At 43.5% G+C, this 72,089-nt stretch overlaps 2 protein-coding genes across 2 annotated transcripts; one reads left to right on the forward strand and one right to left on the reverse strand.

Moving 5' to 3' along the window:
* The first annotated feature begins 277 nt into the window (after nt 1-277).
* Nucleotides 278-22,306, forward strand: LOC121587486 (caveolae-associated protein 4a-like). The gene is made up of 2 exons (XM_041904460.2): nt 278-879; nt 21,482-22,306. The coding sequence occupies exons 1-2, from the start codon at nt 472-474 to the stop codon at nt 22,151-22,153; spliced, it is 1,080 nt and encodes a 359-aa protein (XP_041760394.2). The 5' UTR covers nt 278-471; the 3' UTR covers nt 22,154-22,306.
* Nucleotides 22,307-50,915: 28,609 nt separating this feature from the next.
* LOC121587484 (zinc finger and SCAN domain-containing protein 2) lies at nt 50,916-61,754 on the reverse strand. Its single transcript, XM_041904458.2, has 5 exons — nt 61,607-61,754; nt 60,320-60,646; nt 60,071-60,174; nt 54,643-54,745; nt 50,916-52,626 (listed from the first exon to the last, which is right to left on the reverse strand). The coding sequence occupies exons 1-5, from the start codon at nt 61,623-61,625 to the stop codon at nt 51,683-51,685; spliced, it is 1,497 nt and encodes a 498-aa protein (XP_041760392.1). The 5' UTR covers nt 61,626-61,754; the 3' UTR covers nt 50,916-51,682.
* Nucleotides 61,755-72,089: the final 10,335 nt, after the last annotated feature.

A 72,089-nucleotide genomic window follows, 5' to 3' on the forward strand; every position in this document is an offset into this window, starting at 1 on the left:
AGGGGAAGGGTTAACTAACATGCTAAGTAGCTGCAAAGTAGCTAAAAAGTAGTAAGTAGTTGCAAAGTTGCTAATTAGCTAAAATGCTAAAGTTGTCTGTGATGACATTCGAACATTCGCTAGATGTTTAGTTTTTCCCTTAAGTAACCTTTTCTTATGTAACCATACCAAAACGTAACATATCATACTAATTTGAGTGTCTCAGATTTAAATGTACTATGTTACGTCTAGTCTATGAGACCAGGCTGGTAGGTGGAGTCTGCTTTCTCTTCTGCACCAGACCTGAGTTGGGTCACTGTGGTCTCTTAGCTGGTGGTAACTCCATAGTCCTGCAGCTCTTCAAATCAACCCAAATCTAACCCGAGATCCTCAAGTTCTCTGCACTTGCATCAAAGTTGCGCATCAGCGTTCTTTGGTTGGTTTCTTCACCCAACAACCAAATTTCCCTTTCGTATTTCAAAATACACTTCCATGGATCAGTCAAAGTACTACATGGCAGGCGTGCAGGACAAGCTGGAGGTGCTGGGGGTGGAGGACGATGCAGGCAACACCGTCAGCTCCCTGACCATCCTGTTGCTGCTGGAGCGCGTGGCAGGCATCATTGACAACGTGCAGTCTGGCCAGCAGCGCATGGAAGAGATGCAGCTTGAGCTGGAGACCAACATCAGGACCATCCAGGGCGACGTCCTGAAGCTGGCCAAGGACCACACCACCACCAGTGGCACCGTACAGAAGCTACTCCAGAAGATGCTCAAGGTCAGCTCCAATGTCAAGGAGGTGCGCACGCGTGTGGAAAAGCAGAACGTGCGTGTCAAGAAGGTGGAGAACACGCAGGAGGAGCTGCTGACTCGCAACAAGTTCTGTGTTGTCATTTATCAGGTATCCGTGTTCACCAATGGGTTGCACTTGGTCGTGAACTGGTTAGCAAAATAATGCACTGGGTGTGATAGAAGTTGCAACAAAAATATGCTCAGTCGTCTTAAACAACTCCATGATGCTCTATAAACAATTGATACTATGTGTGTATAAAGGAAAAGGAAGTCACAGTTGAAATGCTAGCATCCCAAATATCAATGATACATCAGCAAATTATCATCTGAGCAAGTCCATTCATTGGCCAGTGGTACAGGTCAGCGAATATGTATTGTCCTAGGTCAGTTTTAAGAAGCTGGATATTAGATACAGTTAAGGCGAAATAGAGAGGGTTCACATCTTCTTTGGTAGAGATTTTGTACCACTCAGAGTCTGCCCTATTAGAGCAATTTCAAAACTGTGACAGAAATTAGAGCACTGTCTCTGTTATTACAAGTTAGATGCAGTGAGAGATGGGCACCATTTAAGGCGATCAATGTTGGAAAGCCGATTGTTTTTTTACGGCATCTGTCATCCGCCGTCAAATGATTTTATTATATTGTAATTGACATTAATGGAGTGGCCTCGATTACACAGTATGGTTTTAGAGGGCTATTATTTCATCCTTGAAATGTGACATGGGGCCTTTAGCTTCTCAGATATGTCATGGCATTTGAAAAAACATAGCTTTAATGGCGTATCATTATATATGACTGAACTTTAAAGGCCTAGGGGCTAGCTTTTTACAGAAAGATTTGTGGGTAATTGCGAATGGCCATTAGTACAAATGCCTGTCAGTCTCTGTAGTCTATATTAAAACATGGCTTCCAAAGATGATAGTGATACTACACTTTACAGTAAGTGTGTAGTGAATCTCATCTTTGCTCTATGATGATCCCTAGGAGGAGCTGAATCTCCCTCTTGCCTGAAGGGGCAAGTCTGAGCGTAGGATTTCCAAATGACTGATTTGCTGTTGGTTATTCTGAGGGCGTGCCTAGCAGGGCATAGATCTCCTAATATAGTGCTTTCGGCTCTGACGCAGCGATGGCTGCAATGGTCATGTAACTTTAGTTAGGAAGCAAGCACTGTTTGTTATAGAGACAGTCATTGCCATTGGCAAGGCTGAAAAATGGGATACAACAGCTTAGCATGGGCCGATCAGTAATAGGACAGATAAATGGCTGTAGTTTCACAATTAGGGGTGGCATTGTTTTGAAGATAGACGTTGGGCTAGAATAGAATGGGTTGAAGCTAGAATAAACAAACACCTCATCCAACCTTGTATTTCTGCAAGTGATTGAATCAGTAGTATTAGTTCCATAATATAGAACATGTTTATGTCAAACAACATCAAGACAGAAATGTAAAAATAAAGACTGAATAAAAGTTTCACAAATTAGTAGAGGAAATGGTCTAAGGGTCAAATTGTCGTTATCACTTGTTTTGGGGTTTAGACATTATAGGACTTTCTAAACATCATCAATCTTAGACATACACTGATTGGTCAGCTACCGTACGGTTGACAGAGAGAATTTTGAACTTATTGTACAGTCTCTTACTCTGTACCATGAGCCTGAGCCTTTCATGCACTGTTATGTAAAAATTACAATAGAAACACCAATAAGGTCAGAGTTCAACATGACTCGAGGACCATTGCATGCACACCATCAGTTGATGGAAGCACAAGCCCAATGTGGTTGTGACCAATGACGGTCATCCTATGGGTGGTTGCCATGTCGGTCAGCAAATAATGTATTATTAATTGCCGAGCAACATCAGGTATGCTGGCCCAAATTCCCTGGTGGTGGAGTGGTGCCAGGAAAATAACCTTTCCCTCAACGTCAAACAAAACGAAGGAGCTGATCGTGGACTTCAGGAGACAACAGAGAGAGCACACCCCTAATCACATCGACGGGACCGCAGTGGAGAAGCTGAAAAGCTTCAAGTTCTTCGGCGTACGCATCACTGACAATCTGAAATGGTCCACCCACACAGCCAGTGTGGTGAAGAAGGCGCAACAGCTCCTCTTCAACCTCAGGAGGCTGAAGAAATGTGGCTTGGCCCATAAGATCCTCACAAACTTTTACAGATGTACAATTGAGAGCATCCTGTCGGGCTGTATCACCGCTTGGTATGGTAACTGCACCGCCCGCAACCTCAGGGCTCTCCAGAGGGTGGTGCGGTCTGCCCAACGCATTACCGGGGGCACGCTGCCTGCCCTCCAGGACACCTACAGCACCCGATGTCACAAGAAGACCAAAAAGATCATCAAGGACATCAACCACCCGAGCCATGGCCTGTTCACCCCGCTATCATCCAGAAGGCGCGGTCAGTACAATTGCATCAAAGCTGGGACCGAGAGACTAAAAAACAGCTTCTATCTCAAGGACAACAGACTATTAAATAGCCATCCCTAGCCGGCTACCACCCGGTTACTCAAGCCTGCACCTTAGAGGCTGCTGCCCTGTGTACATAGACATGGAATCACTGGTCACTTTAAATGGAACACTAGTCACTTTAATAATGTTTACATACTGTTTTACTCATTTCATATGTATATACTGTATTCTACTGTATTTTAGTCAATGCCACTAATATTTATATATTTCTTAAATCCATTCTTTTACTTTTAGATTTGTGTATTGTTGTGAATTGTTAGATACTACTGCACTGTTGGAGCTAGGAACACAAGCATCTCGCTACACCCGCAATAAAATCTGCTAAATATGTGTATGTGACCAATAACATTTGATTTGATTTGGTGGTGCAATTATTGTGTCATTCACAGAGACTTCGCATGTTCAGACGACTCACCCTCTTGATTAATGAGTGTGATTGTTGCTGGTGGTTGAATCTTTATTAGAATTAATTAGGTCTCAGATTCAAAGTCACCTGCAGAATCCAGCAGGTGGCCTAGTCATCGGAATGGGGGGCACTACAGCGTTTTAGGAATTAATGATAGAGAGGGAAATTCAGCAATTAGGCCTAGTATTAAATAGTGCTACCAGTGTAAGCTAAGTGTTCAGTTTTAACAATAAAAGTGTTGTTGGAATTGTTTGTTAATGGCACATCTTTTTATGCTATTCTTGGGTTTATCATTTCTCATGCTTCTCATACCTCATGTTGTGGGCTAAATTGTCTGAGTTATTTGCTGAGAACAGCCATTCATAAATGTCCATATGTTGCGGACTGCAATGATACGATGTGGTTTAAGCTATTTTTGAGAAACAGATCTTCCCACCAACCTCTGTGATCCCTGTAGAAAAATAGGCCCAAGATATTGAGTGGTTCCTGGCATGTAATATACAGTGCCTTCGGAAAGTATTCAGACCCCTTGACTTTTTCCACATTTTGTTACGTTACAGCCTTATTCTAAAATTGATTAAATAAATAAAAATTCACAGCAATCTACACACAATACCCCTGTCGTGACGTGACTTTCATTGATGTGATGACTAATATTTATTGAATAATTACCTACTATGTTTAATTGTTACTATATCAAGTTAATCATGTAACAATTAACTCATTAGGAATTTGTGGCACCATTGCTAAAGTTGTTTAACGAGTTACCGTTTCCCGAATTAACTCTAAAGATATCTAGATATCTCTTATATCATTTAACAGTCACTTTTTAATCATTTACCACATATCAGTCTCATTCTGAAAGTCGTAGACTCTTTAAATCTGCACAAACCAGGGTATTACTGATCATTCCGTACCACACAAATTTATTTAAATATTGATTTACTAACTAATTAAAATGATAACACAAGATACAAACACGTACACGGTATAGGTAGGGATTAGAAACTTAATACAATGAAAACGGGTCCCTTGCGGACTAACACAATATGACACTTGTTACAAAAGATGCAGAGTTAGAGAGAGAGAGAGAGAGAGAGAGAGAGAGAGAGAGAGAGAGAGAGAGAGAGAGAGAGAGAGAGAGAGAGAGAGAGAGAGAGAGAGAGAGAGAGAGAACACTTGGATATACATGGAATTACGCTCACAGTAATCCTAATACCTTGCCCCGAACTGCCGCCCGTTCTGGAAGAGTGATCTTCTGAGGACGTCTAATCAGCCGAGTCGATGATCTGTGTCGATGGGGTGATGAGAACAGTGTTGTTGACGATGATTTGAAGAGAGTAGCTGGATGGTCCTATTTAAATTCACTTTCTTAAATACAGTACTTAGAACATTTTCTCAACCGTAGCATTGACTGTTAGAGGCTCCTTTGTCTACTTCAACCGCATGTTGGTTTTCAGGGTTGGGACCAATATAGACCTAGCTGCAGCTTCAGGTCCATCTCCTTTGTTAATTCTTAACTCAATCTTTATACACTCTGGTAAAGTGGGCGTTTACGTCATGAGGACACTCTTTCTGAGCGATCCTACTTGAAGGTGGGTAGTTAAGGCACTCTCTAAAATGACACCATGAAGGACAAAGCTTGCATTGGGGACACTACAGGGCTGACCTAGCAGACTCTGGAGAAGACGCTGGGGATGCTGTGGATGGACCACCTGATGGCGTTTCAGGATCTATTGCCAATTTTCCAAAAATCGGGATTGCTTCCATTCCACCAGTGATCCTCGCATAAGACCTCATTAGATCTTCCATTGCGCGTGTGCGCCTGTGTACATAGTAGGTGCACACGCCAAGGGCAATAAGACCAAGGATCATGGTAACACTCAGAATACTGTCCGGCACCGTCCAAGAGCGGATGACAGACCAATGTTTTGGCTTGTAGTCCGTTGGGTCAACTAAGAGCGCCTCATCCAGTATGCTAAGAGCAACAGTCATTGATCCCTCATACTGAACTTGGTTTTGAATGGTCTGTGGTAACGCAAGGGAACGTTTAGCAAAAGCATCAGGCATTTCAATATCAGTGTCTATCCTGTCGTCGGGAAGTTGGTATAGGGCTAGGTCTTCTATGTGGATAATCACCCCCTCTGGTACCTTAACAAAAACAGTCTGGTTGGGGAGGTTCAGTTGGGTGGTTGAGTCATGACGTTTGTAAGTCATAGTGGTGGACGTGAATGGGGTGTTAACCAGCCATCGATTCCCTACCACCTCCACCTGTGTTGTGGTGACCCCATCCCTTGCTGTTAGTTTGGCTCTACAGCGTTCTTAGCTGGCGATTGGCTTAAGTCCACAAAGGCGCTCTGTGTAATCCCTGATGAATGGTTTGCTAGGACTAAGGTAGTGGACCTCTTTGGTTAGAGTACACATTAACTGGTTAGTGGTAAGATTGAAATCTGGATTGTGTTTTTGATAAGCTACGATCGGGGGTGTGGCGATTTCCACATTGGTGCAGTCACGCCAAAACCCTACGTTTAAAACCGTTTTCAATCTATAGATATTCTCCAATTCAACAACCGGTAGCGTCAGTAAAAATCCCACTTCATTATGATTAACATCAACATGTATTGGAATTGCCGACCCCAGACTATAGGGCAAATGTGACTGTAATGGTTTTATCGTGGTTGTGGTAGCTGAGGTCAATATCTTGTGCACCATTGAGAGGGGCACTAGATATGAGGGGATTTTATTCATGGACAAATGTTCCATAGAAGAGCTAACTTCACGGAGAAAATCCTCCAACAATAATCAAACCAATTAGACATGGGCATAATGTCACGATCGTCGTTAAGAGAGGAGGACCAAGGCGCAGCGTTGAATGCGAACATATTTATTTAGATAATGATCACACGAACAAAAAACGAAAACGTGACGTCCCTGGTTACATACACAAACCAACACGGAACAAGAAACCACAATGAATGAATGCCTAACGGCTACCTAAGTATGACTCCCAATCAGAGACAACGAGCTACAGCCGTCTCTGATTGGGAGCCACCCTGGCCAACATAGATATACAACAACTAGAACCAACACACATGAAAACTCACACCCTGGCTCAACATACTAGAGTCCCTAGAGCCAGGGCGTGACAGTACCCCCCCTAAAGGCGCGGACTCCGACCGCGCCAACCAAATACCACAGGGGAGGGACCGGGTGGGCACTCCGCCTTGGCGGTGGATCCGGCTCCGGGCATGATCCCCACTCGCTCTCTAACCCCCCAAGGTACCCCTGGTCCGGTCTGGCCCTGCTGACCAGAGCTGGACTGCACACTGGTGGAGCGGATTGCTCTAGCTCCGGCGTGAAGCAGCTGACCCGTGCTGAACCAGGCACCAGTGGAACAGGCACGGGCTGTGCCGGACTGACGACGCACACCACTGGCTTGGTGTGGGGAGCAGGAACGGCCCGAGCCGGGCTGACGAAACGCACCCCTGACTTGGTGCGGGGAGCAGGAGCGGGCCGAACCGGGCTGACGAAACGCACCACTGACTTGGTGCGGGGAGCAGAAACGGGCCGAGCCGGGCTGACGAAGCGCACCACTGACTTGGTGCGGAGAGCAGGAACGGGCCGAGCCGGGCTGACGAAGCGCACCACTGGTTTGGTGCGGGGAGCAGGAACGGGCCGAGCCGGGCTGACGAGCGCACCACTGACTTGGTGCGGGGAGCAGGAACGGGCCGAGCCGGGCTGACGAAGCGCACCACTGACTTGGTGCGGGGAGCAGGAACGGGCCGAGCCGGGCTGACGACGCGCACCATTGGCCTGGTGCGGGGAGCAGGAACAGGCCGGACCGTACTGGGGACACACACCACTGGTCCTACGCAGGGATCTGGAATGGGCCGGACCGGACTGGTAACACACCCCAGTACCTCTCGCCGTGCCTCTACACCTTCCATCCCCTCTTCGACCAGTGGCCCCCGTAACCTGGCGGCCTCCTCTGCCAACCCGCTGGGCCGCTCTGCCGCGGTCTCCTGCTGGCCCGTCGTCCACGGCGTTAGCCCCCCCTAAAAATGTTCTGGGAGTCTCTCCTACCCGTGGACCAGGTCTCCATGTCCCTCGCCAGCCTTTCGCCCTTCTGCTTCCATGTCAAGCCCTTCTCTTCCTCACCCGGCTTGACCCAGTCGAGGAGGCGAAGGAGATCTGCTAGAGATCTCCCTGGCGATGGCTCCTGGACACGCTGCTTGGTCCAGTCTTGGTGGTTTCTTCTGTCACGATCGTCGTTAAGAGAGGAGGACCAAGGCGCAGCGTTGAATGCGAACATATTTATTTAGATAATGATCACACGATCAAAAACGAAAACGTGACGTCCCTGGTTACATACACAAACCAACACGGAACAAGAAACCACAATGAATGAATGCCTAACGGCTACCTAAGTATGACTCCCAATCAGAGACAACGAGCTACAGCCGTCTCTGATTGGGAGCCACCCTGGCCAACATAGATATACAACAACTAGAACCAACACACATGAAAACTCACACCCTGGCTCAACATACTAGAGTCCCCAGAGCCAGGGCGTGACACATAATCATGGTTCATGAACTCTACTAGCTTTCCTACCAACAGGAGGGTTTTGTTCAGGAGAGTAGCTTGTGTGTTTACCACCAGAATAGTGTCCTGGAGAGACTTTCCCATATGTTGCAACCTGAGTGCCTGTGATTTAATCTGTTGATGGATAAGTGGCATCTCTTCAGTAATCTCCCCAACATTTATTTTGACTGTGGCTAGACTGACTGCGTTGACAGCAGTGGTGCCTAGAGCAAATAGTGACCCTACGCCTGCACCTATTGAGAGTAAAGCCCTGACAAATCATTTTTCTTGCCTGGGCTCTGCTAATTCTGACTGGTGACTGTGAACTTTTGGAGTTGAGCCAACATATGGGCAGTGTCTAGCTGGGCGTGCATAACTGCCTGGGTGGTCCAGTCAGCCCCGGCCCAACTCAAATGTGCCGCAGGTGGAATGTGTTGGCGGTACACGTTCTCTGCATCTAGGCGGACGTACACCCTCTGTGTGTGTACTCTGCAGTTGGTTATAAGGAGTCCTGGATCATCACGGAGAACGATTCCCTGGTTTTGACCAGGGCGCAGTGTCAGGACCAGCCAAAGGAACTCCTTCCTACAAAAACGCATAATTAGAGATATTGCTTGATTATTTCAGTTATATATATTTTTGCAACAAATGTAGCTGATTTTCTTATTTCAAACAGTACAATATCAACAATGTCAACGAAACGTATATCTTGTAGCTGGGAAGAGAAGAAAATATGTTAGGTGCAACGTACTGATTTCCTGGAAGGGATCAGCTGAGGATACTTAAGAATTTTCTTAGTACCTCTGATTTGCTAGGTTTCTATCTATTCGGTGCTGGCTTGCACCCCTTCTATTCCCATGGGGGGAGTGTACAACTTAATTTGGTTCCTGTGGACACACCTGAACGTGGTGTTTTGTCGACCTTTGCTGATTCTGATTTGATAAGCCACAGGTGACAATTTTACCACAATCTCGTGTGGCCCCGTCCAGTGGGGCAGGAACTTTGTCGCGACGCCAACGGGTTTGGTGTATATGTAGTACCACACCTTATCCCCAACCTCGAACACCTCGTGTGAAGCCTTTTTGTCTTAGTGTGTCTTGTCACCTTCTGCACTTCTTTCCAACTTTCATTGAGCGTACGCAAAGGTAGTCTGGAGGTGGGCTCACAAGTCCATCACGTATTCATGAGCTGTGTAGGCGGTGGCTGCGGCAACATCTCCCGGTTGGTACAGGAGATGCAGTGGAACCATCATTTGCCGGCCCGTCATCATCTCGAATGGTGATATTCCCGTAGACCTGTTGCGTGTGGCTCTGATCGCCATCAGTACCAGTGGGAGTTTGAGGTCCCAATCTTTGTGGTTGGCTGCCACATATTTCCTCAGGATTTTGACGATTGTCTGGTTGCTCCTTTCTACCCTACCGGAGCGCCTAGGGTGGTACACGATGTGGAGTTTAGCTTTGACTCCCAGGAGCCGCCACAGTTCGGTCATTACAGCAGCCGAAAAATTGGTTCCTCTGTCGCTGTCCATGGTTTCTCCTGGCAGGCCGAAACGACTGAAAATGTGGTTGAGCAAAAGAACGGCCGTGGTTTCCGCTGTGTCATTGGGTGCAGGCAGGCACTCCACCCACTTGGTGAATGCGCAAGTCACTGTGAGGAGATACTTGTTGCCTCTTGCCGACCTGGCAACTGGGCCGACCCAGTTGATCTGGATCGAGCTCCAAGGGTAAGACACGCGCTGCAAGGGTGCTCTGTAAAGTGGCTTGGAGGGTTGAAACTGGCAGCAAACTAGACACCCCCTCACGTATTGTGCCACGTCTTGTTCCATGTGAGGCCAGTGGGCCAGCTGTCGCAATGTTTCACATGTAGCCTTGACCCCCCCCCTATGTCCCCCACATGGCTCGTCGTGGGCATGAGCTGTCATTATCCCCTCTGTGTTTTAGGAACTACCCAACTTTGTGTGACATCGGTTTCTGAAACATAAACCAGTAGGTAATCTACAAGTGTGAGGTGCTGTTTAGTTGCGTACAGTGAACGCAAGTCGTCTGAGCCTTTCAAAGCCAGCTCGGACACTAGGTGATTGACAGGATCAGACAAGAAAGCCATCAAAGTGGCGAGGGACTCATCTTGGTGTTGCATTGCTACCAGGTCACCATTCAAGAACGAATGAGTTAGCAACACATTATGTTAGTGCGAAGATGATTCCCGCGGTGCTACAAGGATACGCATTACCGCAGACACCATGGGCGCCTCAGTGATCATTGCGTCCCAAGCATCGAACACCCAAGGGGTGCCGTGAATTACACCAGATTTCGCCATGCTGTCAGCATGGTCGTTGCCAAGTTTGTCACAACCAGGTGATTTGGACTTGACTTTCTTCCAATACACCTGTATGTCGTGTTTGGTTATGAGGTCATCGCAGGCAAGAATGAGCTCTTTGTTTTTCACTTCTTTGCCACTTGAAGTAGTCATGTGCTTTTGTTTCCAAAACAGCAAGTGGCATAAGAAGGTGAGTCTGGCATAGTTTGAGTCGGTGCAGATTGCCAGTTCTGACAAGTCGTGTTTTACCGCAGTTTGCAGTGTGATAAGTACGCCAGCTACTTCTGCGAACTGGCCGGTCTTGTTGCCTAGTTGAATTTGAAGCGGTTTGCACTGAATGTCGTTGTGCCATACCAATCCCACACCAGCTTGCAAGAGGTCTAGCTGACGGTAAGAACAGCCATCCACAAATGCCACCGGCATGCCAAGACACACGTTCTCTTCAAAGTAGTGATGGTTTGACGGCAACGGCGGAGCTACGTCAAACGGGGGTGGTGCGAAGTCGGTTTCGTCGTCACCGCAGCGTTGATACACCGCCAAAGCCCCACCCAAAGGCAGGTTTTTCACTTTTGTGTATTTGACAACCACATCATGTCTCTGCAGCGTCATGAGCCAAGCCGCTATCCTGCTGTTGTGTACAGCGTTCTCACAGATTTTTTGGCTTTTCAGAAAAGTCACCGGCTGGTGACATGTTTTCTATGATCACCTTTTGTCCGCCGACATAACAGGTGAAGTGCTGACTGCCCAGACACTTTCTCACAGTCTGAGTACTTGTGTTGAGCAGGGTTGAGTGTTTTGCTCACGTAAGCAACCACACGTCTGTCTTGGTCGTATTTTTGGTACAACCCAGCACTAAGGCAGTTCTCTGAGAAACCTACTTCCAAAAAGAACATCTTGTCTTTGTTGGGGTAGACCAGGCAGGGTGCCGCACAAAGCAGGTCTTCCAAGGAAGTCACAGCTTCATCGCGAGTGGCATCCCAAATGAACGGGGTGTCTTTCTGAAGAAGATGGGTCAAAGGCATTGACAAGTCAGCATAATTTTCGATGAACTGACGGGAGTAATTACATACTCACAAGAAGCTGCGTACCTCATGAAGGTTTGCAGGCGTTTTGATGTTGCGGACTGCTTGGATTCTGCTAGATTGTGGCAGGATGCCCTCAGCACCCACCAGAAGTCTAATACAGTTGACCTTGGTCCTGCACCATTGTCCTTTCATGATAGCCTGTTTAGCCCCAGCCGTTCCTAGTTGGGTAAGAACGTGATCCACCTCGTTGAGGTGATGTGACCAAGTCTCGCTCCTCATGAGAACATCATCCACATAGACTATCGTTCCCCTGGTGGCTGCATCTGGCATTGCCTTGTGAAGGAAGATGTTGAACTCCACGGGGGAGTTCGAATACCCGAATGGGCAATGATGGAACGTGAAGAGCTTGTTCGAGAAAGAAAAAGCCAACTTGTGTTGGTCACGAGGGTCGACTGTCATGGTCCAGAAACCATTCGCCACGTCGACAGTGGAGAAGTATTTGGCGTTTGCCACCTTTGGCAACTCTTGGTCGAGCTGTGTCATAGGCCAACGAGACAACAGAACCAGCTTGTTTAGTTGTCTATAGTTAATGGTAAGACGCCATTTACCCGTTGGTTTCAAAACAGGCCACACGGGATCGCTGTACGTACTGTTACATTCCCTGATTATCTGTTTAGCTAGTAGGGAGTCGATCATCTCCTGTACCGCCGAGTATGCTGCAAGCGGAATTTTGTATTGTCTCACAAATGTAGGAGCTGCTCCGGGTGGCGTAGGAGTACGCACCACATGAATATCTGTAACACCGCAATGATCTGTCGACCAGATCTGTCTGTGTTTGTTAAACGATTCCCGCAACTGATGTCGTTCAGTGTCATTGACAAGTGCGTCTGCAGTAGCTCTAGTACCTGTGCATGGAAACCAGGATACGGTTGTACAGTCTTCCATGTACCATGTACAAGTCTTCCTCAGGGGGTGACGGCATGTCAAAGGTGGGGGAATCATTGGCTGTTACCTCATTAGTGTGTACCTCACATGCAGAAGGAGATGCGGTATCATCCTCCGTGATGATGGAGTATATCAACAGCTCGTTGTCCGAATCGACATCCATCCTGAACGTCGATGTGTCGTCAAGTGGCAATAAGGGAGTTATTGGGATTGCCTTTGACTGACAAGTACAAAACGTCCCTCCCTCACCACATAGGTCTAGGTAGGAAGGAAGAAGCCCAATGACGGGAACAACAAGTTCAAAATCATGGAAGGAGTCATCAATCAATGTTCCCAGCTGAGTGTGCCGAGGAACAGAAATATCCGCTTGAGTCAGATTCTGCGCCAAGAGGTAAGTGGATCTAGCGTGTAGCTCCAACAGCGGGTTACCATTAATAGTTAGCCCCAAGTCGAATAGTTGCGGAGAGGGTTGGAGGAACGCAGTGGTGCCTTCAGTCGGGCGCCAGGTACAGTCTTACAGAAACCTCTGTGGATCTTGCAAGTATCACCATGGCGGACTCAGTTATCACGTTGCAAGCTTCAGGAATAGTCTACCCAGATGCCATCCACACAGGGTCAAAAGAAAAGGCGTGTTTGGCTGGCTGCGCCAAAGACCAAAGAACTTGGTGTATGGTTTCGAGTTTAACACCCAATCTTACCAAAATGCAGCTCCCACATAGACTGTATGTAGGTAGTGAGATACTTCCTTGGTTCCGATGTGGAGTGATAGCGCACATACTCCTAAAGCGGTGAGTGTCATCTGGGGAGTCGTTCCCAGTGGGAATCTGAATGTTTTCGGAACAAGGGGGTGGCAGTGAGCCGCTTTCGAAATGTCATTGAACATTTCCAAACTGATTGCAGATTTTTCCGACCAGGTTGCCAGTATGGCGTCCTCAATCGTTGTGCCGTTTAGGCACACGCCACCTATCAGTGGAGGGCGGTATGTGTCAGTTGGTGATTCACCCAAGCCACACAGGAAAACCCTATGTTCGGATAATTTCAGAGTTGAACTTGTCACCCTATCCTTTTCCACAAACGGCGGACTCATGACGAAGTTCACCGGGGGTATGTCAGTTGATGACGCCGAACCCTCGTCGTTGCATAATGAATTGCATGTATTCATCGACAAAGGCGGTGGGGTCAACGGAAATGGCATAGTTACAGTTGAAGTCGGAAGTTTACATACACCTTAGCCAAATACATAAAACATTTCACAATTCCTGACATTTAGTCCTAGTAAAAATTCCCTGTCTTAGGTCAGTTAGGATCACCACTTTCTTTTAAGAATGTGAAATTTCAGAATAGTAGAGAGAATGATTTATTTCAGCTTTTATTTATTTCATCACATTCCCAGTGGGTCAGAAGTTTACATACACTCAATTAGTATTTCGGGTAGCATTGCCTTTAAATTGTTTAACTTGGGTCAAACATTTCAGGTAGCCTTCCACAACCTTCCCACAATAAGTTGGGTGAATTTTGGCCCATTCCTCCTGACAGAGCTGGTGTAACTGAGTCAGGTTTGTAGGCCTCCTTGCTCGCACACGCTTTTTCAGTTCTGCCCACACATTTTCTATAGGATTGAGGTCAGGGCTTTGTGATGGCCACTCCAATACCTTGACTTTGTTGTCCTTAAGCCATTTTGCCACAACTTTGGAAGTATGCTTGGGGTCATTGTCCATTTGGAAGACCCATTTGCGACCAAGCTTGAACTTCCTGACTGATGTCTTGAGATGTTGCTTCAATATATCCACGTCATTTTCCTTCCTCATCATGCCATCTATTTTGTGAAGTGCACCAGTCCCTCCTGCAGCAAAGCACCCCAACAGCATGATGCTGCCACCCCCGTGCTTCACTGTTGGGATGGTGTTCTTCGGCTTGCAAGCCACCCCCTTTTTCCTCCAAACATAACGATGATCATTATGGCCAAACAGTTCTATTTTTGTTTCATCAGACCAGAGGACATTTCTCCAAAAAGTATGATCTTTGTCCTCATGTGCAGTTGCAAACCATAGTCTGGCTTTTTTTATGGCGGTTTTGGAGCAGTGGCTTCTTCCTTGCTGAGCAGCCTTTCAGGTTATGTCGATATAGGACTCATTTTACTGTGGATATAGATACTTTTGTACCTGTTTCCTCCAGCATCTTCACAAGGTCCTTAGCTGTTGTTCTGGGATTGATTTGCACTTTTCGCACCAAAGTACATTCATCTCTAGGAGACAGAACGCATCTCCTTCCTGAGCAGTATGACGGCTGCGTGGTCCCATGGTGTTTATACTTGCGTACTATCATTTGTACAGATGAACGTGGTACCTTCAGGCATTTGGAAATTGCTCCCAAGGATGAACCAGACTTGTGGAGGTCTACACAATTTTTTCTGAGGTCTTGATGATTTCTTTTGATTTTCCCATGATGTCAAGCAAAGAGGCACTGAGTTTGAAGGCAGGCCTTGAAATACATCCACAGGTTCACCTCCAATTGACTCAAATTATGTCAATTAGCCTATCAGAAGCTTCTAAAGCCATGACATCATATTCTGGAATTTCCCAAGCTGTTTAAAGGCACAGTCAATTTAGTGTATGTAAACTTCTGACCCACTGGAATTGTGATACAGTGAATTATAAGTGAAATAATCTGTCTGTAAACAATTGTTGGAAAAATTACTTGTGTCATGCACAAAGTAGATGTCCTAACCGACTTGCCAAAACTATAGTTTGTTAACAAGACATTTGTGGATTGGTTGAAAAACTAGTTCTAATGACTCCAACCTAAGTGTATGTAAAGTTCCGACTTCAACTGTATTTGTGACAAGACTTGGTTGGTTTTCCAATCCATCAGTGGTACCAAACGGTGATGGAGATTTTTTTGTGGACTATAAGATAAAACTGGGTTAATCACAATTATAGAGTTAGAGTTCTTTGTTATTGGGCCAGGAACTTAATTGGATCATTTCACTGTGTGTGTGGGGATTTGTGTATGTTTCAAGTATTTAGGGACCTGTCATGTCCAACAATCGGTCTTCAGGTCAAGCCCGGGAGAGCCGGGGTTGAACAGAGTTTTTTTTGCAAGATAAGGGATTGATTGATGGTATTACTATTGATTCTGAACTGAATGAAAGTCAAATTTAGCTGCCACCATAGACAAAGGGAGTGGGCGGAGCAATAAAAGAGCGGGAAACTGAAGAGGGAGGGATTATACATCTAGGGTGTGTGGAGGGCACTATATAAGATGGAGAGAGGGCGGGGGAGGCTAGGCTACTCTGCAGACCAGCTTCCTTTTATTGAAATTCAATAAAGTAAATCTTGATTCAACAAAAACTTTGTAATAACTTTGATTGTTAATAAAGTATAGTGATGAATTTCCACAACAACGGTCAATTAAATCTATCCCAATCAGCGTCTGTTCGGTGTCAATGCTAATCACGTACACAGGGTGGATAAGTGACATGCTTTTGTGTCAATTTTAGTAGGAGGCGCAATTTTAGTAGGAGGCGCTTGGTTAAAAGCGAGGTAGCCTGAGTGAAACCTCGAAGTGTAGTGTCACAACGTTCCGTTTTTAAACAACGTTTTGCTGGGTCCACTGCCCTATTGAGTTCATCCAGTAAAGTTTGAGATATGAGGGAAATAGTCTAACCTGAATCTATCAGCGCATCACATGTCAAACAGTCCTCTAAAACTGCTTTGAGGTATGAACTGTTCGAGTTGTTTTTTCTGGTCATATCCCCAACAAAGTGGGGTGGGTTGGAAGAACGGAGCTGTGGGTTATCAGTGTCGATTTCCAAGACAGATAACCCACCTTCATGACCCAGTCGGTCCTCTATCGAAATGGGAGAGGAATCAACTGTTGCAACGCTGCTTAACTTGTGCATCTCCACATCTGTATCAGAGTATGTAAACAAAACCTGTGGGCTTGTTTCTTGATCGAGCGGGCCCTGGATAGGGTTTGGAGTGAGTGCTGGGGTAATTTGATCGTTCACGTCCTCGCAAATAGTGTTAATTTCTGCGGACCTGTTGTTCGCCGAGTCTACATCTAGTCATGGCGACTTATCTTTGTCCTGTTTGTCAATTTTTTCTTGCTCCTGTAGTTCTCTTAGCAGAGCTTGTCGAGAGTATTGGTGTATGCTTCGGTGTTCATTGAACCCTTTGTCACCCTTGTTACTCTTGTACCATGACCCTTTTTGTGGGTTGGGTGCAGGAATGTGGTGGCCATGTGGATCGTTACGGTACCAGTTTGGTTGGGAACGTTCGGTATAGTTAGTTTTACCGCTAAGGTTATTGGTTTAGTTGTTTCGTGGTAGGTACCGTTTTTGTGTGTCATCACTCACCGCTCTTATCCTTGATTCCACACCCTCTAACTGGAGTGAGTGCTCCTGCTCAATATTGAAAACCGAGACGTCAGGGCTCGTAGAGCAGCTCATTTTTGATGCCTCAAAAGCTTTGCTTGCAAGCACTCTAAGTTCTGAGATTGGTAAACCTACGTCGGCTGTAGGGCCCAAGTAGTTAATGAAGGTGGGATACATGTTTGACAGAAACATTTGTTTGAATGGTAGTAGCTCTTCCATTCCTATTTCAGTGAGTAGGCCAAAGTAAGCTGAAAGGACCCTATGATATTATGCTTGTGGGTGTTCGCTTCACGCTTGTTTGACAGTGTTAGCCAGCGTGCTGTCGTGTTTGCGAGTCGCAGAATCACAGAATTCTATTTTTAAAGCTGTGGCAAGTTTCGTGTAGTCGTTTTGCACGGAATGTTGATGTAGGCGGATTAACCTAGTCATGTGTCTATTCGACATTCGCGTCAACAGGTAAAGCAGGTCAGTATCCGTAGTGTTCGGGTAGCCATCCAACGCGTCCTCTAGGTCTGCTAGGAACATCTCAGAGTCGTTCGGCTTCCCTGGGGCGGGGTCAAAGGTGCGGAAGGTCTTGATGATCTTATCAAGGCGTTCCGTGCCTAGTGCGCAGGGATGTTTTGCATCATCTTGTGGGTAAGAATTGGCCAAAAGGCTAAGGCGCCATATTACTCTGTGCCAAACGGTCAAGAGGAAAAGACTGAGGGACACCTGAGAAAGGTAAAGGCTGAAACCTTCTGTCATCTTCACTCCTTTGTGTACCAAACTCCGGTTGCGAGCTTGGTTGTTTGGCCGGGTTTGGCTGCAGCGCTTGACTGGTTCGGAGTTGCTCTAGATGGTACCTAAGGGTGGAATTCTGCTCCATCGCCGAGTCCACTTGGGCATCTAGAGTATTTATTTCAGACACGTGACTGTCGCACTTGCTCCGTTCGGCCTCATACTTATCTGTCATGGTTTGCAGGGAGAGGTTTTGAGTCTCTAGCAAGAGATTCAGTAATGAGATTTCCTCTGCTTGCTTAGTTACATTTTTCCACCATCATCACCTGGGTTTTCACATCATTCATTTGATCAGTGACTTCAATGAGATCCACAGATTTTTCATCCAACTTGGACATTGTGTTATTTAACTGATCATCTGTGGTTTGCAGCTTTTGGACTAGAACCTTATTGCTTTGACTGGTGTCATTCAACACTGCTTGCAGGGTATCAAGTTGCTCGTCCCTGGTTTTAAGTAGGTTGTCAAATTGATCTAGTTCTGGACTTCGTCATATTTAGTTTTGACTAAAGAGAGGCGTTTTTGTTCAATAGTTTGTTCTCGTTCATCGTCATAAGTTTTTGCCAGATTTATTAATTGGTCCGTTCTCAAATGCAGCTCCTTGGCTAGCAGTATCTTGTCTTTGTCGGCATTTGTCATTAGCTTCCTGGTTCTCTCCACCTGTCCCTTCATCTCAACAGTTTCTTGCTCGTGCTTCTGCTGAGCACAGCGGTATTGGACCAATGTCCATCTCAGCTGGTGGGCATAGTTCAGGGCAAAACAAGAGATAACCTTTACAAGGCCTGTGCTTGCTGGACTATTTTGAAGGCCGTCGGTCGCGATTTCTGCAGTTTTTTGCTTATGGCATTGTGATCTAACATTCTCAACCCTTCAGCATAGTTTGGATTTGCATCGCTGCTGAGGTCAGCGATCAATCTTTCTGTGGGTGAGGATTCACTTATTAGCGGGGGAATGGATGGCACCCCCTCTGATAGCTAGCTCATTTAGATGATTATTTGTTGTTTAAACGTATGTAACATTTTGGGGTTTGAGGGTTTGTCGTTGGAAGCTGCAAAAACGATTTTATTCGGTTTATATACGTCAATGAATCATCAATACTGGATCAGTAATGTGGGAGTTGGCTTTTAATGAACTTGCAAAAGCAATTTTAATTGATTAATCAATGTTATTGATTAATCATACCTGTATGGGCTATCTGGGAATTAAACTTTAATTAACCTGATAGCATCGCTGTATCTAAGTTAATGTGGAAAAGTTTAAAGTGTCTCATTGGTTTGAACAAATAAATTTGGATCTTGTCCAAATGACAAACCCTGAAAAAGGTTTGTTAGGTGATTCACCTTCCCGGTTAAATCGAATGAGACATTTATATCCAATCAGTTGAGATTGGATGGATATCATACAGTGGTTTAAGAGTGTGCCCTCACATTAATTGTGGCAATTACTGGCGATTCTTCACCACCAGAGGTTGCTGAAGGCAGAAAGCTGAAGTCAAACGGGAGTCCCGAGGGGCGGAACTTCCATTGGAACAAAGGGAAAAACAAAAATGGCTGCTCTCCCTTCGTTAACTTAGCATCTAGTGCAAAGCTACCCCACTTGTATAGGGAATCTCACTTCCACGCACACACAGGGTCCCCTTTAACAAGGGAAAGGGTTTGTTAATGACGTCTCATGTTAACCCTTTCGGCGATTCTTTGCTAGCAATGTTTTACCGGAACACACGGAAACATAAAGAAATATTGCCGTGGTCTTACTCATGCTACTGAAGCGCAATAGACAGAGAAATAATACTTTGCTTCGGCCAACAACTATATCTTCTCAAATTTCTTTAATTGGCCAGCCCATATGTCCTAGCTCAAGAAATGTATACTGACCGAGTCTACTCGCTCCTAAAACGCGAGATACAGAAATATTACTACGTTTGGCCCAACTACTCTATTTCTCTTGATACTTACATTGGCTGGCCCATATGTCCTAACGCGTAGCATTCAGTAAATCCCCTACACAATGACTTTTCGTCAGATATACAACACCGGAGTCAATCTCTCCCTACTAGTATCTGGATGAAAAGGGAGTTTTGTCTTAGTCTCCTCGCACGGGGGCTCCAATATGTCGTGACGTGACTTTCATTGATGTGATGAAAATTATTTATTGAATAATTACATACTATGTTTAACTGTTACTATATCAAATTAATTATGTAACAATTAACTCATTAGGAATTTGCGGCACCGAGTTAACGAGTTACCGTTTCCCAAATTAACTCTAAAGATTTCTAGATATCTCTTATATCATTTAACAGTCACTTATTAATCATTTACCTCATATCAGTCTCATTCTGAAAGTCGTAGACTCTTTAAATCTGCACAAACCCGGGTCTTACTGATCATTCCGTACCATACAATTTGATTGAATTATTTATTTACTAACTACACTACCGGTCAAAAGTTTTAGAACACCAACTCATTCAAGGGTTTTTCTTTATTTTTACTATTTTCTACAAATAATAGTGAAGACATCAAAACTATGAAATAACACATATGGAATCATTTAGTAACCAAATAAGTGTTAAACAAATCAAAATATATTTTATATTTGAGATTCTTCAAATAGCCACCCTTTGACTTGATGACAGCTTTGCACACTCTTGGCATAGACTAACACAATATGACACTTGTTACAACAGATGGCGATTTAAAGAGAGAGAGAGAAAGAGAGAACACTTGGATACACATGGAACTACGCTCACAGTAATCCTAATAACTTGCCCCGAACTGTTGCCTGTTTGGTAAGAAGTAATGCATGTATTTACGTGTTGGAGGTCGTGGAACTCTGTTGGACCCAGGCCTCCATGGAAAGGGCTTGATGGGGCCTTCTCCTCGTGTTCTGGATGATAGTTTTCTGGTTCTGTAGTCTGTGGACTAACAGGGTGATGTTCACTCTGCCCGTTCTGGAAGAGTGATCTTCTGAGGACGGCTAATCAGCCGTGTCGATGATCGGTGTCAATGGGGTGATGAGAACAGTGTTGTTGACGATGATTTGAAGAGAGTAGCCGGATGGTCGTACTTAAATTCATTTTCTTAGATACAGTACTTAAAACATTTTCTCAACCGTAGCATTGACTGTTAGAAGCTCCTTTGTTTTCTTCAACTGCGTGTTGGTTTTCAGGCTAGGGACCAATATAGACCTAGCAGCAGCTTCAGGTCCGTCTAGTCTCCTTTGTTAATTCTTAACTGACTTTTATACACTCTGGTAAAGAGGGCTTTTACGTCATGCGGACACTCTTTCTGAGCTCCCGTTTTAGAATAAGGCTGTAACCTAACAAAATGTTGAAAAAGTCAAGGGGTCTGAATACTTTCCAAAGGCACTGTATTGCCCAGTGGGACATACACTGTTGCAACCTTTCTCCACTACAAGGGCAAACTCAAAGCAAGCATAACAAAGCCAAATATCCCCTGTATAACTGATAGGCAGAGAAGGGAAATCTTTTGCAATTTCTCCATAATTGCCCTAAAAGTGCACACTTAACCAGACCTGGTTTCAAATTGTATTTGTTTCCTTTCAACGACTTTGAGCGTTTGATTGAGCCTTTCTGGAATGCCAAATAGTTGCCACTTTTGGGACTATTCCATTGGTTTCATTACACCAGGTAAACTTAAATCAAACACAGACCCCCCCCCAAAAAAATTATAATATATATATATATACTATTTGATCCAGGTCTGCACTCAACCAGTGGCTATGTAACTTAAGAAGCCAACCCATATTCTTGTACTTTAACAGAGTGAATTTGCCTTTCTCTAGGGGGAACATGAGGTCCCTTCGGTGGCTGTGACAAAGACCCCAAAAGGAGCAGTTGGTATGGAGGGGTTGGTGATCGAGCCAGACACCTATGACGTCCCCGCGGACATCTCCTCGGACGAGGAGTACATGACTGTGGACAAGACTGAAGGAGGCTCCAGAACCGCCCGCCTGAAAGCATCAGGCATGAAGGGCATTGAAAGCATCAAGCACACCTTCTCCAAGGATACCATGACCAAGACCAAGGACAACCTGGGCACCAAGTTCCACAACATGGGCGAGAAAATGGTACCCACCGAGAGACGGGAGAAGATGCACCAGGCCGGCGAGCGCATCAAGCACTCCAGCGAGAGGCTGAAGGAGAACATCGCCATGAAGGTCCCCACCAAGGAGTCCTTCCGCATCAAGCTGAAGAAAGAGAGAACTGTGGCCAAGGGCCAGGATGGAGCTGAGGTGGCCGAGGAGGTAGATGAGACGGTGACCCCAATCAATGAAAGGAAAAGCCCAGAAGTCAGTAAAACCCCAGAAGTCACCTACACGGAGGTGGTAATGGAAACGGAAACCAAGAGGGAGGGTCCTGTGGAGGAGCCAGCTGCCATCCGGATAGGGGAGGAGGGGAAGTTCACCATGGAGGCAGTGAAAGAGGGTAAGGAGGACGAATATGACAGGAAGTAGATCTCCAGCATGTGGCTGCGACACAATGTCGAGTCACCGAAACAGGAAGTGAAGCGGAGTAGGAAGAGAGCTTGCGGTGCCATGCAAGAGAGATGGTCTGTGACAAATCAACATTGACGACAGACAATTTAGTTCATCAATCCGTATAAAAATCGAAGAGACACTTGTGTCGGATATAGAAATTGACCTGTCTACAGAGGAGTGGTAAGAGTTCTGTGAGTGACCTGGTAATATATAAATATTGTGTTTCAGGGGGTTTCAGGGGTTTCAGGGGTTTCATCGAAACTGGCCGATATTATTTTCAACTTTGGAATAATTTTATATTGTAATGTACATGGACACATTCACACACGAACACAGAGAAAGGTGTAAGATTGAAACTTTTCATGGAAAGATAGAATGGGATTTATTCAGGTCAGGGGGGTTTTGGGACAGAGGTACATCAGTATTGGGCACATTGGGTACTAATGCACATGAACTGCTTTGTTCAGTTTGCAGTTAGTTTAGGCATTAAAGTTCAGGACGCACAAAAACGAATTCCTCTGAGATGTGTGGTTGTTAACTGATTTCTTTGAGACGAAAGACCATTCAAGAAAAAGCGCTGGCAAGTTAGAAATTAGGTTAACACTTTACTTGACACCTAGCATCATAACACGTTATGACACGGTCATAACCATGTCATAATAGCTGACATAACTTGTCATAACCTGTCATAATATGGTCATAACACTGTCAAGACACATATATTTAGACTTGTTGGGGCATTCAGCATATTATGGTGTATGTGACAATATTTTTATTTTTTATTATTACAAATGTAAAAAAATAAACATTACAAGAGGTTATGCAAAGCTTGAGAGTTAATTGTCATATTTAAAATATGCTATGTGCTGTGAATATAATTTCAGTGGTTTGACGATGAATAGATTGTAGTGTGTATGATTGTGTAGTGTAGGCGACTGGTGTTAAGAAAATACAAATATATATTTGAGGAAAGCATTAAGTAATTTCAATGGCTTTAGGTGTACCAGTAACATTTATGCCCTTAGAAGGTTTGAGCACTGATGCAATTCTGTGCTATAATGTGAGTCTGCAATTTTTACAGAAAAGGTAACACATGTATAAAGATAACATAGAAAGGTAATATTTCAAAGTAGTTTCAATGTAGTTTCTTTATGAACACAGTTTACTGCATGTCTATACCCTTCCTTCGTTAAGCTAGAGGTGCATTGCTTTAATTTGTTATATTAATAATGGCATCAACTATCCAAAGGGAAATGTACATGTCTTATTCTACTGTGCTCGCACATCTGTGAGCTGAGTCTACCTACAGTTGACCTACAGTAATTCCTGTTCAACCACAAAGAAACATATACTGTCAAGTACTACATTAGGCCTAAGAAATGTGGGTTTGACTGATTTGAGCCCCAAGTATTGACGTCAATGAGTAATGAGACGTACAATAGGTAGTGGAGGGTAGTTGAATTGTTTCTTGCTAGTTCACACTACATTTTGTCAATTAAGTATGTGTTCTGCATAATTGACAAAAATGTGTAATAACTTTTTTTATTATCTTTTGCCAAACCCCCTGCCAAATATTTCCTAAGAATATCTATGTTTTCTTGAGATCACCATCCAGGCATTGCCGCTGTTGTTAGCAAATTAATAATGAAAATAATTTATTAAACTTTTACAGACAGAATCTTAAAGTGCTTGTTAAGCAAAATAAACAGCAATAAGTAATTTAAAACAACAGTAGCTAGATCAGCTAGATCAAGTCTGTTTGAGTGCTTCTTAAAGCCTCCAGAAGGGCAGCCGTGGTCATGAGAGGATCTGGAAGCTCGTAGCTAGATGGTCAGCGGAGGTGGTGGTCGGAGGTGGTGGTCAGGTCAGCATGTCCGAGGGCAGGCAGGTAGGCAGGCCGCTTGAAGTCATCAGGGCGTCTCCACCGTCTGCAGATTTTCTGTATTGGACTCTGTGATGAAGTTTGAGCTCCCCACAGAGTACAGCTCACTACTTACTTCAGAAGTATCCTCCTGAGCAATGAAACAGCTGGCCCACTGCCAACTCTGCATGCATCACCTCATCTTGGATCACCGTTTGTGAAAAAAACCCAAAGTCAGTAGGTGTAATCAGGGTTGTAGTGCTGCCGGAGCGTGGGGGAGCGGTGCTCCCTCACATTTTTCAATTTGAGAATACACGGAGCTGGTAAAACTATTTCTGGAAAATTTATTCGGATAAATTCTAAATAAATAATATTTAATTACCACTCAATTTCCATGAAATATGACAGAATGACCAACCGAATAAATAGCCTATGTATTGCAGCCTAGAGGTAGGTACAGTGGGGAAAAAAAGTATTTAGTCAGCCACCAATTGTGCAAGTTCTCCCACTTAAAAAGATGAGAGAGGCCTGTAATTTTCATCATAGGTACACGTCAACTATGTCAGACAAATTGAGAAAAAAAATTCCAGAAAATCCCATTGTAGGATTTTTTATGAATTTATTTGCAAATTATGGTGGAAAATAAGTATTTGGTCACCTACAAACAAGCAAGATTTCTGGCTCTCACAGACCTGTAACTTCTTCTTTAAGAGGCTCCTCTGTCCTCCAGTCGTTACCTGTATTAATGGCACCTGTTTGAACTTGTTATCAGTATAAAAGACACCTGTCCACAACCTAAAACAGTCACACTCCAAACTCCACAATGGCCAAGACCAAAGAGCTGTCAAAGGACACCAAAAACAAAATTGTAGACCTGCACCAGGCTGGGAAGACTGAATCTGCAATAGGTAAGCAGCTTGGTTTGAAGAAATCAACTGTGGGAGCAATTATTAGGAAATGGAAGACATACAAGACCACTGATAATCTCCCTCGATCTGGGGCTCCACGCAAGATCTCACCCCGTGGGGTCAAAATGATCACAAGAACGGTGAGCAAAAATCCCAGAACCACACGGGGGACCTAGTGAATGACCTGCAGAGAGCTGGGACCAAAGTAACAAAGCCTACCATCAGTAACACACTACGCCCGCCAGGGACTCAAATCCTGCAGTGCGAGACGTGTCCCCCTGCTTAAGCCAGTACATGTCCAGGCCCGTCTGAAGTGCATTTGGATGATCCAGAAGAGGATTGGGAGAATGTCATACGGTCAGATGAAACCAAAATATAACTTTTTGGTAAAAACTCAACTCGTCATGTTTGGAGGACAAAGAATGCTGAGTTGCATCCAAAGAACACCATACCTACTGTGAAGCATGGGGTTGGAAACATCATGCTTTGGGGCTGTTTTTCTGCAAAGGGACCAGGACGACTGATCCGTGTAAAGGAAAGAATGAATGGGGCCATGTATCGTGAGATTTTGAGTGAAACCCTCCTTCCATCAGCAAGGGCATTGAAGATGAAACGTGGCTGGGTCTTTCAGCATGACAATGATCCCAAACACACCGCCCGGGCAACGAAGGAGTGGCTTCGTAAGAAGCATTTCAAGGTCCTGGAGTGGCCTAGCCAGTCTCCAGATCTCAACCCCATAGAAAATCTTTGGAGGGAGTTGAAAGTCTGTGTTGCCCAGCGACAGCCCCAAAACATCACTGCTCTAGAGGAGATCTGCATGGAGGAATGGGCCAAAATACCAGCAACAGTGTGTGAAAACCTTGTGAAGACTTACAGAAAACGTTTGACCTGTGTCATTGACAACAAAGGGTATATAACAAAGTATTGAGAAACTTTTGTTATTGACCAAATACTTATTTTCCACCATCATATGCCAATACATTCATAAAAAATCCTACAATGTGATTTTCTTGTTTTTTTTTTCTCATTTTGTCTGTCATAGTTGACGTGTACCTATGATGAAAATTACAGGCCTCTCTCATCTTTTTAAGTGTGAGAACTTGCACAATTGGTGGCTGACTAAATACTTTTTTTCCCCACTGTACATTGTGGTTTCTTCCCTGTCTTCTCTCTATGTGTGTGCACTGCGGAGGCCCGTCAGAGGCTTGACCACTTTGGCCAATCATAACGTTGAAAAATAATCACCAGCAGTTCCTATCCAGCCATATAAACAACATAAGAAGCCACCTGTTCACAACCACACGTTTTAAAGGACGTCCACACACCTGATACATCAGACAAACATCCTGGAGAGAGACAGCTGACCAGAGCCTCTCGCTCTGGGATTCGGGGAAGAAGACATTTGCATCCTGTCCCAACGCTTCTCCCTCCCCTGCGCCTCCACCATCAACTGCTTTAGGGACTTTGTTCACAGTAGGGAAGAACATGTGTCACGCGAGCTGAGACCACTGCTTAGCTGTACATATCTCTGCAGCTCGGCGGAGTGGTTTAGCCACATTAACCTTATCATCACACCAAATTCACTGTGTGTCTGCCTTGATGTTCATAAAACTCCACGGACCCCCTCAAACGCCATGCTCTACCAACTGAGCTACATCCCTGCCGGCCATTCCCTAACCTACACTGGACAACGCTGGGCCAATGGTGCACGCCCCATGGGTCTCCCGGTCGCGGCCGGCTATGACAGAGCCTGGATAACATAGCATAGTAGGTCTATAACCTTACTATTACACCAAAAACACCTTGTCATTTCTAATGAGATTTTAGGATGGTTAGCTGAAGCTCAATAGTCCCCCAAAAATTATAATGTGCAAAAACACAACAGAGCGGGCAGAATATATGGTTTGATTGAAACAAAATACAAGGAATGCTAATAGTTTGTTAACACCATCTGCTCTAATTCGCTTACCAAACAGCAATTCCAGAAGATCTAAATGCATATTCCCATGAAACTGATTGAAAGAGATCAATCAAATGATTTCCATGCAGATACAGTTTGGACATTTCACTGGTAAAATGTAAATAATTATCATTCAAGATTGACAGTGATGATGGGCTTTTTTTTTTGACAATATTTGTGGGTATAGGCAGACGTTGAAATTGGAGGATGTATTTTATGCATATTCTCTAATGATGTAGAATTATATTATATATAATTATATATTAAATTGACTACATCTCTAAATCTCTTTTTTTAAAAATAGCACTATACCACTGTGTGTAATTCAAATGGAAACACACACGGCTAGCTAGCATTAGCTAGCTTGTTGACAATGCTGATTTTAATCTATTTACAGGACAGGAATCCAATTCATGACATAAAGACTTGATCTGAACTCATTTAGCTATTGAAAAATAAAAAGTTTGTAAAAAATATTTATATAAAAAAACTAATCTGAAAAAAAGAAGAACATTTCATTAAACATGTACAAAATGTACATGAGCTCTCTGCCTAGGCTGCCACTATAGAACAATAAGCAGCTACATAGATGCGGCTAAGACGTCAATGGAACGCAGACTGTGGGGGATAGAAGAAGGACATCAGATTGGTGCACATTCAACAAATCTGATCTAACAAAGCGGATATTAGCCAAATCCGTCATGATTAATGTATTGTAACAGGCCCACAATGTGGTTACTAATGTCAGATTGATATGTTTGGCTGTTTTCACTGAATAACATTTAGAAGTTGTTCTTTATCAGGTTTAGAAGAAATGACTGCTAAATGCTAACTCCCGTTCATATAAACTGGTATCATAGCTAGCATACAGAAATCGGTGTTGGTAGTCAGTCATTTTCACTGCAATGCAGTTGATTGGTTGCAATGACATGAACATGTACAAAGCCTTCAGAAAGTATTCATACCCCTTGACATCCTCCACATTTTGTTGTGTTACAGCCTGAATTCAAAACTGATTAAATAAATAAAAATTCACCCATCTACACACAATACATCATAATGACAAAGTGAAAACACATTTTGCACATTTATTGAAAATGAAATACAGAAATATCTAATTTACATACAGTACCATTCAAAAGTTTTGGACACACCTACTCATTCATTCCAGGGTTTTAATTTATTTTTACTATTATCTATATTGTAGAATAATAGTGAAGACATCAAAACTATGAAATACCACATATGGAATCATGTAGTAACCAAAAAAGTGTGCAAAGCTGCCTTGATGACAGCTTTGCACACTCTTGGCATTCTCTCAACCAGTTTCACCTGGAATGCTTTTCCAACAGTCTAGAAGGAGTTCCCACATATGCTTAGCACTTGTTGGCTGCTTTTCCTTCACTCTGCCGTCCGACTCGTCCCAAACCATCTCTATTGGGTTGGGGTCGGGGGATTGTGGAGGCCAGGTCATCTGATGCAGCACTCCATTACTCTCCTTCTTGGTAAAATAGCCCTTACACAGCCTGGAGGTGTGTTGGGTCTTTGTCCAGTTGAAAAACAAATGATAGTCCAACTTAGGCCAAACCAGATGGGATGGCGTATCGCTGCAGAATGCTGTGGTAGCCATGCTGGTTAAGTGTGTATTGAATTCCAAATAAATCACAGACAGTGTCACCAGCAAAGCACCCCAACACCATAACACCTCCTTCTCCATGATTTATGGTGGGAACTACACATGTGGAGATCATCCATTCACCCACTCACAAAGACACGGCGGTTGGAACCAAAAATCTCAAATTTGGACCCCAGACCAAAGGACAAATGTACACTGGTCTAATGTCCATTGCTCGTGTTTCTTGGCCCAAGCAGGTCTCTTCTTCTTATTGGTGTCCTTTGGTAGTGGTTTCTTTGCAGCAATTCGACCATGAAGGCCTGATTCACACAGTCCCCTCTGAACAGCTGATGTTGAGATGTGTCTGTTACTTCAACTCCGTGAAGCATTTATTTGGGCTGCAATTTCTGAGGCTGGTAACTCTAATGAACTCATCCTCTGCAGCAGAAGTAACTCTGGGTCTTCCATTACTGTGGCGGTCCTCATGAGAGCCAGGTTTTTGTGACTGCACTTTAAGAAACTTTCAAAGTTCTTGACATTTTCCATATTGACTGACCTTCATGTCTTAAAGTAATGATGGACTGTCATTTCTCTTTGCTTATTTGAGCTGTTATTGCCATAATATGGACTTGGTCTTTTACCAAATACCTTGTCACAACACAACTGATTGGCTCAAACGCATTAAGAAGGAAAGAAATTGCACAAATTAACTTTTAACAAGGTACACCTGTTAATTGAAATGCATTCCCAGTGACTTCCTCATGAAGCTGGTTGAGAGAATGCCAAGAGTGTGCAAAGCTGTCATCAAGGCAAAGGGTGGCAACTTTGAAGAATCTAAAATCTAAAATATATTTTGATTTGTTGAACACTTTTTTGGTTACTACATGATTCCATATGTGTTATTTCATAATTATGATGTCTTCACTATTATTCTACAATGTAGAAAATAGTAAAAAATAATGAAAAACCCTGGAATGAGTAGGTGTGTCCAAACGTTTGACTGGTACTGTACATGTTGGTTATTTTGCTCTAGGATGCCCACAGGCCTCACAAGACTTGTCTGAAGGACCCCCGGTACTAGCTGAAAAAATGAATGGAAGTTCAGTATATATGGAGACTGTTTAGTGCCAAAAAGAAGGGGTTAAAAATAAATAAATAAATAAATAAACCTTTCCTGATCTTTCTTATATCTCTCAGATATAGGACAGACACTTCTGAACAAACTTCAAAATTCATTTTTTGGGGGGGACTATCTGTTGTTCCATGTAGTGAATATGTTATTCATTGTGTTTGTATGGGCTAATAGCAGTAAGGCCCAAAATATATTTTTTATCACATTTGTTTTAATTTTTCATACTTCATGGGGTCTTAAAATTCCAAATCAAATAGCTAAATGATACTTGGTATGACCTTCTTAAAACAATTCCATATAGGTTAGTAGAACCGCCCTCCCCCGGCTTAGACAGGGCTTAGACTCTTAAATAGCAGTGAATATAATTTAAAAGTCCTGCTGTTTCAGGTTTTGTCAACATGTGCCCTTGCTCTTAAAGGTTGAGTAAGTAAGAATTTTGGCCACACATTTCTAATTTACACTGAGAGTACAAAACATTAGGAACACCTTCCTAATATTGAGATGCACCCTCTTTTGCCTCAATTCGTTGGGGCATGGACTCTACAAGGTGTCAAGCCATCCACAGGGATGCTGGCCCATGTCGACTCCAATGCTTCCCACAGTCGTGTCAAGTTGGCTGGATGTCCTTTGGGTGGTGGACCATTCTTGATACACACGCTGTTGAGCGTGAAAAACCCACCTGCTCCCTCTGTGGCTAAAGCCAGTGTGAAAGAGTGCTAACAAACGTTTTTGCTATGAAACTAAATAAATACTGCACTCAGACCCACAAAACGTATTTGCTAGATTCAAAGCAAGAAAAGTGAACTCCAAAACGTGATGTCGTTTTATTGGAATTTCCAGCTGTTGTTGGTAAGTAATGAATCTGCTAGCTTATGACATTTTTAACTGTACTGTCGGAAAATGTTGTCACCGTCGTTATGCAACTCTTGAGCGTGGGTCAAGATTTCTGTCTAAGGGTGGATAGGCATGCCTGTCTGTGTTCAAACACAACCCCTGTTTATAAGGATGAGGTCATGGACTAGCTTAGTTGAGAGAGCTGCATGGGACACGTGAGGTGGGTTAGAGAGTCCTATAAATTCTTGGCATCTTACATCTCGTAGGTTTTGGAGTTCGTAAGTTAAGTAATCCGTTTGCGTTGCTAAGAGATTCTAGTGTTATCAAATAGTTCCTAGTCAACATAAAGCGTGCCGCTGTGCTCTTAAATGAAAAACATCAATGCCTTGCAGGGTTTGGTTAAAAGACAGACTATTTAGTACTTTGGTGAATCAACATATTATTGCATAATCATTTATTTGAAAGCCTATGATACACTCAATCATTTATTCATTGGTGTTCTCATGGAATTATGTAACATAAATGAGTTCAGAGTCACATTTTCAGATAACAGGGTTTTGAGGGCTTTTTTAACATACTCCACTGTCTTATTCATTATTAGTGTTACAATGTGTTAATCACAATACCCAATGATCCTTTAAGAACCTGCTTTTTGTAAAATATTGTAATATGTGCCATTTTGCAGACACTTTTATCCAAATCAATATTGTGTGATGTGTGGCTTAAAAATAAAAAAAATTGCCTCTGTGTGACAACATAAAGTTGTTTGTTTCCAACGTTTGGACTGTTGTCCACAATAAAAAATATCTAAAACATTTGAGTAATGTCATATTGAGTATCAACATTATTTACTATTACTGTGATCACAGATGCAATATAAAATTAAATAGATTACGAATATTATTAAGAACATTAGTCTTTTACGCATTCAGTTGGCATTGGCCTGCTAAAAACTAATACACTGCTCAAAAAAATAAAGGGAACACTAAAATAACACATCCTAGATCTGAATAAATGAAATAATCTTATTAAATACTTTTTTCTTTACATAGTTGAATGTGCTGACAACAAAATCACACAAAAATTATCAATGGAAATCAAAGGTCTGGATTTGGAGTCACCCTCAAAATTAAAGTGGAAAACCACACTACAGGCTGATCCAACTTTGATGTAATGTCCTTAAAACAAGTCAAAATGAGGCTCAGTAGTGTGTGTGGCCTCCACGTGCCTGTATGACCTCCCTACAACGCCTGGGCATGCTCCTGATGAGGTGGCGGATGGTCTCCTGAGGGATCTCCTCCCAGACCTGGACTAAAGCATCTGCCAACTCCAGGACAGTCTGTGGTGCAACGTGTCGTTAGTGGATGGAGCGAGACATGATGTCCCAGATGTGCTCAATTGGATTCAGGTCTGGGGAACGGGCGGGCCAGTCCATAGCATCAATGCCTTCCTTTTGCAGGAACTGCTGACACACTCCAACCACATGAGGTCTAGCATTGTCTTGCATTAGGAGGAACCCAGGGCCAACCGCACCAGCATATCGTCTCACAAGGGGTCTGAGGATCTCATCTCGGTACCTAATGGCAGTCAGGCTACCTCTGGTGAGCACATGGAGGTCTGTGCGGCCCCCCAAAGAAATGCCACCCCACACCATGACTGACCCACCGCCAAACCGGTCATGCTGGAGGATGTTGCAGGCAGCAGAACGTTCTCCACGGCGTCTCCAGACTCTGTCACGTCTGTCACATGTGCTCAGTGTGAACCTGCTTTCATCTGTGAAGAGCACAGGGTGCCAGTGGCAAATTTGCCAATCTTGGTGTTCTCTGGCAAATGCCAAACGTCCTGCACGGTGTTGGGCTGTAAGCACAACCCCCACCTGTGGATGTCGGGCCCTCATACCACCCTCATGGAGTCTGTTTCTGACCGTTTGAGCAGACACATGCACATTTGTGGCCTGCTGGAGGTCATTTTGCAGGGCTCTGGCAGTACTCCTCCTGCTCCTCCTTGCACAAAGGCGGAGGTAGCAGTCCTGCTGCTGGGTTGTTGCCCTCCTACGGCCTCCTCCACGTTTCCTGATGTACTGGCCTGTCTCCTGGTAGCTCCTCCATGCTCTGGACACTACGCTGACAGACACAGCAAACCTTCTTGCCACAGCTCGCATTGATGTGCCATCCTGGATGAGCTGCACTACCTGAGCCACTTGTGTGGGTTGTAGACTCCGTCTCATGCTACCACTAGAGTGAAAGCACCGCCAGCATTCAAAAGTGACCAAAACATCAGCCAGGACGCATAGGAACTGAGAAGTGGTCTGTGGTCACCACCTGCAAAACCAGTCCTTTATTGGGGGTGTCTTGCTAATTGCCTATAATTTCCACCTGTTGTCTATTCCATTTGCACAACAGCATGTGAAATGTATTGTCAATCAGTGTTGCTTCCTAAGTGGACAGTTTGATTTCACAGAAGTGTGATTGACTTGGAGTTACATTGTGTTGTTTAAGTGTTCCCTTTATTTTTTTGAGCAGTGTATGTACAACTTGTATTTTGCCTTATATAATATTGTTTGTGTTATGTTTTCCTCCCCCTATAGAATCTTCCGACGCAGGCGGAAGGCCCGCAGGTCTCTAGCTAGTCTGTTAAGTGACATGACTGAGATTTGCCAGTCATGCCTGGACGAAAAAGTGTTTTGGGGGATGCATCACCCGCCCCTCGCAGAATCCTCCTGGGTGGAGCATAGCACCACCAATTTGGACAACAGCTACAGTTTCACTTATGGTGAGGCCCGCTATGCTATGTCGGTGTGGGGGGCACTTGGACAGGCCAACTGTTGTGACACTTTAGCAATGCTGATGTTATTATAACATTGTTGTACTTTTTTCATGTAATTTTGGTCATGTTTATGTTGGACTGGTAAAGGGTAGTGTTATTGTCCCCTTGTATCAAGTGGCTGCTGTCCTACATTACCAGTCAAAAGTTTAGACACACCTACTCATTCAAGGGTTTTTCTTAATAAAAAAAAAAAAAAAGTACATTGTAGAATAATAGTGAAGACATCAAAACTATGAACTAACACATATGGAATCACGTAGTAACCAAAAAAGTGTTAAACAAATCAAAATATATTATATATTTGAGATTCTTCAAATAGCCACCCTTTGCCTTGATGACAGCTTTGCACACTCTTGGCATTCTCTCAACCAGCTTCATGAGGTAGTCACCTGGAATGCATTTTAATTAACAGGCGTGCCTTCTTAAAAGTTAATTTGTGGAATTTATTTCCATCTTAATGCGTTTGAGCCAATCAGTTGTGTTATGACAAGGTAAGGGGGGTATACATTTTACATTTACATTTTAGTCATTTAGCAGACGCTCTTATCCAGAGCGACTTACAGGAGCAGGTAGGGTTAAGTGCCTTGCTCAAGGGCACATCGACAGATTTTTCACCTAGTCGGCTCGGGGATTAGAACCAGCGACCTTTCGGTTACTAGCACAACGCTCTTAACCACTAAGCTACCTGCCGCCCCCATACAGAAGATAGCCCTATTTGGTAAAAGACCAAGTTCATATTATGGCAAGAACAGCTCAAATAAGCAAAGAGAAACGGCAGTCCATCATTACTTTAAGACATGAAGGTCAGTCAATACTGACCACTTCAAGAACTTTGAACGTTTCTTCAAGGGTAGTCACAAAAACCATTGAGCGCTATGATGAAACTGGCTCTCATGAGGACAGCCACAGGAATGGAAGACCCGGAGTTACCTCTGCTGCAGAGGATAAATTCAGTAGAGTTACCAGCCTCAGAAATATAAATAAATGCTTCAGAGTTCAAGTGTTGTAGAAAATTGTCTTTGTCCTCAGTCAAACACAAAGTACTTTCAGAGTTTTTGTAGAATTAAGATAGACTTTATTACATATAATATAGTCGAGGTGGTCTGAAATCAAAGGGTTGCTATGTTATTATAACACATTTTTCTAACAACATGCTCATGTTTAACAATTAATTAATATTGAAGGGGGAATGACTTTGGAGAAATGGCACAGTGACCTAAGATAATAGTCGTGTCTAGAGCATACACTGAATGTCTTTGATAGACGATATTTGTAAAATATGTCAGTAGATCTGCTCAGCTGGAAGAAAGCAAGAGGAAGAACAATATCAGGCGATTCAGCAGCTGCCTTAGTGGAGTTGCTGTCTGTCTTTGTTGTTGGGGGGAGGAAGTAGCTGGAGGTAAGCAGGAGGTAAGCTTCTCATATGGTGTTGAGTAAAGCTTAACCATGTTTTAGATCGTAGGTAGGTAGTTAGCTGTAGTTAGGTATTGTATTTATTATAGGTTAGTATTGTTGTTATTGTAGGTTTCCGTAGGTAATTGTAGGTTAGTATCGAAGCACGAGGCTAGCTAGCTAGCGGGTTGCTACTGGTATCGATTAGCAACGCTGGAGAGCTGTTTCCAAATGTTAATGTAGTCCTAGCCAACGTAGGTAGGTAGTTAGCTGTAGTTAGGTATTGTATTTATTATAGGTTAGTATTGTTGTTATTGTAGGTTTCCGTAGGTAATTGTAGGTTAGTATCAAAGCACGAGGCTAGCTAGCTAGCGGGTAGCTACTGGTATCGATTAGCAACGCTGGAGAGCTGTTTCCAAATGTTAATGTAGTCCTAGCCAACGTTTAATTTTTGCTGCGTTATGCGTTATGAAAGGAACTAGACACGGACTTGAATTATCTGTTTAGTGTGCTAACACACTCTTGGCAGTTTGTCGTAACCAAGTATTGATGCTAAATTGTGTGTTAATGGATGCTAGCTTGCAGGTTAGCTACGGCGTCATAGCTAAGCATCGTGGGTTGTTGTGGGTAGTTACTGTGTCCTGGCAGTGCCGGCTGTAGCACGAGCGAGCTACCTAGCCGTTTTTTCGAACTGAGTTAGAGTCAACACAATAGCCATTGTGTGCCGGGTGTAGCACGAAGCTAGCCAGCTAGCCGTTCTTCAAACAAAGTCAACACAGTGGCCATTGCTAGCTGGATTAGCTACTACCAGCTTAACTGTACGGTAGTAGCTAAATACAATATACTTGTCCTAGCTAGCCAATGTCTAATCATTGCTGTGTCATGAAAGGAACTTGACACAGACACGAATGATCTGTTTAGTGTGTTATCACACTATTGGTGGTTTGTTGTGACCAAGTGTTGGTGCTATACGGTGTGTTATTGTTATTGGATGCTAGCTTGCTAGTTAGCTATGGTGTCATAGTTGAATAAAGTGGGTTGAGTCTATTCCTTTAAACATTGAACCGCTGTGGTTCACAACAATTCTGATTTCTAAAGGTGGAAGTTGGGAGAGTTTTTGTTCGGGTGGTTCAGTGAAACAATTTTAGTTTCTGAGGTAGAAGTTTTGGTGAGGGAGGTCCTGCTCTCTCCGCTCCCAGATGCTCAGCTCATTTCATTCCGATCTCCTCTGCATTTTTGTAGCCATTTGCTACAGCCTGTCAACTATGCCTCTGCCTATCCCTGTTCTCTCCTCTCTGCACAGGCTACACAAACGCACCACACCGCGTGGCTGCTGCCTCTCTAACCTGGTGGTCCCTGCACGCACCACCCACGTGGAGTTCCAGGTCGCAGGCAGCCTCTGGAACTGCCGTTCTGCTGCCAACAAAGCTGACTTCATCCCAGCCTATGCCAACCTCCAGTCCCTCGACTTCCTGGCGCTGACGGAAACATGGATCACCACTGAAAACACTGCTACTCCTACTGCTCTCTCCTCGTCTGACCATGTGTTCTCACATACCCCGAGAGCATCTGGTCAGAGGGGTGGTGGTACAGGAATCCTCATCTCTCCCAAGTGGACATTCTCAATTTTTCCCCTAACCCATCTGTCTATCTCCTCATTTGAATTCCATGCTGTCACAGTCACTAGCCCATTTAAGCTTAATATCCTTGTCATCTATCGCCCTCCAGGTTCCCTTGGAGAGTTCATCAATGAGCTTGACGCCTTGATAAGTTCCTTCCCTGAGGATGGCTCACCCCTCACAGTTTTGGGGGATTTCAACCTCCCTATGTCCACATTTGACTCATTTCTCTCTGCCTCCTTCTTTCCACTCCTCTCCTCTTTTGACCTCACCCTCTCACCGTCCCCCTACTCACAAGGCAGGCAATACGCTTGACCTCATCTTCACTAGATGCTGCTCCTCTACTAATCTCACTGCAACTCCCCTCCAAGTCTCTGACCACTACTTTGTTTCCTTTTCTCTCTCGCTCTCCTCCCACACTACTCACTCTGCCCCTACACAGATGGTAATGCGCCGCCGCAACCTTCGCTCTCTCTCTCCCACTACTCTCTCCTCTTCCATCCTATCATCTCTTCCCTCTGCTCAATCCTTCTCCCTCCAATCTCCTGATTCTGCCTCCTCAACCCTCCTCTCCTCCCTTTCTGCATCCTTTGACTCTCTGTGTCCCCTATCCTCCCGGCCGGCTCGGCCCTCCCCTCCAGCTCCGTGGCTTGATGACTCATTGCGAGCTCACAGAACAGAGCTCCGGGCAGCGGAGCGGAAATGGAAGAAAACTAAACTCCCTGCCGACCTGGCTTCTTTTCACTCCCTCCTCTCTACATTTTCTTCATCTGTTTCTGCTGCTAAGGCCACCTTCTACCACTCTAAATTCCAAGCATCTGCCTCTAACCCTAGGAAGCTCTTTGCCACATTTTCCTCCCTCCTGAATCCTCCTCCCCCCTCCTCCTCTCTCTCGTGGATGACTTCGTCAACCACTTTGAAAAGAAGGTTGACGACATCCGATCCTCGTTTGTTAAGTCTAATGACACTGTTGGTCCTGCTCACACTGCCCTACCCTATGCTCTGACTTCTTTCTCCCCTCTCTCTCCAGATAAAATCCTGCGACTTGTGACTGCAGGCCGCCCAACAACCTGCCCGCTTGACCCCATCCCCTCCTCTCTTCTCCAGACCATCTCCGGTGACCTTCTCCCCTACCTCACCTCGCTGATCAACTCATCCTTGACCGCTGGTCATGTCCCTTCCGTCTTCAAGAGAGCGAGAGTTGCTCCCCTTCTCAAAAAAACCAACACTCGACCCCACTGATGTCAACAACTACAGACCAGTATCCCTTCTTTCTTTTCTTTCCAAAACTATTGAGCGTGCCGTCTTTAGCCAACTCTCTTGCTATCTCTCTCAGAATGACCTTCTTGATCCAAACCAATCAGGTTTCAGGACTGGTCATTCAACTGAGACTGCTCTTCTCTGTGTCACGGAGACTCTCCGCACTGCTAAAGCTAACTCTCTCTCCTCTGCTCTTGTCCTTCTAGACCTGTCTGCTGCCTTTGATACTGTGAACCATCAGATCCTCCTCTCCACCCTCTCCGAGCTGGGCATCTCCGGCGCGGCTCACTCCTGGATTGCGTCCTACCTGACCGGTCGCTCCTACCAAGTGGCGTGGCGAGAAGCTGTCTCCGCACCACGCGCTCTCACCACTGGTGTCCCCCAGGGCTCAGTTCTAGGCCCTCTCCTTTTCTCCCTATACACCAAGTCACTTGGCTCTGTCATATCCTCACATGGCCTTTCATATCATTGCTACGCTGACGATACACAACTAATCTTCTCCTTTCCCCCTTCTGATAACCAGGTGGCGAATCGCATCTCTGCATGTCTGGCAGACATATCAGTATGGATGACGGATCACCACCTCAAGCTGAACCCTGGCAAGACGGAGCTGCTCTTCCTCCCGGGGAAGGACTGCCCGTTCCATGATCTCGCCATCACGGTTGACAACTCCGCTGTGTCCTCCTCCCAGAGTGCGAAGAGCCTAGGCGTGACCCTGGACAACACCCTGTCGTTCTCCGCCAACATCAAGGCGGTGACCCGCTCCTGCAGGTTCATGCTCTACAACATTCGGAGAGTACGACCCTGCCTTACACAAGAAGCGGCACAGGTCCTAATCCAGGCACTTGTCATCTCCCGTCTGGACTACTGCAACTCGCTGTTGGCTGGCCTCCCTGCCTGTGCCATTAAACCCCTACAACTCATCCAGAATGCCGCAGCCCGTCTGGTGTTCAACCTTCCCAAGTTCTCTCACGTCACCCCCCTCCTCCGCACACTCCACTGGCTTCCAGTTGAAGCTCGCATCCGCTACAAGACCATGGTGCTTGCCTATGGAGCAGTGAGGGGAACGGCACCTCTGTACCTTCAGGCTCTGATCAGTCCCTACACCCAAACGAGGGCATTGCGTTCATCCACCTCTGGCCTGCTGGCTCCCTTCCTCTGCGGAAGCATAGCTCCCCCCTCAGCCCAGTCAAAACTGTTCGCTGCTCTGGCACCCCAATGGTGGAACAAGCTCCCTCACGACGCCAGGACAGCGGAGTCACTCACCACCTTCCGGAGACATTTGAAACCCCACCTCTTTAAGGAATACCTGGGATAGGATAAAGTAATCCTTCTAACCCCCCAAATTGTAAAGTGGTTATCCCACTGGCTATAGGGGTGAACGTACCAATTTGTGAGTCGCTCTGGCTAAGAGCGTCTGCTAAATGACGTTAATGTGCCCTTGAGCAAGGCACTTGACCCTAATTGCTCCTGTAAGTCGCTCTGGTTAAGAGCGTCTGCTAAATGACTAAAATGTAAAATGTAAAATGTAAATGTAAATGTCTGCAGAGCATCTAACTTTCCACCTCTCAGCTCTCAGTTTATATAGTTATTTTCCATACATTTTAGCTTAATCCCTTCCTCTTTGGTTCCTCCACCACTGTCTCCAGTTTTCACCTCTTGACTGCTCCGCCCACTTCCTTAATGGCGGTATCTGACTTCCCTCCCTTCTAGTTCCGTGTCTGGAAACAATAGTGGTGGGACCAAGCCCTGTCATGCAAAAATAACAGCCCTGTCATGTAAAAATAACAGAGCCCTTCCTGGCTCTGTTCTGACCCCCTGATTGATTCCCAAACCTATCAATCGATACTTAAACACGGCTTAAAACATGGCAGGTTCATAATCAATTTCTCAAACATATACCAGCCTCCTCCCTCTGTACCACTCAGTCCCAATGCCCCTCATGCTGTGATTAACCATGTTTAGTCTGAACTCTGTTCAACCCTTGCTCCGTTCCAGGAATATGCCTAAGGAGAGAGGCAAAGGACAACAGTCTGGTTTCAGTCACTGATAAGGCAGGACAGCCATGGATTAGGGAGGAGCAAGGAATTTGACCCGAAGACAGGTCAGATGAAAAGCGAATAAACAGTCCTATTTCACACACATATACCAGGCAGGGCAATGACTACACCAGTGAGAGGAACCAATTAAGTTATTGCCTAGCAACAGAGATGTACCCATGTTTAACGCTGGCTCCGTGTTCGTCATGTTGTGATTAACTATGTTTATTTTATAGTCTGAAGAGATTTAACTATGGTCTACTGAAAAATCACAATCACAAGTAACAGACACATCTCAACATCAACTGTTCAGAGGGGACTGTGTGAATCAGGCCTTCATGGTCGAATTGCTGCAAAGAAACCACTACTAAAGGACACCAATTAGAAGAAGAGACCTGCTTGGGCCAAGAAACACGAGTGGGAATTTGTCCTTTGGTCTGGAGTCCAAATTGGAGATTTTTAGTTCAAAGTACCGTGTCTTTGTGAGACGCGTGTGGGTGAACGGATGATCTCCACATGTGTCGTTCCCACTGTAAAGCATGGAGGAGGAGGTGTTATGGTGTGGGGGTGCTTTGCTGGTGACACTGTCTGTGATTTATTTAGAATTCAAGGCACACTTAACCAGCATGGCTACCACAGCATTCTGCAGCAATACGCCATCCCATCTGGTTTGGGCTTAGTGGGACTATCATTTGTTTTTCAACAGGACAATAACCCAACACACCTCCAGGCTGTGTAAGGGCTATTTTACCAAGAAGGACAGTGATGGAGTGCTGCATCAGATGACCTGGCCTCCACAATCCCCCGACATCAACCCAATTGAGATGGTTTGGGATGAGTCGGACGGCAGAGTGAAAGAAAAGCATCCAACAAGTGCTCAGCATATGTGGTAACTCCTTCAAGACTGTTAGAAAAGCATTCCAGGTGAAGCTGGTTGAGAGAATGCCAAGAGTGTGCAAAGCTGTCATCAAGGCAAAGGGTGGCTATTTTAGTTACTACATGATTCCATATGTGTTATTTCATAGTTTTGATATCTTCACTATTATTCTACAATGTAAAAAATAGTAGAAATAAAGAAAAACCCTTGAATGAGTAGGTGTGTCCAAACCTTTGACTGGTAGTGTATATGTAGAAACACACTGAATATGAGAGCTGCTGAAGCTCACATGGTATCTCATTATCATCCCTAGCCGTATCTCATATCTACTCTCTCTTCTGAAGTGTATTCTCAAATGTTTAAATGTTTGGTATATCATTATGAATCAAGCTCACCCTCCCACCTCAACAGTATTAGGAGATGACAGGAGAGGTTCCATTGGGTTTCTGTTTTGTTAAAATATTTGTTATATGTGTTTCAGATTTTACCATGGTTTGGGTCCTCTTCCTCATCATTCTCACGGCCTTTATCTATTCTGCTGTATTCTCAAAGTAAGCCATCAGCATTCACTTTTAACTAAATATTAAAGGGATTGTGCGACATTTTGGCAATGCTAGCTGTTCCTCTAAACGTCCAGTCATTGTGGTTATGCTATACTGAACAGAAATGTACAATTTCAATGATTTTACTTAGTTACAGTTCAAAGAAGGAAAGTAGTCAATAGAAATAAATTATTCAGGCCCCTCTACTATGGATTTCACATGACTGGGCAGAGGCGCAGCCATGGGTGGGCCTGGGAGGGCATAGGCCCACCCACTGGGGAGCCAGGCCCAGCCAATCAGAATGAGTTTTTCCCCACAAAAGGGATTTATTACAGACAGAAACAATCCTCCGTTTCATCAGCTGTCCGGGTGGCTGGTCTCAAACGATCACATCAGTGAAGAAGCTGGATGTGGAGGGCTGGTGTGGTTACATGTGGTCTGCGGTTGTGAGGCCGGTTGGATGTACTGCCAAATTCTCTAAAACAACTTTGGAGGTGGCTTATGGTAGACAAATTAACATTCAAGTCTCTGGCAACAGCTCTGGTGGACATTCCTGCAGTCAGCATGCCAATTGCACGCTCCCTCAAAACTTGAGACATCTGAGGCATTGTGTTGTGTGATAAAACGGTACATTTTAGAGTGGCCCTTTATTGTCCCCAGCACAAGGTGCACCTGTGTAATGATCATGGTGTTTAATCAGCTTCTTGATATGTCACACCTGTGAGGTGGATGGATTATCTTGGCACAAGATAAATGCTCACTAACAGGGATGCAAACAAATGTGTGCACACAATGAGAGAAATACGCTTTTAGTGCATGGAACATTTCTGGGATCTTTTATTTTAGCTCGTGAAACATGGGACCAACACTTTACATGTTGCGTTTATATTTTTGTTCAGTATAGTTAGCAATGGCTCCAGAAACTACCTTCAACTTCCTTCAAACTGCATGCTGTGATGGCCCCAAATTATGTCTGAACAGTCTCAGAGAGTTTCCTCCCAACACTGCACTTCCCCATTAAATAGCCAGGATCAGCTGCACAAAGATGGTGGCGTGGCGTGAGAGAGGAAGTTCAAACCCTCAGCTTTGAAGGTTGTTCGTTCCATTTTGTTTTGTTGTATAAAGTGTATTTTGTAGTCGTGTTTCTAATCTAATGAAACTCCAGAACAGATCCAATAACCATTCATAAGGAATTACAATTCAAAGCCAAGTATACGGTGTTCTTCGCTGGAGTTCTACTGGCAAATGCGACTGACAACTTTTACCATACGGTATTTCATTTGTGTTCATTGTTTTTTACACAGCGTTGTGTTGGTTATATACCAAGTTGTTGGTACTGTAGGTATATATTGTAATCCTAATCATTTGTATCGTTGTGTGGCTGGAAACATCTACTGTATTTTAATCCTAATAATTTGTTGTGTGGCTGGGAGCGTTTATGGTGCGGAGTTTGTGAATGGTACTCATTTTACACACTATTTATGAATGGACAAACGCGTGACTGAGGTCACAGGTTCACCTAAAATATTTACTGGGCCGGACTATTTTTCAATAGTGTGCAACTGCAGCCTGCAATTCAGGGTGTTCCTGGATGTGGGCGTTCCGGCATCCTATTAGTTCCTTCATGAACCCCCCCCCCCTCGAGCACTAAATGCTTGTGACACTTTTGAATGTGGGTCAAAAGGGAAATTAAAGTATGCTGGTAGACAGTGTCCTTCGCTCCCGCCTGCCGAAAACCATCGTTAACAGAACTGCGAGAAAACAGTGCCCGACAGGCGGGGGCGAAGGACACTGTCTACCAGTCCCCCCACCTCCCGTTAGTACAGCAGGTGGGAGTGACACCGTGTGCTAGCTAAACCCCGCCTCCCGCCTGCTGTGTACCAGAAAAAAAACGTGCCCGACCGCTAGCTACTCCAGTACACAGCAGGCGGGGGTGACACCGTGTGCTAGCTAGCTTGCTAGCATACGGCGTCGCTCCTGCCTGCTGTGTACGGGAGTCCTCCTTAGGACAAGCTAACTAAGCTAGCACACAGTGTCCTTCACTCCCACCTGCTGAACACCTGCCCTCGCCATCGTTAAAAGAACTGCGGGAAAAAGGTGCCCGACAGGCGGGGGCGAAGGACACTGTGTACTAGCCCTAGCTAGCTACCGTTGTCACCCCCGCCGCTTCTTCTTATGTGGGGTTTATCGCGGTTGGCATCCAATGTTATGGTGCATTACCGCCATCTACTGTATTGGAGTGCCACTGCCTCCCGCCTATGTACTGGAGTCATAGCTTAAAAATGGACCAATAGAAGTATATAAAGAGGGGTTCCTGCAGATGCAGGAATGCCCACATGCAGAACGCCCCGAATTGTGGGCTGCAGTTGCACCCTTCTCCTATTTTTAGACCCGAGGTACGGGACTTTCCTATGTGAACATATTATTATCTTGTGACCTTTATTTGTGTGATCATTTATGTTGAATAATATAACAAACGCAAAATATTCAATTGTTGCAGTTATTTCTTTCAATGTTTAAGGGTTTATGAAAAGTGTATTTCACAATACTGACTTTCACGAGTTCTTTGTATTGGTGTAGACTTGACTGACAGATGAGACCAACTCACCAACAAAAAAGAGAAATCAAACATTTATCTGGTAAGCACAACTCTCCTGGCACCCCTAACTAAAACTAAACTCAAGAGTCAAGTCAAAACCGATACTTAACAAATGGCACACCAGACGGGACATCACAACATCAAGAAATAACCAAAGCAAATCTTTTGTGTGTGTTATGTGGAATTAAAACAATGGATTTAAACCAAGACAATTTGCTGATTACTATCATTCCTATCAATGGAAATGCTGGTGCTCCAGCAGACAATACAAATAATAATGTGAATACTGATGATGTGAATGGAGAAAATGGAGTTGATTTGGGCCAGAGCCCTGAGAATCTGAATGCTCTGTCTGGACCACAGGAGGCCTAATTAGGGCTGTTGCGGTGACCGTATTACGGTTGGGTACTACCAACGCATTTCCTGAGCGCATACGAGGAGATTTACCTTGACTTACCATATTACGGTCACCCCAGCAGTCATGAGTCATGACCGCAATAGAATTCCACATGACCGTTGAGTCAAGGTAAATCTCCTCTTATGCACTCAGGACATGCGTTGGTAGTACCCAACTTGTTAAAGACCATCAGGTCGCTAATGGCCTGGAACTCAGGGCTTTATTGTCCCTCTAACCACTAAGATATCAATGCAAATGCAATTGAAAATCACATCAAACACTTATCAAAACAGTATCTTCCTTTAAAACTCCCCTCATTGTGATTGATTCATTTTAAAAAAGGTAGTGCAACAAAAGGTTGAAACTGAGTGGAAAACATGGTCGTTTCAAAGCCTAACAAGGAAATGGACAGCGCTTTCTAAGGTGATGATTAATTAAAAACACCCACACATATTATATCTTATGCATAGGACTATACATGAGCCCAAGCCTCCCCCAAAAATTAATTAAAATAATGATTGTGCCATTATATAATACATAGCCTACCGCATATAACACACGGCAGAAAACATTTTTAAAAAACAGCTTTAAGATGTATTCTGTGCTGAGGGCCTGTTTTCCTTTAAGGTGATAGCTTTTGGATTAAAGAGCGAGCCTGCCACCTTCCAAAGACTCACAGAGACTGCGTTCGGTGAGCTCAAAGGGAAGATCTGCTTTGTATTTCTACATCATTATGTACTCCCAGACCAGAGAGCAACACTTTCAAGATCTTCAGGCAGAGTTGAGTTGGACAAGATAAGAGTAGCTAGTCTGATGGTGAATATGAAGAGTAACTTTTGCCAAACCTCCCTGAAGATCCTTGGCCATATTGTGTCCTCTGATGGCGTCCATGTAGATCCTGAAAATACCAAGGCTGTACAAGACTTCCCTGTGCCAACCATCCTCAAGGCTCTTCAACGGGGCCATCGGTTTGTCAAACTTCTCCCTGGTGGCAGAACCACTCAGCACTTTGAAGAGGAAAGGAGCAAAGTTCCAATGGACGGCAGAGTGCCAGACCTCCTTTGAAACGACACCTTGTCACACCTCCCATTTTGAGTCATCCCAACTTTGACAGTCCCTTTGTTGTTTACACTGATACAACGTGATGTGGGACTTGGTGCTGTCCTAGTCCAACGGTCTGGACTTTGGCACTGAAGAAGTTCACCAGTCGGACGTTGAATGGAGCAGAGCGCATCTATTCCACAACCGAGCAAGAGTGCCTTGCAGTTGTCTGGGCTTTGGAAAGGTGGAGGCACTACCTGGAAGGAAGACACACTACATGGCCAAAAGTATGTGGACACCTGCTCGTCGAACACGTCATTCCATATTAAAATGGAGTTGATCCCTCCTTTGCTGCTATAACATAGCCTTCACTCTTCTGGGAAGGCTTTCCACTAGATGTAGCTTTACACCACTCCAGCCAACGCTTGGCATTGTGCATGGTGATCTTAGGCTTGTGTGCGGCTGCTTGGCCATGGAAACCAATTGTATTATTTATTTTCCCAACAAACAATTATTGTGCCGACGTTGATTCCAGAGGCAGTTTGGAACTCTTTTATACACCTGTCAGCAACGGGTGTGGCTGAAATAGCCAAATCCACTAATTTCAAGGGGTGTCCACATACATTTACGTCATTTAGCAGAAGCTCTTATCCAGAGTGACTTACAAATTCCTTTGTATATATAGTGTACTTCACCATGGTCACTGACCATTCCTCCCTTGTGTGAGTGTTCAAGACCAATAAACCAAGCACCAGACTCATCAGATGGGCTCTACGGTTGCAAGAGTTCACCTTTGGTGTACAATACAAAAAAGGAAAGTACAATACTGTTCCAGATGCTTTATCCAGAGCTCCTGCTGATGGTAACAGTGGCACTCATCTTACATGTGCTACTGTCCAGTCAGCTGAGGAATTGGAGGAGATTGAGCGCCGCCAGGTCCTTAATATCTTTGAAGAGGAAAGTGATGAGACTTTTCTCGGATTCCCAGAACCAGAAGTCTCACGCTTTAAGGCCTGTTACGTACACCATGTTATGTTGGTTATATACCAAGTTGTTGGTACAGTAGGTATACAGTGCATTCGGAAAGTATTCAGAACCCTTCACTTTTTCCACTTTGTTATGTTACAGTCTTATTCTAAAATGGATTAAATAAAAATTCCCTCAATCTACATACAATACCCCATAATTATGAAATGAAACAGGTTTTTAGAAAGGTTTGCAAATGTATTAAAAATAAAAAACAGAAATATCTTATTTACACAGGTATTAAGTCCCTTTGCTATGAGACTCGAAATTGAGCTCAGGTGCATCCTGTTTCCATTGATCATCCTTGATGTTTCTACAACTTGATTGGAATCCACCTGTGGAAAATTAAATTGATTGGACATGATTTGGAAAGGTACATACCTGCCTATATAAGGTCCCACAGTTGATAGTGCGCGTCAGAGCAAAAATCAAGCCATGAGGTCGAAGGAATTGTCATTTGAGCTCCAAGACAGGATTGTGTCGAGGCACAGATCTGGGGAAGGGTACCAAACAATGTCTGCAGCATTGAAGGTCCTCAAGAACACAGTGGCCTCCAATCTTAAATGGAAGAAGTTTCGAACTACCAAGACTCTTCCTAGAGCTGGCCGCCTGGCCAAACTGAGCAATCGGGGGAGAAGGGCATTGGTCAAGGAGGTGACCAAGAACCTGATGGTCACTCTGACAGAGCTCCAGAGTTCCTCTGTGGAGATGGGAGAACCTTCCAGACAGACAACCATCTCCACAGCACTCCAACAATCAGGCCTTTATGGTAGAGTGGCCAGACGGAAGCCACTCCTCAGTAAAATGCATGACGGCCCGCTTGGAGTTTGCCAAAAGGCATCTAAAGGACTCTCAGACGATGAGAAACAAGATTCTCTGGTCTGATGAAACCAAGATTGAACTCTTTGGCCTGAATGCCAAGCGTCACGTCTGGAGGAAAACTGGCACCATCCATATGGTGAAGCATGGTGGTGGCAGTATCATGCTGTGTGGATGTTTTTCAGCGGCAGGGACTGAAAGTACATAAAGGTCTGATTGGTGGAGTGCTGCAGAGATGGTTGTCCCTCTGGAAGGTTCTCCCATCTCCACAGAGGAACTCTGGAGCTCTGTCAGAGTGACCATCGGGTTCTTGGTCACCTCCCTGACCAAGGCCCTTCTCCCCCGATTGCTCAGTTTGGCCGGGCGGTCAGCTCTAGGAAGAGTCTTGGTGGTTCCAAACTTCTTCCATTTAACATTTACATTTACATTTTAGTCATTTAGCAGACGCTCTTATCCAGAGCGACTTACAGTTAGTGAATACATCTTTTTATTTTTTTATACTGGCCCCCCGTGGGAATCAAACCCACAACCCTGGCATTGCAAACACCATGCTCTATCAACTGAGCTACATCCCTGCCGGCCATTCCCTCCCCTACCCTGGACGACGCTGGGCCAATTGTGCGCCGCCCATGAGTCTCCCGGTCGCGGCCGGCTGCGACAGAGCCTGGATTCGAACCAGGATCTCTAGTGGCACAGTTAGCACTGCGATGCAGTGCCTTAGACCACTGCGCCACTCAGGAGTTTAAGAATGATGAGACCACTTGGGGACCTTCAATGCTGCAGAAATGTTTTGGTATCCTTCCCCAGATCTGTGCCTCGACACAATCCTGTCTCGGAGCTCTACGGACAATTCCTTCAACCTCCATGGCTTGGTTTTTGCTCTGACATGCACTGTCAACTGTGGGACCTTATATAGACAGGTGTGTGCCTTTCCAAATCATGTCCAATTAAATTGACCACAGGTGGACTACAATCAAGAGCAAAATTTCAAGTCTCATAGCAAAAGGGTCTGAATACTTACGTAAATAAGGTATGTTTTTTATTTGTGATACAATTTGAAAAATGTCTACAAACCTCTTTCCGCTTTGTCATTATTGCGTATTGTGTGTAGATTGATGAGGATTTATTTATTTAATCCATTTCAGAATAAGGCTGTAACGTAACAAAATGTGGAAAAAGTCAAGGGGTCTGAATACTTTCCGAATGCACTGTAATTTTCATAACTATTAGCTGCCTCTTGTGGATAACCATAAACACTTCTAAGTGGATTGAAATTATGGAATATGTGAGTGTTGAGATTATCCTCAAAATGACAGAGGCAAAGAATAAAACAAGAATCACCCCCTCCTATTTGACTCACAAATGGCACAATATGTAATGACATTGAAGGTTAGGAATATTTATGGTTGTTTATCAACCCAGAAGGAAAATGTGTTTTCCATTAGGAAATGGAACAAGGCACAGCAGGTAGCTGAATAAAGTAAATATGTATTGTTTAGCTTTATAAAGTTCTTACTTTATAAAGTTGAAATATTAGTGTCATGTTTGGGCCTGAAACTACACCAAGCTTTTTAGAATCTAAAGAAAATTAGAAGAGGTTAATTGTGCTTTAAAATGTTAGTTAAATACTGTACAACTCAACTCTGTCATTCCTTCTATAAATTGATGTTATTGGTGCTGTAGAAAAGTATTTGATTTTCTCCTTATATGTACTGTTTGTCCAGAAGAAAGTGATTTGATAAGTATTGCTGTATTTATTCACGGCAAGTGCCACATTTTTCATACCAGAAAAAATAACGTGTTCAATACTTAATCAATGAGCCAAAATGAATATGAAAAATTGGTCGTTTGCCAGAAGACACCATTTATTGCTAGTTTATTGTAAACAAAAGCAATGTACATACTATATGTAGAAAACATGGCCGTTATCATTTCTTTGTTATATTCTTGATTTGTATTACCATTTTATGACATATACTGAATGTACTTCACAAGACCATGAGACTTAAGTAATTTCCTATTATGTGTATAAACCAAATGTTTGGTCACTCTTCCAGTACCTTTACATAAACCAGTTTGACATTTGTAACTTTTTTACAATCATAATATTACAATTGCTTTAATACACTCAACCAGTTCAATTTGGAAAATGTGGTACAGTACTTGTTGTATGCATGTTTGTCTTTTGCACTCACTCGTTAAGACTTTGATTTTAATGCGTTATAACAAATACATGTAATTTAAAATAATCAATGTCTGTTGCACTGTATGTTTTATATTCTTTAACAATTAATGAGCTATATTGCAAGCATTGTCACATTAAAATGTTAAATATTTCCTAACAGATATGTGAAATAGTTAATTAAACCCAATTGGCTTGTGCGACTATTATCCTCTGAAGAGGAAATTTATTTTTATAGCGGTCCAGATACATTGGGGGAAAAAAGTATTTAGTCAGCCACCAATTGTGCAAGTTCTCCCACTTAAAAAGATGAGAGAGGCCTGTAATTTTCATCATAGGTACACGTCAACTATGACAGACAAATTGAGAAGGAAAAAAATCCAGAAAATCACATTGTAGGATTTTTTATGAATTTATTTGCAAATTATGGTGGAAAATAAGTATTTGGTCACCTATAAACAAGCAAGATTTCTGGCTCTCACTGACCTGTAACTTCTTCTTTAAGAGGCTCCTCTGTCCTCCATTCGTTACCTGTATTAATGGCACCTGTTTGAACTTGTTATCAGTATAAAAGACACCTGTCCACAACCTCAAACAGTCACACTCCAAACTCCACTATGGCCAAGACCAAAGAGCTGTCAAAGGACACCAGAAACAAAATTGTAGACCTGCACCAGGCTGGGAAGACTGAATCTGCAATAGGTAAGCAGCTTGGTTTGAAGAAATCAACTGTGGGAGCAATTACTAGGAAATGGAAGACATACAAGACCACTGATAATCTCCCTCGATCTGGGGCTCCACGCAAGATCTCACCCCGTGGGGTCAAAATGATCACAAGAACGGTGAGCAAAAATCCCAGAACCACACGGGGGGACCTAGTGAATGACCTGCAGAGAGCTGGGACCAAAGTAACAAAGCCTACCATCAGTAACACACTACGCCGCCAGGGACTCAAATCCTGCAGTGCCAGACGTGTCCCCCTGCTTAAGCCAGTACATGTCCAGGCCCGTCTGAAGTTTGCTAGAGTGCATTTGGATGATCCAGAAGAGGATTGGGAGAATGTCATATGGTCAGATGAAACCAAAATAGAACTTTTTGGTAAAAACTCAACTCGTCGTGTTTGGAGGACAAATAATGCTGAGTTGCATCCAAAGAACACCATACCTACTGTGAAGCATGGGGGTGGAAACATCATGCTTTGGGGCTGTTTTTCTGCAAAGGGACCAGGACGACTGATCTGTGTAAAGGAAAGAATGAATGGGGCCATGTATCGTGAGATTGAGTGAAAACCTCCTTCCATCAGCAAGGGCATTGAAGATGAAACGTGGCTGAGTCTTTCAGCATGACAATGATCCCAAACACACCGCCCGGGCAACAAAGGAGTGGCTTCGTAAGAAGCATTAAGGTCCTGGAGTGGCCTAGCCAGTCTCCAGATCTCAACCCCATAGACAATCTTTGGAGGGAGTTGAAAGTCTGTGTTGCCCAGCGACAGCCCCAAAACATCACTGCTCTAGAGGAGATTTGCATGGAGGAATGGGCCAAAATACCAGCAACAGTGTGTGAAAACCTTGTGAAGACTTACAGAAAATGTTTGACCTGTGTCATTGCCAACAAAGGGTATATAACATAATAAAGTATTGAGAAACTTTTGTTATTGACCAAATACTTATTTTCCACCATAATTTGCAAATCAATTCATTAGAAATCCTATAATGTGATTTTCTGGATTTATTTTTCTCATTTTGTCTGTCATAGTTGACGTGTACCTATGATGAAAATTACAGGCCTCTCATCTTTTTAAGTGGGAGAACTTGCACAATTGGTGGCTGACTAAATACTTTTTTTCCCCCACTGTATGTGACCTTTTCAAGATTCAATATTTGCTGTGTATTTTCAGGATCTATGGACTGTCATTTATAATGTGAGCGTCTAATGTAACCATGAAATGTATCTTCTTTTAAATAAAAAACATTGTAGCAACATGAATGACCCATGTCATCTGTATTCAGTGTTCAAACCACTGAACAGTATTTCTGTACCAGGAGTAGAGACTCACGTTGATAGCGCAGCAATCTTTCATTGACTGTAAGAGGCCTTGATGTAGCAGTGAGCATGTGTATCATCCACTCACCCAATATGACTGGCTGTTTAGGAATACTGTTAATCATGACTACACCCCACTCATATTACGGTCAAATCAACAACAAAAACAGTCTGGTAAATATACTTATTACAAAATTCCCACCATGAAATAGTCATTTGTTTGACAACACCACTAACACATCCAACAACCACTACACACAACAATTTAAGATTATATATATATTCTTATTTTTTATTGCAGTGTACAGTGAAATACTTACACTCAGAGCTCTAACAGTGCAGGTTTTTCCTCTAAAACTGAGGCACTTTCATGTACAGAGGATGAGTGGCTAACAACTTCAATGATATAGTTACAAAAACACTCATTGAAAAATGTATGGAATACTTTTTGGATTATCAAGTCCATCAGTCGAGCACCAGATTCATTTTTTGTTCAAGCTGGGCTGAAGCATGTTTCAGTATGCTTTCATTCATTAAAAAGTGGTTGGTAAAAGTCTTTCTCCATTGTGGACAATAATGTGTCTCTTGAGGTGATTGGCCGATATGAAAGTCTTTCCACACTGTGGGCATCTGAACTGCTTGCATCCTGTGTGTACCTTCAGGTGGTCTTTGAGTGAGCCTGACTGGGCGAAGCGCTTGCCGCAGTGGCTGCAGCCGTAGCGTCTCTCCCCTGTGTGAACGCTCTGGTGTCGCTTGAAGTTGCTGGAATCAGAGAAGCACTTCCCGCACTGCATGCAGCTGAATGGCTTCTCCCCAGTGTGAACTCTCAGGTGAGTCTTGAGGGTCTGCAGACAAGCCAAAGTCTTACCACATAAACTACAAATGAACAGCTTACCTGCTGTGCATTCTGTGGTGTAACTCGCAGCGTTGTTATTATGACGGTCATGGGTGACCCAACCATCCTTCATTACCAAAGCATTGGATCCAGTCTCCATGCCTTTTCGTACAGTCATGTGAGGCTCATCTGAGGGCAATGGTGCCTTCTGTCTATTGTCTCTGTAAGCCACAGGTTGTTCGTGCTCAGTTATGGAGCCACTCAGCTTTTCCATCACATAGGGAAAACCATTCTCTGAATCAGAGTGAATAGGTACAACATCCACACGAGAGTAAGAGCACTCAGGAAGATCAGCCCCAGGACCCTGGGTGCTAAAAGTCCCAAGTTGTCTGTCGGGCTCAAACATCATACAATCAAAGCCCACATGGTCAAGTATTCCATCACCATTTTCCAATCCTGGGTTTTGAGATATTTTGTTCACACTCAGGTTTTTAATTGATTCTGGCAAGAGGCTGCGGTTGTCTGTTTCGCCACTCACCCATATACAAGAGCTGGCGTTCTCCTGTTTGCTGATTGGTTGAGCAGCCTCTGTGTCGATGTTGGAATGCCTTTCTCCTCCATCAACACTGTGATTTAAAGCTTCTACAAAATAAATAACAGTGTGTGAATGTGAACTGGATGCTCATCATGAAGGTAATCATCAAATATCACAAATCAGTAAGAGGACATGAGCAATTTCAGATAAATGTATTGGTATACAGTGCATTCGGAAAGTATTCAGACACCTTGACTTTTTCCACATTTTGTTACGTTACAGCCTTATTCTAAAATTGATAACATAATTTTTTCCCCTCAGTCTACACCGAATACACAACAATGACAAAGTGAAAACAGATTTATAGAAATTTTCAAAAAAATAAAAATAACAAATACCTTATTTACATAAGAATCAGACCCTTTGCTATGAGACTTGAAATTGAGCTCAGGTGCATTCTGTTTCCATTGATCATCCTTGAGATGTTTCTATAACTTGAATGGAGTCCACCTGTGGTAAATTCAATTGATTGGACATGATTTGGAAAGGCACACACCTGTCTAAATAAGGTCCCACAGTTGACAGTGCATGTCAGAGCAAAAACCAAGCCATGAAGTCGAAGGAATTGTCCGTAAAACTCCAAGACAGGATTGTGTCGAGACACAGATCTGGGGAAGAGTACCAAACAATTTCTGCACCATTGAAGGTTCCTAAGAACACAGTGGCATCCATCATTCTTAAATGGAAGAAGTTTGAAACCATCAAGACTCTTCCTAGAGCTGGCCGCCCAGCCAAACTGAGCAATAGGGGGAGAAGGGCCTTGGTCAGGGAGGTGACCAATAACCCGACGGTGACTGACAGAGCTCCAGAGTTCCTCTGTGGAGATGGGAGAACCATCCAGAAGGACAACCATCTCTGCAGCACTCCAACAATCAGGCCTTTATGGTAGAGTGGCCAGACGGAAGCCACTCCTCAATAAAAAGGCACATGACAGCCCGCATGGAGTTTGCCTAAAGACACCTAAAAAAACTCTGAGACCATGAGAAACAAGATTATCTGGTCTGATGAAACCAAGATTGAACTCTTCGGCCTGAATGCCAAGCGTCACGTCTGGAGGAAACCTGGCACCATCCCTATGGTGAAGCATGGTGGTGGCAGCATCATGCTGTGGGGATGTTTTTCAGCAGCAGGGACTGGAAGACTAGTCAGGATCAAGGCAAATATGAACGTACAGAGAGATCCTTGATGAAAACCTGCTCCAGAGCACTCAGGACCTCAGACTGGGGCGAAGGGTCACCTTCCAATAGGACAGCAACCCTAAGCACACAGCCAAGACAACACAGGAGTGGCTTCGGGGCAAGTCTCTGAATCTCCTTGAGTGGCCCAGCCAGAGCCCGGACTCTATCCCGATCTAACATATCTGAAGAGACCTGAAAATATATGTGCAGCGACGCTCCCCATCAACCTGACAAGACTGAGAGGATCTGCAGAGAAGAATGGGAGAAACTCCCCAAATACAGGTATGCCAAGCTTGTAGCGTCATACCCAAGAAGACTTGAGGCTGTAATCGCGGCCAAAGATGCTTCAACAAAGTACTGAGTAAAGGGTCTTATGTAAATGTAATATTTCAATTTTATTAAAACATTTACAAAGATTTGTAAAAACCTGTTTTTGCTTTGTCATTATGGGGTATTGTGTGTAGATTGATAAGGGGGAAAAAAACAATTTAATCAATTTTAGAATAAGGCTGCAACGTAACAAAATGTGGATGTAGTAAAGCAGTCTGAATACTTTCCGAACGCACTGTAAATCTTGAAAGCCAAAATATTGGCATGAAATCTGAAGTATTTATAATTAAATAAATTCATGAATTGTATGCAGTACGCAGTCTAACATTATTACAATCATTTTTACATGACAGTATTATAAAAAAAATTCAGTATTCATTATTTGTTTTATATATATGTATATATTTTTAAAATGTTGGGGTTTATTCATATTTATGTGAAAAGGCAAAATGGTACGGCCTAGAACCTAAGTGTAATGAGATGTGCGTAATACAACACTTTTTCCCAAAAGGCATAAGGAAAACACTTGATTAAGTCAGTCTCCCATTTACTTACCGGTACTTAGTCTCTCTCGTTGGTCATGATTCTCCCAGGCTTCTTCCCGCTTCTCCTCCTTGATGGTAGGTGATTTGGCCTTTATATCATCGAATGCTGCAGGCTGTTGGACACAAGGTAGGGTAAAATCAGTTGGGATGCCAGATATACGGCGCCTTCAGAAAGTATTCATAACCCTTGACTTATTCCACATTTAGTTTTGTTACAGCCCGAATTCAAAATTGATTTTTAAAATTATATACACTACTGTTCAAAAGTTTGGGGTCACTTAGATTAGGAAGGTGTTCCTAATGTTTTGTACAATCAGTATGTGATTGTATACTTGGGATGTAAGCAAGGTTTGAAATTATTATGTTTTAGTCAAATGTGATATCAATTTCGGCTTCTTGCGGTCAATTTGCAATATACAAATTGTAATTATGTTCCGGCCCCCTGACCATCCGCTCAAAAATAAATTAGGCCATGCCTTTATCTACACTGAACAAAAATATAAACGCAAGATGTAAAGTGTTGGTACCATGTTTTCATGAGCTGAAATAAAAGATTCCAGACATTTTCCATGCGCACAAAAAGATGATTTGGCTCAGATTTTGTACACAAATTAGTTTACATTCCTGTTAGTGAGCATTTCTCCTTTGCCAAGATAATCCATCCACCTGACAGGTGTGGCATATCAAGAAGCTGATTAAACAGCATGATCATTACACAGGTGCACCTTGTTTTGGGGACAATAAACGGCCACTCTCAAATTTGCAGTTTTGTCACAACAATGCCACAGATGTCTCAAGTTTTGAGGGAGCATGCAATTGGCATGCTGACTGCATGAATGTCCACCACAGTTGTTGCCAGATAATTGAATGTTAATTTCTCTACCATAAGCAGCCTCCAACGTCGTTTTAGAGAATTTGGCAGTACGTCCAACCGGCCTCACAACCGCAGACCATGTGTATGGCGTTGTGTGTGCGAAGGGTTTGCTGATGTCAACGTTGTGAACAGAGTGCCCCATGGTGGCGGTAGGGTTATGGTATGGGAAAGGGATAAGCTACGGAAAACGAACACAATTGCATTTTATCGATGGCAATTTGAATGCACAGAAATATCGTGACGAGATCCTGAGGCCCATTGTGAAGCCCAGTTTTTAAAGGTATCTGTGACCAACAGATGCATATCTGTATTCCCGGTCATGTGAAATCCATAAATTAGGGCCTAATGAATTTATTTCAATTGACTGATTTCCTCATATGTGACCCGTTTCAGGAAACTAGGCGTATGTCGCAAGTCACGACTTCACAGGAGAGCCATATATATATATACACACAGTGAGGGAAAAAAGTATTTGATCCCCTGCTGATTTTGTATGTTTGCCCACTGACAAAGACATGATCAGTCTATAATTTTAATGGTAGGTTTATTTGAACAGTGAGAGACAGAATAACAAAAAAAAAATCCAGAAAAACGCATGTCAAAAATGTTATTAATTGATTTGCATTTTAATGAGGGAAATAAGTATTTGACCCCTCTACAAAACATGACCCTTGTTGGCAATCACAGAGGTCAGACGTTTCTTGTAGTTGGCCACCAGGTTTGCACGCATCTCAGGAGGGATTTTGTTCCACTCCTCTTTGCAGATCTTCTCCAAGTCATTAAGGTTTCGAGGCTGACGTTTGGCAACTCGAACCTTCAGCTCCCTCCACAGATTTTCTATGGGATTAAGGTCTGGAGACTGGCAAGGCCACTCCAGGACCTTAATGTGCTTCTTCTTGAGCCACTCCTTTGTTGCCTTGGCCGTGTGTTTTGGGTCATTGTCATGCTGGAATACCCATCCACGACCCATTTTCAATGCCCTGGCTGAGGGAAGGAGGTTCTCACCCAAGATTTGACGGTACATGGCCCCGTCCATTGTCCCTTTGATGCGGTGAAGTTGTCCTGTCCCCGTAGCAGAAAAACACCCCCAAAGCATAATGTTTCCACCTCCATGTTTGACGGTGGGGATGGTGTTCTTGGGGTCATAGGCAGCATTCCTCCTCTTCCAAACACGGCGAGTTGAGTTGATGCCAAAGAGCTCCATTTTGGTCTCATCTGACCACAACACTTTCACCCAGTTCTCATCTGAATCATTCAGATGCTCATTGGCAAACTTCAGACGGCCCTGTATATGTGCTTTCTTGAGCAGGGGGACCTTGCGGGCGCTGCAGGACTTTAGTCCTTCACGGCGTAGTGTGTTACCAATTGTTTTCTTGGTGACTATGGTCCCAGCTGCCTTGAGATCATTGACAAGATCCTCCCGTGTAGTTCTGGGCTGATTCCTCACCGTTCTCATGATCATTGCAACTCCACGAGATGAGATCTTGCATGGAGCCCCAGGCCGAGGGAGATTGACAGTTCTTTTGTGTTTCTTCCATTTGCGAATAATCGCACCAACTGTTGTCAGCTTCTCACCAAGCAGCTTGGCGATGGTCTTGTAGCCCATTCCAGCCTTGTGTAGGTCTACAATCTTGTCCCTGACATCCTTGGAGAGCTCTTTGGTCTTGGCCATGGTGGAGAGTTTGGAATCTGATTGATTGATTGCTTCTGTGGACAGGTGTCTTTTATACAGGTAACAAGCTGAGATTAGGAGCACTCCCTTTAAGAGTGTGCTCCTAATCTGAGCTCGTTACCTGTATGAAAGACACCTGGGAGCCAGATATCTTTCTGATTGAGAGGGGGTCAAATACTTTTTTCCCTCATTAAACTTTAAATCAATTTATAACATTTTTGACATGCGCTTTTCTGGATTTTTTTGTTGTTATTCTGTCTCTCAATGCTCAAATAAACCTACCATTAAAATTATAGACTGATAATTTCTTTGTCAGTGGGCAAATTTACAAAATCAGCAGGGGATCAAATACTTTTTTCCCCTCACTGTGTATATATATATATATATATATATATATATATATATAAATGCATTTTGGGGAAGAAATGCCTTCTGGAGCATGTGAACTTTCATGTGCCTTAATAACAAACTTGTATGCCATCTGTAAATACGAATAAAATTGTTAAATTACGAGCCTTGTTGGTTAAGCCACAGAAAGAGACAGCAACCTTCCCACTAGCCATGATTGGCTGAAATAATGAGTGGGATGGACATGCCGAGAGAGGAGTTCGGATTGGTCTGTCATATAGAAGGCTTCTGTCAGTCTGTGTTGGTAATCCTGTCGAACGCGGCTTTAAAAAAAACATATATGGTGTAGCGGAGCTGCATATGTATTGCTCTCCACTTTCTGGAGGTTTGAGTTTTGAAATCAGTGGAATTAAGACTATGATAGCTAAAGAGATGGCGAAAACACCTGTCTCCGGATTACATCTTCAAACTAAAGGCAACCGTGGCATGGCATCCGAGGGAGACGCGTCCATCATGCATGATGATGTACGGGTAAGATAGTGTAGCTAGCTACATTTTCAGATATTACACGTTTCTAATTTTGACAAAGTGGTTTCATTTCAGGCTAAAGTGTACTGTTAGCTAGCTAGCTAATGTTTCGTGTATGACGTTATTATTCGTATCCCAGAACCGTTTGCTTTGCTAGTTATAGCCTAATGTTAGCTAGCTAACATTGAACCTGGTTGGTTAGCTCCCAGCAGATTAATGCAGGGTAGTAACGACATGATTTGGCACTATGTTCATTGTTCTCTAACTAGCTAACAGCTGGCTGGCTCGATAGCTAACGTTACGTGTGTGATCTTACACGTTGTTTAGGCCCTGTGTAGCTCAGTTGGTAGAGCATGGCGTTTGCAACGCCAGGGTTGTGGGTTCGATTCCCACGAGGGGCCAGTATGAAAATGTATGCACTCACTAACTGCAAGTCGCTCTGGATAAGAGCATCTGCTAAATGACTAAAATGTAAATGTTTACCTAGCTAGGTTCATTGTTTACCTAGCTAGCTAGCTACATGTCTTAAGCTAAAGTGTACAACACCTGTTGAATATGGCCGGTGTCAGTAAACGTCGGCATAAAAGCGTAATGTAATTGTTGCCAGCAGAGCTGGTTAGGCTGTTTTCATGTTATCCAGAGGTAAACAAATCATCAGCCAGAGCGTCAAGTGTGTGCTCTGAACGCTCCGAGAGCGAAACGAGATGGGTGAGGCTAAAACTTAAGAGGGTGTGAACGATGATGAATGGGTGTAGACAAAGAAGAGCGCTTCACTAGATACCAAAACATTCAAATGCCATTTTCTCAAAAGTGAGTTTACAAGTATATCAACTTTCAAAGCAGAATTACTTTCCCATTATTCCTCAAAAATACAGTGTATGATATACCATTTTGTAGCTCTGAGTCTCTACTTTTATCCAATGTAAAAAACAGCATTTCAAATGTTGCTACATAAGACCAATTCCAGGTGGTGAGTCACATATGAACTGTAACTCAGTAAAATCTTTCAAATTGTTGCATGTTGGGTTTATATTTTTGTTCAGTATAGTTGATGATCCCTGATGTAAAGGTTATTCCAAGTTTCTGTGTGGCCTTGGAATAATGTTAGTTTAAAGAGCACTACACCCCAAACGTTTGCCCCCTGTTCTATTGATTTCAGCATGATATTGATGGAAGTGATTAACAAAAAGTGTTGCGTTACACTTAGTGTTGGTGACCCACTTGAATCAAAATGAAACACGTAATGTGATTGTCCTCTAACCAGTGATGTACACATTATTCCCAGATGGTTTTTGAGCTGTGTTATTCCTCATCTCCCCCCTCTCGCACAATTTATTTCAAAGAGATTGACAAAGCAGTGTTGCGTTTCTCTTTCTGTTTTGGTGACCCCTGTATCCAAATGTAACATTCCAAAATGTAGCTTACTGTGTTCTGCAGGTTGTCCTTTAACGAGTGATTTAAAACTACATACAGTTTCCATGTGGTTTTTTAGTTTTGGTAGTTTCAAGTGGCAATAAATTAATGACTGATTTATTTCCACTTCTCAAAACAACATGGTTTTTGGTATGTGTGCAGTTTATAAGGTTCTTGTTTAAAAATATACAAGTAATATGATTAGTATTGTTGCACATGAGTGTAGATAGTACATTTATATATATCAAACTGTTTCTGCATATTGGTTATTGACTTGGACACTAAAATTGTGTTTTGACATTGAGCTATTTATCAAAATGTCTTGTCAACAGGAAGCAGTGACAGCATAATTTTCAACTTAAGTTTTAGGCATTTAAATGTAACTTTCGAAACGTATTTCCAATAGTATTGTACTTAACCAGGTAATAACTGCTGAATGAGTCCAAAAAACGTGCTGTGATTTATTTATTTTGATGACATACCAGAAATCACCAGAACGGGTTTGCCCTGCCTACAGGTTATTTTTGCTTCCAGACCTGGTTGTGTTGATAAGCACTTTAATCGTGTGGAAAAATGGGGAACACGTGTAAAAGTAAAACGTACCTTTCTCTGTGTGGTAGTCTGTCCAGTTTCACCTGAGGACTTTCCCTCCCTAAACAGGCTGGTGACCAATTGGGAATCAACTGCTCTCAGACATTGTACATCGCCTAAAATGAGTAGACAAGGGAAATTGTTTGCATTCACACACACAACACACTTTATCAACGTTGTCTTGATAAAGTGGTTTCTAAAATGATGTTTTAACTAATAAATGTAGCTAGTATGTGCTCTATTGGCACGCCCAAATCTTACTGCTTGATGTCCTTTTCGATTCCATGCCAAAGTGAGCTTGAGAGCAACCGTGCGCGAGGGTGGAGCTTCCTATTTCTGCTCTCATAGCACTTCCACGAGACACTTTCAGGTCCATCAGCCGTAGTTTTCTCCTCAATGCTTCATTCTCCTTCTGCCCTCGAGATATCTCCAAATGCAGGATCGCATAGCCATTGTCAACAAGCTCGCAGATTTCAGCCACGGCCGCGTTGGCCAAAACCTCCATGATGGAGGCTAGCTGAGTGTGAAGGGCAACGGAATTTGCCATTTTTGGACCAGAAATTCCCTCAGAATAAGTTAATGGACGAACTGTGGAAAAAAAATAGATGTAGAAGTATAGATGTATAGAAGCCGATGCATCGAAATCACATTTATTGTAGCATCACTAAAATGTAAACAGACAGTGGCGGCCTTATTCTTGCTAAGTCTTGCTTATTCTGATCAGCGTCTTCTTCGAGGTTTATTGGCAGACTACACTCATAAGGTGAACTTCCGCCACGCGCCACCTACTGTACCGGGGATGAACAAATTCATACTTATTACCAAAAACACTAACCAAATTCACGCTACTACCCTGAATTTAAAACAAAAACAAAAAAACGGTACTCCTTAAGTCGGATTTAAATGTATATTCAGATCCCTACACAGGCTCAGGAACCTGGGAGGGAGGACCCTCTTCATTCAGTACTCCCTGTAACATTTCGGCTGTAAAGTCCTGGAGATCCAGAAATCTATTGGCTGACTTCACAATGATGTCTAGCTTCTTAGATGTTGTAATAGTTTGACTAGTGCAATTTATCACTTGCGCTATAAACGCAACAAATGTCACCTTCTTCACTATTAGTGTGTCGGGATCCTTCTCCTGCATAGCATTCACTGTAGACTGTGGGACATCCACTACCATCTACTTAAGCTATTTTCACTGCCTCTACATAGGATACCTGCTGGATGGCCCTGATCCTAGCTACTGCGACCTTCATTTTACAGGGCACTCCGAGAAATCGGGAACATGATTCCCATCACAATTACAACAACATGCGAGCCGAATAGGTGAAAAATCTGTCGATGTGCCCTTGAGCAAGGCACTTAACCCTAATTGTTCCTGTAAGTCGTTCTGGATAAGAGCGTCTGCTAAATGACAAAAAATGTAAATGTTATGCTTCATCTGACTCTTCAACTACTACATATTTATTCCTTCGACAAACACTGCAGCGGCTTCTGTACATACGGTCTCACCGCATATATCACATATATATAAGTTTTACATACGTTTGGAGAACCACTTCATCAAACGACAGTAAAACCGATAGGCTTTGCTCCTTCTTTCCGTCTATCATTCAACTCAAGCTACGTACGTCTACCACTCCTGGCATGTTATCCCTAAACCACACATCCTCTGTCCAAAGAAACACCTCGATCAGCGTCTCATCAGCAACACAAAAAAAGTACTTCCGGGTCACGATATTCCGATTTTTAAAAATAAAAGTCCCCCACGTCATAGTAGACAAGTGTCAATAGCAGTGCTTAATATGAGCCGGCACCTCTCCGTTTTTAACTGTTTTGTTGCGGAACCTATTTGGCCAGATCCGGTACCTCTCCTGGCATTAAAAACATATATAATAAAAGCGATCAAAGTTCATTCGAGTTGCCTCTTCGTTGCCTGCCCCCACAAAGAAACGTCATTTGAAAAAGTAGATTTTCAGCCCGGTACTAATATTCTAAGAGTTGATTCGGATTGACAGCCGTCCCATATAGATTGCAAAATAGTTGGGAAGAGATTTTTGACGTACCGATCCCATGGCATAGTGTCTATTTAAATTATTATATACAATTCTTGCTACCAATAGAATGTTATTTATATGGGGGATACAATCTTCCCAGCTCTGCAGATTTTGCTGTGAAGAGACAGAATCATTAGATCATTTGTTTTGGTACTGTCCATTTGTAGCTTGTTTTTGGACACAGGTCCAGGAATGGCTAAAGGATTGCAATATTTACCTGGAGCTAACCCTGCAGATAGCATTACTGGTGATCTGAAAAGTCATAGTCAATCGATCAATAATATAATAATACTTTTAGCAAAAATGTTTATTTAAAATTTACAATTTGTAGAAACAATGAGAATAGTAAGGTTCAGAACTTTTGTAAAACATCACAGTACAGTTGAAAAATATATGGCAAATAAAAATCCAATATGGATGGTGTTAAGCTATAGAGCGGTGGTGTTGAATGGAGTTGAAGGATGGGACTAATAACAACAAACAACAACAAGATAACTAATAATGTAAGCATACTGTGTCCATAATAAGTATATAGGTTATAGGTTGAGAGCTTTTGTGAAAGAGCACAGTTCGAAAGATATGGCATATAGAAGCAAACCGGATGGACATCATGAAAATGATCGGAGAGGTTGTGGGTAGAGGAAGTTCAGGAGTAAAAACAAACAAAATATAATTATTGTAAAATTGACTGTGTCCATAAAATGTATATAGTATGTATAAGCTGGAAGTAGAGGTCTAAGCATTGTTGTTCACTAGTTTACTCCAATTAGGGAAGGGGTGGTGGGGTTGGAAAGTAATAAAGGGAAATATATTTTTAAAAAGGAAATGTATATTTACATTTTAGTCATTTAGCAGACGCTCTTATCCAGAGCGACTTACAGTTAGTGAGTGCATACATTTATGTATATGTATGTATGTATATATATATATATATATATATATTTGCGAGAGAAAAAAAAACATATGGGGGATTGGAAGTGATGCATACAATTACATTGATGGAAGTTACAATCTATCTGCAATATTAAAGCTGATCTTCCCCCTAAAAAAAATTATATTAAAAAAATGAAAAGTTGATTCGGGTTGGGCCGGCCGGTTTATGGTTTGCGCAACATTGTAACCTGTTTGAGACCAACGCGTGCCGTGGCTGTGTGAGAAGCAAGCAAGTATCTCTCACATAACTAGAATGAGATTCACTTTCTATGAACTCTCTCCTTCTCTGCTCTGATAGACATGAGCCTACAACAATCATCTCTCCAGCGTTGCACTTTTACATTTATTTCCTTATAGAATCATAGCCGCGTGAAGGGTTCTGAAGGAACTGCAGCACCCCGATACATTTAAATACATTTGCCAACGTTATAGAATAACCGCTGTCTGTTCAGAAATAAATGAAGTCAACTACACCATGAGAAGGCCTATAATTTAGCCACAGAGGATCAATAGCTTCTTTTTTTAAATAGCTTAGCTGTGGATTGTAGCCCAATAACAAGGAATAGCCTACAGTCGGGAACACGTGGCAAATCTGTCAGTGAAAAAACAGCAAGCAGACAAAACAGGCCTTTCGCAATATTTCAAATAAAATCGAGGAAAAACACAGGTTTGAAAGCAAAATGGCTCCTGTTGAAAACAGAAGACCAAAATATTTGATCAACTTCCAAATATTGTTTTACAAAAAAGAGAGGGGAGAGATAGGCTTTTGGCAGGAGCGCATTGGCCATCACCAGCAAGTGAGCTGCGCATAATTGGGTGAGTCAGTGAAACTGGAAAGTCTTTTTATTACTATAATTTCCTCCTCATATTGTAGGCTACAATACAGTATGTCTACACACACCAAGGCCTAGGCTATTGATGGATTCAAGACAATGTCGTTTTTATTGATCTCAGATTCTCAGTTTGTCAGTGTCAAAGTAGCCTGCTATTTCTATCATTTATGAGGTATTAAAAAAGATTCTGCCTAAGTCTCCAGTCATGTAAAATGATGTAGAATTGCATGGAATGCATTTTTAAAAGGACATTTTTTTCCTGGATCCTAGGCTACCCATTTTTTCCCCCCCATGTGTGCAACTTCTGTAAGTGCCTCCACTCTACTGCTCTATGCCAATAAGCAAACGCGATGATATGCATGCAATGCTTCATTATAGAGGAGTTTATTTTTATTTTTCATGCATTCAGGTACCTCAGAACTCCCCAGGTCACCCCCCTCTTGCGCACACTTTTTGTTCCGGCACCTCCTGATTGACAAATTAAGTGTAAATTAAAAGTATTTTACACACATCATATATGTGTCCATTACAATCTATGCAAGAATCGGAATGCATGACTTGAAAACGTGAATAAAACAGTAAATACATTATGATCCATATATTCATACGGTGTGCTACAGCACACCTCTGGTTTCCACCCCGAGTCTAATGGACAGTTGGAACGGGTAAATCAGGATGTGGGTAGGTTCCTGCGGTCCTACTGCCAGGAGTGTTCTTGCCATGGGCCGAATATGCCCAGAACTCTCTCCGTCACTCCTCCACTAACCTAACGTCATTCCAATATGTTTTAGGTTACCAACCGGTTCTGGCACTGTGGCACCAGAGCCAGACCGAGGCTCCTGCGGTGGATGACTGGTTTTGGCGCACAGAGGAGACGTGGGACGCTGCCCACATCCACCTCCAACGCGTCGTGCGTCGTCAGAAAGCCAACGCTGACCGCCACCACAGTGAGGCCTCGGTCTTCGTACCGGGTGATCGGGTCTGGCTCTCGACCCAGAATCTGACCCTCCGCCTGCCCTGCTGGAAGCTGATCCCGCGGTTTGTGGTGCCGTTCAAAGTCCTGAGGAGAATCAACGAGGTTACCTATAGGTTATTACTCCCCCATGATTACCGTATTAACCCCTCGTTTCATGTGTCTCTCCTCCGGCCGGTGCTGGCTGGTCCGCTCCAGGAGTCTGAGGTGCGGGAGGTCCCTCCGCCTCCTCTGGACATCGAGGGGGCCCCGGCGTACTCCATCCGTTCCATCCTGGATTCGAAGCGTCGGGTGGGGGGCCTTTAGTACCTCGTGGAGTGGTAGGGGTACGGTCCGGAGGAACGGTGCTGGGTCCCGGTGAGGGATATCCTCGATCCCTCCTTGTTCGGGCAGGCTTCGGCGTTCGTCGTCACCGGCCTTCTAGCCACTGCCGCTCCATATCTAATCATTCCATTTGTCTTGTCAATTACACACACCTGGGTTATATTCCCCTCATTAGTATGTGTTTAAGTGTTCCCTCTGCCCCCTTGTCCTTGTGGGTGAGTTTTCATTGTGAGGATTAGTAGCTCGGTTGAGCTCAGTATTTTGTATTACCGGGGTATTTTCCCCATGTGCATGTTTGTTCCAGTGCGCCTGTTTTGCGCACTGGACTGGTTACGCTGGATTACAGAATAAACTCTGTATACTGTGATTTGCCCTCCTGCGCCTGACTCCTTCAAATCACGCATCACAAAGGCAACAAAGAGACCAAAGATAACCCTGAAGGAGCTGCAAAGCTCCACAGCGGAGATTGGAGTATCTGTCCATAGGACCACTTTAAGCCGTACACTCCACAGAGCTGGGCTTTACGGAAGAGTGGCCAGAAAAAAGCCATTCCTTAAAGAAAAAAATAAGTAAACACGTTTGGTGTTCGCCAAAAGGCATGTGGGAGACTCCCCAAACATATGGAAGAAGGTACTCTGGTCAGATGAGACTAAAATTGAGCTTTTTGGCCATCAAAGGAAAACGCTATGTCTGGCGCAAACCCAACACCTCTCATCACCCCGAGAACACCATCCCCACAGTGAAGCATGGTGGTGGCAGCATCATGCTGTGGGGATGTTTTTCCATCGGCAGGAACTGGGAAACTGGTCAGAATTGAAGGAATGCTGGATGGCGCTGAATATAGGGAAATTCTTGAGGGAAACCTGTTTCAGACTTCCAGAGATTTGAGACTGGGACGGAGGTTCACCTTCCAGCAGGACAATGACCCTAAGCATACTGCTAAAGCAACACTCGAGTGGTTTAAGGGGGGGGGGGGGGTTGAATAGTTATGCAAGCTCAAGTTCTGTTTTTTTGTCTTATTTCTTGTTTGTTTCACAATAAAAATGATTTTGCATCTTCAAAGTGGTAGGCATGTTGTGTAAATCAAATTATACAAACCCCCCAAAACTCCAGGTTGTAAGGCAACAAAATAGGAAAAGTCACTGTAAATATTTGTATATTTTTCCATTTGTTTGCTGGTAAATATTTGAAACTTGCTCAAATTGGCTGTAAATGTAGACATTAGCATATTAAATGTATTCATTGCAAGTAACATTTTCAATTGACTGAAAATGAATGTTCCGTTACCCAGTTCCTTACTGGTCCTTAACCTGTTCTCCCTAGCCATTCATCTTTTGTGCCCAATTCCAAATAAAATTTAGGCCAGGATTTGTATGGAATTGGACATTGGTTTCTAGTTAGTGTTTGCATATCTGGAGGTTCTAGATGTGTACGTAATATGGCAGAAGTGTCCCAGAGTCCATTACAGAGCAGGGTTGAGTCATCACCATATTCCTACACCTATCCAAGCCCCATCAGGTCAAACACTAAAAAGATAGAGTAGGGGGTTAAAGGCCTTAATTAAACTGGCCTGTACCTTGACGTGGTGAGAGGGCTTCCAACTAAACCAGGCCCATGTTATTGAAAATGAAGTATTCTTTGTTTGCTTTTCCGTCCCACCACCCCTGACTGAGACTGGCTGCCTGTCGAGGTCAAGTGACAGGAAGAACTAGCCGCAGCACCTGTCTCTTGATTCTGCCTCTTTCCTCTCTCCTCATCCTTTAACCCTTTCTCTCCTCTCCCTCCAGATGAAATTCTGCATCTAGTGACGTCTGATTGCCCAAAAATCTGCCCACTCATCCCATCCCCTCCTCCATCTCATTACATCATCTAAAACTACTGTTATTGTCATGTTGTCATTATCTGCTAATAAAGTTTGCTAGCCGTATCATACTGGGCACATAATATGTGACATACACAGATGAACTAAAAACACTAGCACTGCAAACACTCAGAAAAATAGAGCAGCAGTGCCTGGACTTTGCAGTCTCCCTCTTCAAATCCCCCTTCAGAGACTGGCTGCCTGTTGAGAACAAGTGACAGGCAGAACCTTCCAACCACACAGCACCCACCACCTCAAAATTCCACACACCAGAATTAAGTATTTCAGTCTGATTGCCATGTGACAAAAAGTTATCTGTGAAAATAAATGAATGACACACCTGTATCACAAAAATATAAAAGTTTATGTATTAAAATCTTAAATATTGCCAGGTTGGTTTTCACAGCTGTTTCACAAGGTGTTCATTATTGTAAGTTGTAAGGTATCCTTTGATGGTATTTGTTAGTTCCACATTATTCATTATTGTATCCTAGGACCTACAATAGATACATATATTCAAACACAGGGGTGTACTAATGAGCTATGCGAGATAGAAAAAAATGAATCATAATTGAGGACTACTGAAATTATATTATTTCAGTGTAGATAAGGGAAGGGCAGGTTAAAATAAAACATGACAGCCAGACAAGCCAGTGTATGAATCAAACGGATTTGCATATGAATGGAGTGGAAATTAGCTGACTATGTGATCTGTAAGGTAAGTAACTTTAATGTGTCAAGAAGATTACATGTTTTCTTTGCCATTTTCGAAAGTAGCAACGTTTAAGACATGGATTTAATGTTGTAATGTTAACAAGGTACTCAAAAGTAGTTTGAAGTAATGTTTTCATTTTATTAGCTAAACAAAACTTGTTTAAACAGCGAAATTGTTGCAGAAATCAGCCTTGTTTGCATAGCGATGATAAAAATAACGTTGTTTAGGCTGTAACGATCTCCAAAATTCTAATCATTAGGTCATCACACCGTTGATATAGCAATAGTTTATCGAATCCCATTGTGACACAGAGGGGGACACTTTTTGGCCGGGGGACATTATTTGGCATGACAGGCCCAAGCTCCTCCATTTCCCAATGCTTAATCTAGATGCAGGGCGTTTAAGAGTGTGCTTAGATGTCTCTTTCCTTTTCTCACCCTGGAAGATACTGTTATCTTCATTCCCTTGCCAGGGAACTTCTCGTTCCTGAACTGTGCTGGACTTTTCTCTTCCTTTCTTGCATTGGGGGATGTATGGGGAGCCACACCATCTCCTTCAACGGATGACACTAACACCTGAAGGGAAATTTCAAAACAAAGCCATTGTGTTAAAGATTATGACTAGCAAGAACTAAATAGTGTAGAACAGCATGGTGGTAGCTAACTTTCTGAATGGTTTTATTAGACACAGACTAGTCGGAGGGGGTTATGATCAGTGTTGTAGTACTCAATTCCAGGACTCGAGTCATACTAGAGTCCCGATTTGCATTACTTGTGACTTGACTCGGACTCACCTTCTCGTGACTTGTATTTGCACTGGATAGGCTACTATGATAAGCAGCATATTAGCAGCACTGGGTGTGCAGAGCAGCGAGGGTTCTGTTCTCTAGCAATGGGAAGGCTGCGCCAGATCCGGCACACACAGCCTAAATCAGCTGGTGAGCAAGTGTAGTGTCTGAAGGTCTATGATTTTGCTGACATTTGCAAATGGTGTAATAGATGAACTTTACTCTGCTTTGCTGAAACATCTGGAAAGCATTACTACATAGGCTTCTTGGAATAGAGGACATTTGGAGATATGTGGAGGCCAGGGATTGGTCTGTCAAAAACCACCCATCTTATGTTACATAGGATAAATACCATGTTTTGAACAAAGGACGGGGAGAAATAACATATCAGAGATTGGGTCCGGTTATTCTCCAGATATCTGCAGATGTCTGTAAATTGATACTGTGATCTTTGATACAATAAACCTTTATAATCAAAGTACAGCGTCAGCGGAATTCTTATCATCACAGCATAATCGGCATCGTTGTCTCAGACACCACACAAGCGATGAGTGTGAGCAGGCAGAATCCGGCTCCACCTCCAATCATACATCATGCAAGCGATTCTCTTTATTCCTCGTAACCAACAGTCACCAGCATACTTTTTAGCTTTGCCTGGTTATGAAACACAAACGGCTTTACTTTTCTGTACCTTGAGTTGAATTTGTTGTCTCGCTCTACCCTTCCAATTTCCCTTTAGTTTTCACTCTGCAATAAAAAGCCTACACAAATATCAGTGGGTGATTGCAAAAAGTCACTCTGACAGGAGCAATAGCCAATTCCGTCTAGAGACCATTCATCCCTTCAAAACATCATGACTGATTTGACAACTATTGAACATTATATTAAAATAAAATGTGTGTGAGCCTGTATATGAATTACTTATTTGTTTCATGGGCTATTGCATATTGCAGGCAATTATGACCATGGGGCAACAGGAGAAAAATCTTTGCGTCACTTTAATGCTCACATGAAAATCTTTCCGCCAGCCCACCACTCGTTGTTGCTGGGCAGATTTTTTTCGAAACAAATCCGAGCCAAATCAATAGAGGCGCGAATCTAGCAACAGACGAGCATCGAGCCAGCAAGCCGGCAGTATGAGCGAGCAATAAATCAGCAGTAACCAAAATACTCATATTATGTCTAAAGAACCCCAAATCCTTTGTTTTGCTTTCAAAAGTTTTTCAGCAGATGGTGCAAAGAGTGTAGCGCAATGTCAAATACGTAACAGAAAAACAGAAGCGAATTCTGGAATCATGTGAAATTCAAGACCCAGTGACTCAGACTTGAGCACTTGGACCATGACTCAAGCACTGGGACTCGAACTTCAGCCATAGGGACTCGTGACTTGACCATTGGTGGCTCGGACTTGGACTCTGACTCAACTAGAACGAGTCATAGGGACTCGTGACCCGACTTGGACTCAAGCAAGAGGGACTTGGGAGTCGACTCGGACTTGAGGTTTAGTGACTCGACAACAACACTGGTTATGATTAGCTCATTTGTGACCCGTTTCAGGAAGCTAGGCGTATGTCGCACATCACTACTTCACAGGAGAGGAATTTGAACATAATATAATTTATTTTATTTTATCAAAATGCGTTTTTTTTCCCCAGAAGTGCCTTCTGGAACATGTGGACTCGTATTTACAGATGTATGCCATCTGTAAATACAAATAAAATGGATAAATTATGAGCCTAGTTGGTTTAGCCACAGAAAAAGACTTCCCGCTAGCCATGATTGGCTGAGATAATGGGTGGGCTGGACATATTGAGTTCGGATTGGTCTGCCATGTAGCAGGCTTCTGCCTATAACATGAGCTGCTCAGTATGGGTACATAATCCTTGCTATTGCTCTCAACAACATTGCTGCCTTGAATTTAGCAGGCACTATCAGCCAGGTGTGTCTGGGGGTGATTACAGCCATCTATTGTATTTCATGAACATGTGTACATGTCTAGACAGTGACCCATCCACTTCGCTAGATTTGGCTGGGGGGTGATTAAAGCTTTTCTTCCACAGGATCCATCAATTTAGACAAGTGTGTCTGGTTAAGCATCATCTAATAATTCTGAAATATATACAGTGCATTCGGAAAGTTTTCAGACCCCTTGACTTTTTCCATATTTTGTTACATTACAGCCTTATTCAAAAATTGATTAAATTCCATTTTTACCTCATCAATTTACACACAATACCCTATAATAAAAAAGTGAAAACAGGTCTTTAGAAATTTTGGAAAATTTATTTTAAAAAAAACTACTAAACTAATTTACATACATATTCAGACCCTTTGCTACGAGACTTAAAATTGAGCTCAGGTTAATCCTGTTTCCATTGATCATCCTTGAGATGCTTCAACAACTTGATTGGAGTCCAGGCTCTGTCGTAGCCGGCTGCGACCGGGAGACCCATGGGGCGGCGCACAATTGGCCCAGCGTTGTCCAGGGTAGGGGAGGGAATGGCCGGCAGGGATGTAGCTCAGTTGGTAGAGCATGGTGTTTGCAACGCCAGGGTTGTGGGTTTGATTCCCACAGGGGGCCAGTATGAAAAAAAATAATGTATGCACTCACTAACTGTAAGTCGCTCTGGATAAGAGCATCTGCTAAATGACTTAAATGTAAATGAGTCCACCTGTGGTAAATTCAATTAAATGGACATGATTTGGAAAGGCACACACACCTGTCTATATAAGGTCCCACAGTTGACAGTGCGTGTCAGAGGAAAAACTGAGCAATCGGGGGAGAAGGGCCTTGGTCAGGGAGGTGACCAAGAACCCGATGGTCACTCTGACAGAGCTCCAGCGTTCCTCTGTGGAGATGGGAGAACCTTCCAGAAGGACAACCATCTCTGCAGCATTCCACCAATCAGGCCTTAATGGTAGAGTGCCCAGACGGAAGCCACTCCTCAGTAAAAGGCACATGACAGCCCGCTTGGAGTTTGCCAAAAGGCACCTAAAGGACTCTGAGACCATGAGAAACCAGATTCTCTGGTCTGATAAAACCAAGATTGAACTCTTTGGCCTGAATGCCAAGCGTCACGTCTGGAGGAAACCTGGCACCATCCCTAAGGTGAAGCATGGTGGTGGCAGAATCATGCTGTGGGGATGTTTTTCAGCCGCAGGGACTGGGAGACTAGGCAGGTTCGAGGGAAAGATGAACGGAGCAAAGAGATCCTTGATGAAAACCTGCTCCAGAGTGCTCAGGACCTCAGACTGGGGCGAAGGTTCACCTTCCAACAGGACAACAACCCTAAGCACACAGCCAAGACAACGCAGGAGTGGCTTCGGGAGAAGTCTCTGAATGTCCTAGAGTGGCCCAGCCAGAGCCCGGACTTGAACCCGATCGAATATCTCTGGAGAGACCTGAAAATAGCTGTGCAGTGACGCTCCCCATCCAACCTACAGAGCTTAAGAGTATCTGCAGGGAAGAATGGGAGAAACTCCACAAATACAGGTGTGCCAAGCTTGTAGCATCATACCCAAGAAGAATCGAGGCTGTAATCGCT

Source organism: Coregonus clupeaformis, chromosome 18 (genome assembly GCF_020615455.1).
Source record: "Coregonus clupeaformis isolate EN_2021a chromosome 18, ASM2061545v1, whole genome shotgun sequence".
Classification (NCBI taxonomy): domain Eukaryota; kingdom Metazoa; phylum Chordata; class Actinopteri; order Salmoniformes; family Salmonidae; genus Coregonus; species Coregonus clupeaformis.

Bases quoted from the DNA above. Each gene is read 5' to 3' on its own strand.
- LOC121587486 (XM_041904460.2), top strand. From the start codon at position 472: ATGGATCAGTCAAAGTACTACATGGCAGGCGTGCAGGACAAGCTGGAG. The intron at 880-21,481 runs GTATCCGTGTTC...GCCTTTCTCTAG, and splicing joins TCTGTGTTGTCATTTATCAG to GGGGAACATGAGGTCCCTTC.
- LOC121587484 (XM_041904458.2), bottom strand. The intron at 60,175-60,319 runs GTAAGATTTGGG...TACTCATTTTAG, and splicing joins ATCGAAAAGGACATCAAGCA to GCGATGTACAATGTCTGAGA. The intron at 54,746-60,070 runs GTACGTTTTACT...TGTGTCCAACAG, and splicing joins AGACTACCACACAGAGAAAG to CCTGCAGCATTCGATGATAT.